The sequence below is a fragment of the Triticum dicoccoides genome, chromosome 2B, assembly GCF_002162155.2.
Source record: "Triticum dicoccoides isolate Atlit2015 ecotype Zavitan chromosome 2B, WEW_v2.0, whole genome shotgun sequence".
NCBI lineage: Eukaryota > Viridiplantae > Streptophyta > Magnoliopsida > Poales > Poaceae > Triticum > Triticum dicoccoides.
In genome coordinates, this window is record NC_041383.1 from 799304174 (window position 1) to 799376262 (window position 72089).

General features: G+C 47.6%; 1 pseudogene; it reads left to right on the forward strand.

Moving 5' to 3' along the window:
* Positions 1-22272: 22272 nt before the first annotated feature.
* LOC119368861 lies at positions 22273-24112 on the forward strand (annotated as a pseudogene).
* Positions 24113-72089: the final 47977 nt, after the last annotated feature.

Consider the following 72089-nt stretch of genomic DNA (forward strand, 5'->3'; position numbering starts at 1 on the left):
CCACCATCACCATAGCATATCCTTCTGGAATCGGCCGGCAGTGAAAAGTTGCACCGTGTTCAGTAGGATAAGCAGAGCCAACAGCCGCCTTGACCTTCAAATTCATCCATCGCATCATAAGGTGGCAATTTTGAGCCTCCGTGATAGCATCCACGGGATAGCTGGCAGGAGCCGTCAAGACATGCTCCGGCTGAAGCAGCTCGGTGGAAGCCACGCTGCTTCTCCGCTGAGATGGCGGGGTAGCTTCGGGGGAAGCTTCGGCAGGTCGTTTGTTGTGATCTGCTACTCATTCCTCTAGCCCCATTACCCTTTCGTGCAGCGCCTGCAGTTGGCTCTGCTCCAGTTTCTTCCTCCTCTCGTAGGTTTTGTAACCCCCTGCATCCGGAAAACCAATCTTCCACGGAATGGAGCCTGGCGTGCCTCGTGTCCATCCAGGGTGCTCAGGATTCCCGAGGGCCATTGTGAGCTCGTCCTTCTCCCTGTCTGGAACGAACGTCCCTTGCTGCGCTGCATCGATATACTGTCGAAGCCTTGTGACTAGTGTTTTCAGTTGCTCGTCCGTCCAATGGCACTTCCCTGATACAGGGTCCAAGGTTCCGCCAGCCCCGAAGAACCAAGTCCGGCAACGGTCTAGCCATCTCATTGTCTCCAGTTCGATCCCTTTATCAAGAAGATCATTCTCACCTTGGACCACTTAGGCCGGGCTTTGAGGTAGCCACCTGACCCGGTGCGATGGTGAAACTTCTTCTTCGCAGCATTTTGCTTCTTTGTTGCCGACATCTTCTTACTCTTTTCTGATGTCGTGTAGGCCACAAATGCAGGCCAGTGATCTCTGATCTTCTCATATTTGCCGATGAATTCGGGTGTCTCTTCTTTGTCGACAAACTTTTTCAGCTCTTTCCTCCACCTCCTGAATAGGCCTGCCATCTTCTTAAGAGCACAAGACTTGATTAATTGCTATTTAACTGGCTTCTCCGGATCCTCCTCTGGCGATAGGGTGAAATTTGCCTTCAGCTCAGTCCAAAGATCATCTTTCTGCATATCATTGACATAAGACACCTGAGGGTCTTCCTCCTTAGGCTTATACCATTGGTGGATGCTGATCGGGATCTTGTCCCTAATAAGAACCCCGCACCGAGCAGCACATGTGTTCTTTGTCCGGATGGGTTCAATCGGTTCGCCGTCGCGCGCGATTGCTGTGATCTCAAACTTTTCATCCGAGCTCAACTTTTTCTTCGGGCCTCGTTTCCTTACCGAAGTTGTGCTCGATCCGGAGGGCTAGAAGAAGGAAGAAATATGAGTTAATTAATATGTGTACATATACCAAAACAATGAGTGCATCAATTAACTAGTGAGCACGGGCTTAACTAATATATATATATACCTGGCCGGACTCGGTTCGGTCACCAGAGCAGTCAGCACGGTCTCCTTCTTGTACCTCCATTGGGTCACCGGAGCCATCATGAACATAGCCCTCTTCTTGTACCAGCATTAATGGGCCGGAGCGATCATGAACATAGCCCTCTTCTTCACCCAGTCCTTCCTGACCAACGGTGTTGTTGAAAAATGACGCAACGACATCACTTCCTTCTGCGATTATCTCCCCCAACATCGCTTCTGTTGCTTCGTCTTGGGAGTGCTCCATAGTTTCTGCAAATATTTACAACATGTCAATTATTATTCAAACCTGGTACAGATGGATATATATTAGTGGCAAACATAGAACTAGCTAGCTAATCACAATAAGGAATCATGTTAGTGGCCTCGACGCTGCTTCTCTAGGGTTTGGGGTGGCCTAGACAACGCTTCAAGGGTTTGGGGTGGCCTCGACACAACGCTTCAAGGGTTTGGGGTGGCCTCGACGACAACGCTCTTTTAACATGGTAAATTTGGGTGGCCTCAAGAGAGTTTGTCGGGTAGGAGCTCAACGGGAGGGGGTAGGAGACCAACATCGTTTTTTCTCTAGGGTTTCGGTGTCCTCGAGAGTTTTGGTCGAGCGAGAGGGCCGAGGGGCGGGTATATCGACGACGACAGAGGAGAAGATCAAAGAAAAACAAGAAGAAGAAAAAGAGGAGAAGAAGAAAGAAATAGAGGAGAAGAAAAAAATAGAATATATTCTATTTTTTCTTCTTCACCTCTTCTTTTTCTTCTTTTTTCCTCTTCTTATTTATTTCTCCTCTTCTTCCTCTCCTCTTCTTCTCCTTTCTTCCTCTTCTTATTTTCCTTTTTCCTCTCCTTCTTTTTTCTTCTTCTTCTTCCTTCTTCCTTCTTCTTCTTTTCTTCCTTTTCCTTATTTTACTTTTTCCTCTACACTAACCTAAAATGCACTAACCTGAAATCGATATCTACTAACAACCTAAATAAAAAATTAATACATATATTAAAAAAACATATATAAACAAAAAAAATGCTATGAACATTATATTCATACATAGATAGCCACATCCATTCATCATATAGCTACCACATACATATATACATTATATATATGAAAAAATGCAATGAACAAAACAAATACACTTATGAAAAAAATACTATGAACATGTACACATATATACACATACAAACACATATACACAAAAAAATACAAAAACAATGCTATGAAAAATGCAGGGCAGGGGCGGCGGGGCGGCGCGCAGCGCCAGCGCAGGGCAGCGGCGGGGCGTGCGACGGCCGCGCAGGGCAGCGGCGGCGAAGCGGCGGCCTCGCAGGACAAGGGCGGCGCGCGGCGGCCGCGCAGGGCAGGGGCGGCGGCCCGGCGGCCGCGCAGGACAAGGCGGCGCGCGGCGGCCATGCAGGGCAGGGGCGGCGGCCGCACAGGACAAGGCGGCGCGCGGCGGCCGCGCAGGGCAGGGGCGGCGGCGCGGCGGCCGCGCAGGGGCGCGGGAGCATGTGCTCACAAGGGGCGGCGGCGACGGCAAAGGCGAGCAGCCTGGCGGCGTCGGTGACGGCGGCGACAGCGAAGGCGAGCAGCCTGATGGCGTCGGTGGCAGCGGCGACGGCAAGGTGGAGCAGGGGCGTTGGGCCGCGAGGTGACGAGCAGGAGCAATGGGCGTGGGGGGAGAAGTGGGGGATTTGGTCGAAAACTGCTAAGTGCTGTATATATATCAAGAGCATTGGTCCCGGTTCGTGGCACGAACCGGGACCAATGCCCCCTTTAGTCCCAGTTGGTGCCAACAACTGGGACCAAAGGCCTCTTTTCAGCAGCCCAAAGGGCGGGAAGCGGCGGCCTTTGGTCCCGGTTGGTGGCACCAACCGGGACTAAAGGTGGGGTATTGGTCCCGGTTGGTGCCACGAACCGGTTCTAATGCCCCCCTTTAGTCCCGGTTGGTGCCGCCAACCGGAACCAAAGGTCCCTGTGCTGCCCGCATCGCGGCCAAAGTTTAGTCCCACCTTGCTAGTTGAGAGGGCTCGAGAGTGGTTTATAAGCGCTGATGCGCCCACCCTCTCGAGCTCCTCTCAACTACAGGCTTTCGGGCCTAATCTCACACTATGCTATTGTGGGCCTACTGGGCCTTCTACGGGCCTGAATACTGGACCAGGTTGGGTTTCTAGTCGTATTCAGGCCGTGGTGGCCCAATAGGTGGCAGTTTTTTTTAGTTTTTTTGTTTTGTTTTCTGCATTATTTATTTTCTTTTGTTTTTTTCTTTATTTTTTAATTCTTTTTGCTTTTAGTTTTAGAAAAATTATAAACTTTCTGTTAGTGCCATTAGTTTTCAAATTTGAATAGTTAAAATTTGAATTCTTTGAAATTTATGTGAATCACAAGTTTGTGATTAAATTTACTAAAAAAATGAACATAGATGCGCCTATAGAGAAAAAATGTCCAGACGAACCGGGACCAATGGCCCACGTGGCTGCCCTCTCGAGAGTGTTCTTGGTGAGAACATAGTCGACAAGGAGCGAACCGGGATTAATGGTATTATGAGTGCCGTACCATAAGACATTAAAGAATTTCAAATGAACTCTGAAAAAGTGAAAAGTTGGCATGGTATCATAATTTCACCCACATAGCATGTGCATGTACAAAACGGACAATGGTATCATACTCGTCTGTTACAAAGTTGGCATGGTATCATCATAATAGTTGCGGGAGAAAGTCTTCACTTTTTCTTCGCTTGTGCCATTTGCTTATTGCGCCGTAACCATGGATAATCTTCATCATTTATCAGGATGATGGGGTCAGCCTTGACTTTGAAGGGAGGAATTTCTTGAAACTTTTCATAATCTTCAGACATGTCTGTCTTGCCCTCCACTCCCATGATGTCCCTTTTTCCTGAAAGAACTATGTGGCGCTTTGGCTCATCGTATGATGTATTCACTTCCTTATCTTTTCTTTTTCCCGATTTGGTAGACATGTCCTTCACATAGATAACCTGTGCCACATCATTGGCTAGGACGAACGGTTCATCAGTGTACCCAAGATTTTTCAGATCCATTGTTGTCATTCCGTACTGTGGGTCTACCTGTACCCCACCTCCTGACAGATTGACCCATTTGCACTTAAACAAAGGAACCTTAAAATCATGTCTGTAGTCAAGTTCCCATATGTCCACTATGTAACCATAATATGTGTCATTTCCCCTCTCGGTTGTTGCATGTCACGACCCCGATCCTAAGTCACACCGATCTAGCATGTAACACATCATATCACTTTGCGGCCTCACGCACGGTATTCCCATGGGTGCCACCTTACCTGGCCCGGGACCGTTTGCGCCTTTTGGCTCATGTATATGATAGTGCCGCTATCATCCATATGACAAAGAACCCGGGCTGACATGGCTAGTTGTGAACCCAAAGTGGCACTAACTTACAAGGACAGGCATACATGACCCAGCAACGAACGTGTCGGTCATCAGTGAGTGAATCCGGGCTGTAGCAACTAGGCTAGCAGGACTCTGGTAAACCGGGCTGTAGCAGGCTAACAGGACTCCGGTAGACACCGCATGACATTTCCCCGAAGGGACAGACACAGGAACGAAGAAGGACACATGCCGACCAGCCTAAGTATTTCGGAGCAGTAGCAAGCTACCAAGGCTGAGTGGAAGCACTAGGAGACATTTCCCGGTAAGAGAGGCTACTAAGGATAAACAACTAGATAGTTAGATCCCACACATACCAAGCATTTCAATAACATACACACAATATGCTCGATATGTGCAAATACAACGTGGCATCACAACATGACTCTACAACTCAAGTATTTATATTCAATAGGCTCCGAGGAGCGAGATATTACAAACATGAGTCTCATGACCCAACACTCAAAGCATACAAGTCAAAGCATAAGCAGAAGCTTAGCATGTCTGAGTACAGACATCTACAAATGAAAAAGGCTGAGAAGCCTGACTATCTACCAGATCCTGCCGGGGCACAAGATCGTAGCTGAGGTAACAAGCTAAATGCCGAAGTCCACGCGGAACTACTAGTGAGACGGAAGTCTCTGCAAAAACGTAAAATAGGCAAACGTGAGTACAAATGTACCCAGCAAGACTTACATCAGAACTATCTACATATGCATCATTATCAACAAAGGGATGGTGGGGTTTAACTGCAGCAAGCCAGCTTTGACTTAGTGGCTATCCTGAACTACGACTTCAAATAACTCTTTTGAGGTGGCGCACATGAGTCCACAAATTCACCAACCAATACACCACTATGGATCCGCTCCCGTCTCCCTACGGGAACGCCATCCATAGCACTCACACTTATCTTGCGTATTTTAGACTTTCACTTGTCTATGAACTGTACAGGCAACCCAGAAGTCCTTTACCGCGGACACGGCTATTCGAATAGATGATGTTAACCCTGCAGGGGTGTACTTCTTCACACATGCTCTCACCACTTACCGTCGTTCACACGACATGTACTCGGCAACCTTCAAGCGGAAGCCCAACGAGGTGTCGGCCACGACCTACCTAAACACTCAAGTCTCTAGTCCAGGTTTATCGCCTATTAAGGTTCCATCCATAGGGAGTCCGGCCAAGTTTCCCACATACGGCCCCGAACGATGTGTACAGGGTTCCGTGACACCAAACGGGCGCCCGGCATACCCGGCCATGTGCCTACCGCATCACAGCCCACCCCTCGGGTCAGCGCTGCCCACGGCCTCCAGCATACTACAAACATCAGAAACTACTTGCAACTCCTAGACAGAGGACAAGGGTGATTAAGAAGCCGAGAGGGTCCGTTGGTTTCGGGCCCAATGCGTGGTAATAGCTGTTTCATGGATCACAAACACAGAACTCAGTTCCTGAGGACGGCTTCAGTGAGACAACCCACCATGTACTCCTACATGGCCTCTCACCGCTACCTTTACCAAATCGTGTTCACACACTTAGCTTACACACAGTAGGACATGTTCACACACCTCTGATTCATCCTCGATGAATCAGACCTGACTCAACTCTAAGCAGTAGCAGGCATGACAAACAAGCATGAATGATTAGGCACAACAGGGCTCAAACAACTCCTACTCATGCTAGTGGGTTTCATCTATTTACTGTGGCAATGACAGGTAATGCAAAGGATAAAGGGGTTCAGCTACCGCAGCAAGTAACAGATGAATCGTTGTTCTCCTAATGCAGTAAAAGAGAGCAGGAGCGAGAGAATAGGATTGTATCGGAATGAACAAGGGGGTTTTGCTTGCCTGGCACTTCTGAAGATAGTATAGCTCTTCATCGGTGTCATCGATCTCATCGTCGGTATCACATCTATCGAAAGGGGACAAATACCGGCAACACACAAGGAAACACAATCAATGCAATGCACAATATGATGCATGATCATGACATGGCAATATGCTGTTGATTGGCCTAATGCAACTAGCAACAAGTTAAATGGAGTGGGTTTGAACACTAGGTTCAAATTCAAACTCCATATGTGCTTTCTTAAATGCCAACTAATTGAATTGTCCTAAACACCAACTTTAAGTTGTTCCAATATGCATGAAAATGGTACAGATGGATAGATTGGATTTTTCTGATCATTTTTCATATATAATTTATTTCATTTGGAGTTACGGTTGATTTTATATGATTTTTAGAAGTCTTGGACATTTTCTGGAATTAAATAAATCAAATAGATTTATTTAAAATCCAGAAAAGACGTCAACATGACGTAATCAAGTCAACGGGACGTCCAGGTCAACCTGGCCAGTGGGTCCCGCGTGTCAACAGTTAGTTAAACTAACTAAACTTAGTTAGTTCTAAACTGAGTTAATTAGCAGAGGGGGGGGCACTTGTCATAGACTCAGGGGAGTCAACCTGGGCCCACCCGGTCAAGGTCAACGGGTCAAACCCGCCGGCGTTTAGCCGCCGGCGAGGCCAGATGTGGCGGTGAGAGTGCATTAGCACGTTCCGATGACCAAATGAGCGGCGGAGGGCATATACGCGTAGCTGGGAACAAGCCGCAGCATTTGGTGGCGGTGGTGGAGCTTGGGGTGGCCGGAAACGTCGCCGGCGACGACCTTGGTGGTTGTCGGAGTTCGGCTGAGGTCGAACACGACGCTAGGGGGCACGGCGAGGCGCGTGGAGTGGTGCTATAGGTTCCTGTGAGTGCGGTGAGTGCGTTGGACATGGTGGTGTGGCCAGTGGGTGGCCGGAGTCACGTCGGCGACGAGCTCGGCGGCGCCACGTGCGATGAAGCTTCGTGCAGTCGCTACGATGCTCGAGAGCGAGAAAGTAAAGGGGAAGGAGGTAGCTGGGCTCACGGAGGTCACGTAGGAGCAGACGGCGCGGTCGGGGACGAGCTGGTGCGGCGGCGACGGTGAAGGGGATCTCCGGCGGTGCTCGGTGAAGATGAGCTCAAAGAAGATGAAGCAGGGCTCGCGAGCGCTCGGGGCTCAGGCTGCTCGACGAAGTCGATGACGGCGGAGTTGTTGGACACGGTGGCTCGGTACGGGGACGATGGTGGACGCGGTTTCACGCTGGCGCGGGCGCAGCAGCGTCGGCCATGGCGGAGGGAGAGCGAGGGAGAGAGGCAGGAGAGCGAGTGAGATGTCCAGGGGGTTTGGGGCACGACGTGGAAGTCGTCCAGGTGAGCAGAGCAGCAAGGGGAGGAAGCAGGGCGACGGGCAGCTGCGTGGCGCGTGCTGGAGCCGGCGTCGAGCACCTGCCTGCCTGCCTAGCCAAGACAAGCAGCTCGCTGGAGCGGCTGCTGGGCTGGGCCGGCTAGGTGGGCCTGGTGGTGGGCTGCCAGGTCAGTTTCCCTCTCTCTCTCTCTCTTTTTATTTCTGTCTGCTTTTCTACTTTTCTGTAACTTTGTGGTTTTTCTAAAAATACCTAGGCAACTCAAAAAATCAACAAACTGCTCATGGCAACTAAATGGAATATATCCAGCATGGAACATTTTAGTTTGGGATTATTTGGACATCTAAAATATTTACTAGCATTTAAATGCCCAAATTTAAATACTATATGATTTAATTCAGAGCCCAAATATGTCATGGAAAAATGTGCAACACCTCTGGTTATTGTATCCAACATTATCCAGAAATGATGAACATTTTTAAAAGCCATTTGGAATCACTGAGAAAAATTTTAGTTGAACCTAGTGAATTCCTTTGATGCTAGGGTTTGGGCAATCCCCATTTCAAATTCATTGAAATTTAAACATGATGCACACATGAGGGGCTAGGCTAGGGCAAACCAGATCTAGGGATGTGACAACTCACCCCTACTAAACAAGAATCTCGTCCCGAGATTCAAGTCATGAGGGTAAGATGAAGGGGGAGCGCAATCTAACACAATCTTCATGATCCAGGTTGCACTTGAAATGAACGTTGATTCGATCACCATCATTGTCTCGGTGTCTTGCTCCAGGAACTCCTACCAACATGACAACGAGAGGAAAAAGAAACTCCAGAAGGATTGATCTTCTCGAAGATCGAGCAACTCAGGATCCACTCACAGAATGAGACATAGAAACATCTCACGAGCTGAGACGCGAAGCACGCATCTAGAGGAATGGAGTGAAGCAGATGACGAAGGTTCACTAGGTAGACAACAATTTCACGCTTAAGAAGGTGGTGAACGGTTGTCAACGTAGCGAGTAGTTGGGTTGCCATGATACCATAATGAGACATCTTGGAGGAGGGTGACTCGTAGAAATATCCCCTTAAGTGGCAAAAAGAATTACCTTTGATTCCGAGATCATTGAAATTCTTTATACCAGCTTAAGGCAAATCAAAATCGATCATTTGGAGGAGTTCGGTGGAATGACATACCCAGACCAGTATGGATGATGTGGATTACCTTGTTAAAGACAACACAAGGGTTGATTTTGCTTATCATCGGAGATGGATGGGACCCAAGGTAGGATGGCACAATGACGGTGCAAGATGGGAACAAAACACAAATGCTGGGAATGATTCTAGTAACTGGGAAGAAACTCAACAACAGAGAGTGAGTCCACTGTTTGAAAATTTATAGCATAACCGAGGAAGCTAGGAGCAATCCTAGTTATGACGATGATAACATCTAGTGCTTGTGCGTGCTCTCAAGAACTTGAGCATTTCCATAATCATCAAGGTTTTACCAATATCTGTGTCAAGGATCCTAGCAACACAACTTACTACCATGATGAATGGTGATGGATGGTGCAGATGCAAAAGAAGATAACACCCTCTTAGATTTCACCTTAATTAGCAGAGCCAAGGAAACAAAATCTGGATGATCGACCGAGAGACATTTAGCATTTCGCTTCTAATGTTCTCCTTGATGTGCTAGCGTAATCCATTCATAGATATGGTTTGATATCTAGAACATCAAGTAAAAGTTCGGACTTCGGGATCTCAAAAATCCATAAGGGTCAACTAGGGAGTAAATCCCATGAAATCCTTATGGGGAGATAGCCAACTTTCTCAATCAAGAGCCTACAATAATGGGTCTTCCGGCTAGATGTGTTGGCCACGACATCCATTTTACCGGGTTACAAAGAGACCAATATTATAGTTCTTGGGAAAACATTCCAACCATCATATCTGCCTGAGATTCAGATCTGGCTGGTGTCGGGATATTCTAGACTCATCAAGTCTAGAAAGAAAAATGAAAGTTTGCAACACAAATCGACGAGAGGGCGTTGCGAGAATCTCGGGGAATGAACTACGGTAGCAAACTCCAAAACATAAGCCGTTTCTGCTACATACATGTGAATATGTTGTCGCAGACAAGCATGACCACGTAGTAGTTTTATAATAAAACACTACCGAGTTCCGGTGGGGAACCATCATTGAGGATATCGGAATCTTGTGCATGACCTAGGATAGCACAACAACTCCTTTCTCTTGAACAAGTCAGTCAGTGGCTTAGCGTGCTACGGAATTCATATGGAATGAAGATGATCAGTCTAACAGACCACAGAATACTTCGCATGTGCATAACTGACTTGGGATGATTCCAGAGGAGGTAAAAACATGCTTTCTCGAATTCACGGCAGCAACTAGCATTAAATGTGCATGAATTAGACGAAGTCACTTCTTTCATCCGAACATATACTTCATGAACGGGTCATGAAGATAATGCTTATATAAATTCCCAATACTAACTGGATGTTCTGCACGAATCATGGAGAAGATAAAAATGTTGCTGATGGGTTCAACAACAATTCATCCAGGTTTCCATGTAAGTGGAATTCCATAATTATGTGAACAAGTGATAGCATTGGTCAGACCCAAGACATATAATGGTGTATGCTCGAGGGATCGACCACGAGTAAGACAACATTAAGAATATCGTTGGTTCTCATTTGATTTGACAATAGCCCATACTCAAATCAGAGATTGAATAAGACAATAGGTCCAACAATTTACCACGCGGATTAATCAATGAAGATATCATCTTTCTTCAACACACACACACAAAGATATCCCTTTGGAATGAACTGAGTCGGACAAGCTTTTACCTTCCAACTCTCCAAGTTGTTGTTCAGATTAACCAACTAGCTCAGGGGTACCCAACACAAATTCTTGGAGAAGGGGTGGTTTACAGGAATAAACCAACTTGATCACGAACTCAACATAGCGGTCAGGTGATGACCTGGTGATACTTCTGAGAAGATATTTAGAAAATCACGAACCACCAATATGTTACTAAGCTCGAGAACACTTGCTTTTAAGGGCAAGACGATATGAACAAATGAGCAAGGGATTGACACAATCCTAACTCATTGATCAGAGAGTGCACCGAAAATAAGGACTAGGTAGCACGATCAACCTTAGGGTGATGATTCAATAACCAACACGCTAAGAATGAGGTTATTGTCCATTTAACTACCAAGCAACAGAGTTGCTAGGAGTATAGATTTCACACATCACCATTCACTTGTCGGCGTTCTGGTTGCAACAACACGGGGGCCGAGAAATGAATAATGAGGGTGAGAAATATCACTGTATCAAGAGTTCATAGAATGATGTGCAATTCCCATGATAATCTTAATATAAAGATGGTAATACTACAAGGTAGAGCAGAACAAAAGCTAGATTAGCAATTTGATCTGCGGAGCACAACTACTTTGACCCAATCCTGGAAATGGATGAGATACTGGAGTTTGTTTCTCCTAGTCATTCTGGAATAGAATGGCTAGACAGACCACAAGAGTAATAGGCATCCATAACACGAATGCATAATCACTCCTGACTATCAATTGATAGACAAGGATTGGAATACAACTAAAGGGGAACAACTCAAAGGAACATATGATTTTCTGAGTTGTGGCTGCATAGATTAATATGTCGAACCAAGTTCAACAAGTTTCTTCGGGATAATCCATGCAGAGAGGTAGGACTGGCAGAGTCACAACATAGAATCGAGAACTCATCGAGAGCACTTTTGTTGTGATCTTTCGATTCAAAGAACTTCTGCCATATTGGTTCATGGTATTGGAAGAAGGATATACCACGAATCTCGAGGACTATCACAAAGGTTACTAATATCCTAAAGGAACTAGCAAACACTATCAACATGAAGTAAGTAGGGAAATCTCGGGTTCAGAAACCCAGGAATAGAATACCTACTACTAAGTGGCATCATGGGATGCTTTCGAGAATGATGGCCAGAATCCTCACACTGGGAACACAAAGCATGGCTAGATTACTAGGTGATACTCTAGACATCTAGGGTCATAATAATAGCTCCAACATAAATGCCGAGGCAGTAGAATACCTCAACTCAGCAATTAGTGTGGTTAATCTGGCACAAAGGAACTTCGAAACGAGAGGAGGGGATTTTGCAAATGCTTCAGACTATTTAGAAACCTGTGATGACTCGGACAGCATAACGGCTGTAAATGCTTCAAAAGATTGGAGACATGCTACAAAAATGGTGGCATAACCACTCAGAAGCACAATATCAAGGTTTCGAGATCAATAGTTAACATACAGAGGTAGAAACTGAACTGAGGCTTAAATCCAACAATCTTATGGGTCTACTGATTAGTAACACGTGATCCTAATAGAAAGAAGAGAAAGCAGAGTTCCTTAACCCCGTAGGAAAGATAAGATGACTCAGATCAGAAGGGCATGAGGTAAAGAAGTAAAAAGAGCCTTACGTTCCATCCCACAATCAATTCCCCTACATATAACTAAAGCATTTCTAGACTCAACTTCGACCAGCTGGCTTGGAGAACCTACAGGCAGTCAAGCTCTGATACCAAAACTGTCAGGACCCCGATCCTATGTCACACCGATCTAGCATGTAACACATCATATATCACTTTGTGGCCTCATGCACGGTATTCCCACGGGTGCCACCTTACCTGGCCCGGGACCGTTTGCGCCTTTTGGCTCACGTATATGATAGTGCCGCTAGCATCCATATGACAAAGAACCCGGGCTGACATGGCTAGTCGTGAACCCAAAGTGGCACTAACTTATAGGGACAGGCATACATGACCCAGCAACGAACGTGTCGGTCATCAGTGAGTGAATCCAGGCTGTAGCAACTGGGCTAGCAGGACTCCGGTAAACCGGGCTGTAGCAGGCTAACATGACTCTGGTAGACACAGCGTGACATTTCCCCGAAGGGACAGACACAGGAACGAAGAAGGACACATGCCGGCCAGCCTAAGTGTTTCGGAGCAGTAGCAAGCTACCAAGGCTCAGTGGAAGCACTAGGAGACATTTCCCGGCAAGAGAGGCTACTAAGGATAAACAACTAGATAGTCAGATCCCACACATACCAAGCATTTCAATAACATACACACAATATGCTCGATATGTGCAAATATAACATGGCATCACAACATGACTCTACAACTCAAGTATTTATATTCAATAGGCTCCGAGGAGCGAGATATTACAAACATGAGTCTCATGACCCAACACTCAGAGCATACAAGTCAAAGCACAAGCGGAAGCTTAGCATGTCTGAGTACAGACATCTACAAATGAAAAAGGCTGAGAAGCCTGACTATCTACCAGATCCTGCCGGGGCACAAGATCATAGCTGAGGTAACAAGCTAAACGCCGAAGTCCACGCGGAACTACTAGTGAGACAGAAGTCTCTGCAAAAACGTAAAATAGGCAAACGTGAGTACAAATGTACCCAGCAAGACTTACATCAGAACTATCTACATATGCATCATTATCAACAAAGGGATGGTGGGGTTTAACTGCAGCAAGCCAGCTTATACTTAGTGGCTATCCTGAACTACGACTGCAAATAACTCTTTTGAGGTGGCGCACACGAGTCCACAGATTCACCAACCAATACACCACTATGGATCCGCTCCCGTCTCCCTACGGGAACGCCATCCATAGCACTCAAACTTATCTTGCGTATTTTAGAGTATCACTTTCACTTGTCTATGAACTGTACAGGCAACCCAGAAGTCCTTTACCGCGGACACGGCTATTTGAATAGATGATGTTAACCCTGCAGGGGTGTACTTCTTCACACACGCTCTCACAACTTACCGTCGTTTACACGACATGTACTCGGCAACCTTCAAGCGGAAGCCCAACGAGGGTGTCAGCCACAACCTACCTAAACACTCTAGTCTCTAGTCCAGGTTTATCGCCTATACAGGTTCCATCCGCAGGGAGTCCGGCTGAGGTTTCCACATACGGCCCCGAACGATGTGTACAGGGTTCCGTGACACCAAATGGGCGCCCGGCATACCCGGCCACGTGCCTACCGCATCACAGCCCACCCCTCGGGTCAGGGCTGCCCACGGCCTCCTGCATACTACAAACACCAGAAACTACTTGCAACTCCTGGACAGAGGACAAGGGTGATTAAGAAGCCGAGAGGGTCCATTGGTTTCGGGCCCAATGCGTGGTAGTAGCTGTTTCATGGATCACAAACACAGAACTCAGTTCCTGAGGACGGCTTTAGTGAGACAACCCACCATGTACTCCTACATGGCCTCTCACCGCTACCTTTACCAAATCGTGTTCACACACTTAGCTCACCCATAGTAGGACATGTTCAGACACCTCTGATTCATCCCCGATGAATCTGACCTGACTCAACTCTAAGCAGTAGTAGGCATGACAAACAAGCATGAATGAGTAGACACAACAGGGCTGAAACAACTCCTACTCATGCTAGTGGGTTTCATCTATTTACTGTGGCAATGACAGGTCATGCGGAGGATAAAGGGGTTCAGCTACCGCAACAAGTAGCAGATGAATCGGTGTTGTCCTAATGCAGTAAAAGAGAGCAGGAGCGAGGGAGTAGGATTGTATCGGAATAAACAAGGGGTTTTTGCTTGCCTGGCACTTCTGAAGATAGTATATCTCTTCATCGGTGTCATCGATCTCATCGTCGGTATCACATCTATCGAAAGGGGACAAATACTGGCAACACAGAAGGAAACACAATCAATGCAATGCACAATATGATGCATGATCATGACATGGCAATATGTTGTTGATTGGCCTAATGCAACTAGCAACAAGTTAAATGGAGTGGGTTTGAACACTAGGTTCAAATTCAAACTCCATATGTGTTTTCTTAAATGCCAACTAATTGAATTGTCCTAAACAGCAACTTTAAGTTGTTTCAACATGCATGAAAATGGTACAGATGGATAGATTGGATTTTTCTGATCATTTTTCATATATAATTTATTTCACTTGGAGTTACGGTTGATGTTATATGATTTTTAGAAGTCTTGGACATTTTTTGGAATTAAATAAATCAAATAGATTTATTTAAAATCCAGAAAAGCATTACTGCGTCAGCCTGACATCAGCATGACGTAAGCGAGTCAACGGGACGTCCAGGTCAACCTGACCAGTGGGTCCCGCGTGTCAACAGTTAGTTAAACTAACTAAACTTAGTTAGTTCTAAACTGAGTTAATTAGCAGAGGGGGGGGGGCACTTGTCATAGACTCAGGAGAGTCAACCTGGGCCCACCCGGTCAAGGTCAATGGGTCAAACCCGCCGGCGTTTAGCAGCCGGCGATGCCAGACGCGGCGGTGAGAGTGCATTAGCGCGTTCCGGCGACCAAATGAGCGGCGGAGGGCATCTACGCGTAGCTGGGAACAAGCCGCAGCGTTTGGTGGCAGTGGTGGAGCTTGGGGTGGCCGGAAACGTCGCCGGCGATGAGCTTGGCGGTCGCCAGAGTTCGGCCGAGGTCGAACATGGCGCTAGGGGGCACGGCGAGGCGCGTGGAGTGGTGCTACGGGTTCCTGCGAGTGCGGTGAGTGCGTTGGACATGGTGGTGTGGCCAGTGGGTGGCCGGAGTCACGTCGGGGCAGACGGCACGGTCGGGGACGAGCTGGTGCGGCGGCGACGGTGAAGGGGATCTCCGGCGGTGCTCGGTGAAGATGAGCTTGAAGAAGGCGAAGCAGGGCTCGCGAGCGCTCGGGGCTCAGGCTGCTCGACGAAGTCGACGACGGCGGAGTTGTTGGACACGGTGGCTCGATACGGGGACGATGGTGGACGCGGTTTCACGGTGGCGCGAGCGCAGCAGCGTCGGCCATGGCGAAGGGAGAGCGAGGGAGAGAGGCAGGAGAGCGAGTGAGATGTCCAGGGGGTTCGGGGCACGACGTGGAAGTCGTCCAGGCGAGCAGAGCAGCAAGGGGAGGAAGCAGGGCGACGGGCAGCTGCGTGGCGCGTGCTGGAGCCGGTGTCGAGCACCTGCCTGCCTGCCTGGCCAAGACAAGCAGCTCGCTGGAGCGGCTGCTGGGCTGGGCCGGCTAGGTGGGCCTGGTGGTGGGCTGCCAGGTCAGTTTCCCTCTCTCTCTCTTTTTATTTCTGTCTGCTTTTCTAATTTTCTGTAACTTTGTGGTTTTTCTAAAAATACCTAGGCAACTCCAAAAATCACCAAACTGCTCATGGCCACTAAATGGAATATATCCAGCATGGAACATTTTAGTTTGGGATTATTTGGACATTTAAAATATTTACTAGCATTTAAATGCCCAAATTCAAATACTATATGATTTAATTCAGAGCCCAAATATGTCATGGAAAAATGTGCAACACCTCTGGTTATTGTTTCCAACATTATCCAGAAATGATGAACATTTTTAAAAGCCATTTGGAATCACTGAGAAAATTTTTATTTGAACCTAGTGAATTCCTTTGATGCTAGGGTTTGGGCAATCCCCATTTCAAATTCATTGAAATTTAAACATGATGCACACATGAGGGGCTAGGCTAGGGCAAACCAGATCTAGGGATGTGACATTGCATCAAAGCGGACACCGCTGTTTTGGTTGGTGCTCTTTTGATCTTGGTCAATCGTGTAAAATGTATTCCCATTTATCTCGTATTCTTTCCAAATTGTAACAGTCGAAGATGGTCCCCTGGACAACAAGTACAACTCATCACAAACAGTGTTGTCACCTATGAGACGTGTTTCCAACCAACTGCTGAAAGTCCTGATGTGTTCACATGTAATCCAGTCGTCGCACTGCTCCGGGTGTTTGGAGCGCAGACTGTTCTTGTGTTCATCGACATACGGGTCACCAAGGTAGAGTTCTGTAGAACTGTGTAGTGTGCTTGAGACCAAGAATATCCGTCCCTGCATATTATTGAGTCCCTTCCAAGCATGCCTTTTCCAGTCAGTCTCCCCTCATACCGCGATTTAGGGAGACCTATCTTCTTAAGGTCAGCAATGAAGTCAACACAAAACCCGATGACATCCTCTATTTGATGGCCCATGGAGATGCTTCCTTCTGGCCTAGCACGGTTACGGACATATTTCTTTAGGACTCCCATGAACCTCTCAAAGGGGTACATATTGTGTAGAAATACGGGGCCCGGAATGACAATCTCGTCGACTAGATGAACTAGGACGTGCGTCATGATATTGAAGAAGTATGGTGGGAACACCAGCTTGAAACTGACAAGACATTGCACCACATCACTTCCGGTAGAATCCCCCTCAATGCAACCGGAAGCAGTTGCATCATAATCACGTGGCAGTCATGAGACTTTAGGTTCTAGAACTTTTTGTCTGGCATATTTATTATTCCCTTTATATTCGATGAGAAGCCAGTCGGGACCTTCATACTAAGCAGGCATTCAAAGAAGATTTCCTTCTCTTCTTTGGTAAGAGCGTAGCTGGCAGGACCTTCATACTGCTTTGGAGGCATGCCGTCTTTTTTGTGCAAACATTGCAGGTCCTCCCGTGCCTCAGTTGTATCTTTTGTCTTTCCATACACGCCCAAGAAGCCTAGCAGGTTCACGCAAAGGTTCTTCGTCACGTGCATCATGTCAATTGAAGAGCGGACCTCTAGGTCTTTCCAGTAGGGTAGGTCCCAAAATATAGATTTCTTCTTCCACATGGGTGCGTGTCCCCCAGCGTCATTCAGAACAGCTAGTGCGCCGGGACCATTTCCAAAGATTACGTGTAAATCATTGACCATAGCAAGTACGTGATCACCGGTACGCATGGCGGGATTCTTTCGGTGATCTGCCTCGCCTTTGAAATGCTTGCCTTTCTTTCGACATTGATGGTTGGTCGGAAGAAATCGACGATGGCCCAGGTACACATTCTTCCTGCAGCTTCCCAGGTATATACTTTCGGTGTCAAGTAAACAGTGTGTGCATGCGTGGTATCTCTTGTTTGTCTGTCCTGAAAGGTTACTGAGAGCGGGCCAATAGTTGATGGTCACGAATAGCAATGCCTTTAGGTCAAATTCTTCTTGTTTGTGCTCATCCCACGTACGTACACTGTTTCCATTCCACAGCTGTAAAAGTTCTTCAACTAATGGCCTTAGGTACACATCAATGTCGTTGCCGGGTTGCTTAGGGCCTTGGATGAGAACTGGCATCATAATGAACTTTCGCTTCATGCACATCCAAGGAGGAAGGTTATACATACATAGAGTCACGGGCCAGGTGCTGTGATTGTTGCTCTGCTCCCTGAAAGGATTAATGCCATCCGCGCTTAAAGCAAACCATACGTTCCTTGGGTCACGTGCAAACTCAGCCCAGTACTTTCTCTTGATTTTTCTCCACTGCGACCCGTCAGCGGGTGCTCTCAACTTCCCGTCTTTCTTACGGTCCTCACTGTGCCATCGCATCAACTTGGCATGCTCTTCGTTTCTGAACAGACGTTTCAACCGTGGTATTATAGGAGCATACCACATCACCTTCGCAGGAACCCTCTTCCTGGGGGGGTCGCCGTCAACATCACCAAGGTCATCTCGTCTGATCTTATACCGTAATGCACCGCATACCGGCCATGCGTTCAGATCCTTGTACGCACCGCGGTAGAGGATGCAGTCATTAGGGCATGCATGTATCTTCTGCACCTCCAATCCTAGAGGGCATACGACCTTCTTTGTTGCGTATGTACTGTCAGGCAATTCGTTATCCTTTGGAAACTTCTTCTTCAATATTTTCAGTAGCTTCTCAAATCCTTTGTATGGCACAGCATTCTCTGCCTTCCACTGCAACAATTCCAGTACGGTACCGGGCTTTGTGTTTCCATCTTCGCAATTGGGGTACTACCCTTTTTTGTGATCCTCTAACATGCGATCGAACTTCAGCTTCTCCTTTTGACTTTTGCATTGCGTCCTTGCATCGACAATGACCCGGCGGAGATCATCATCATCGGGCACATCGTCTGGTTCCTCTTGATCTTCAGCAGCTTCGCCCATTGCAGCATCATCGTGCACAACGTCTGGTTCCTCTTGATGTTCAGTAGCATCACCGTATTCAGGGGGCACATAGTTGTCATCGTACTCTTCTTCGTCGTCGTCTTCTATCATAACCCCTATTTCTCCGTACCTCGTCCAAACACTATAGTGTGGCATGAAATCCTTGTAAAGCAGGTGGGTGTGAAAGATTTTCTGGTCAGAGTAAGACTTCGTATTCCCACATATAGGGCATGGACAACACATAAAACCATTCTGCTTGTTTGCCTCAGCCACTTCGAGAAAATCATGCACGCCCTTAATGTACTCGGAGGTGTGTCTGTTACCGTACATCCATTGCCAGTTCATCTGCGTGCATTATATATAATTAAGTGTGTCAAAAATCATTACAGAACATCATGAATAGATAATTAAGTGACCAAATTAATAGAAGTTCATCTTCACATTAAAACCAAAGTACATACATAGTTCTCATCTTCAAGCGAAAATCATTACAGAACAACATAAAGCTCTGCAGAGCATCTAAATTAATTAAACCATACATTGAAACTATGTAAAACATTTCAATGCGAAACACAAATGCAATCATAATCGCAACCAAGGTAACAACTGATCCAACGGCATAATGATACCAAACCTCAGTATGAATGGCATATTTTCTAATCTTTCTAATCTTCAAGCGCATTGCATCCATCTTGATCTTGTGATCATCGACGACATCCGCAACATGCAACTCCAATATCATCTTGTCCTCCTCAATTTTTCTTATTTTTTCCTTCAAGAAATTGTTTTCTTTTTCAACTAAATTTAACCTCTCGACAATAGGGTCGGTTGGAATTTCCGGTTCAACAACCTCCTAGATAAATAAAATCTATGTCACGTTGGTTGGCATAATTTTCATAAACAATAAATGAACCAATAGTTATGAAAAGATAATATATACAACATCTGAATCATAGACAGGACGAGGGCCGACGGGGGCGGATACCAAAACCATCGCACTATATAAGATGCAATAATAAAAGTAAGAAAATAATACAAGCATCTATCTAAACATACAAGTAAGAATATTTTTCCTTTCAGAAAGAAGATAAGAACAAGAGGCTCACCACGGTGGTGCCGGCGATGAGATCGGCGCGGGTGATCGACGGCGGTGAAGACGGGGACGGGGCGTGACGGACCGCTAAACCTAGACAAATAGTGAGGAAAATGGAGCTTGGAGGTCGAGCTTGGAGAGGAAAAAGCTTAAGTAGTGTGGCTCGGGCATTCCATCAAACACCTTGTGTGCATAGGAGGTGAGTTAGAGCACCACCAAGCCCTCTCCCCCTCGGCGGCCAGAAAAAACAGAGCAGTGTGCTCTGCTCTTACGCGAGGGGGTATATATAGGCACCTCATTGGTCCCGGTTGGTGGCATGAACCAGGACTAAAGGGCAGCCTTTGGTCCCGGTTCGTGGCACCAACCGGGACCAGTGGTGGTGGGCCAGGAGCGAGGCCCATTAGTCCCGGTTCGTCCCACCAACCGGGACCAAAAGGTCCAGACGAACTGGGACCAATGGCCCACGTGGCCCGGCCAGCCCCCGGGGCTCGCGAACCGGGTCCAATGCCACCATTGGTCCCGGTTCTGGACTGAACCGGGACTAATGGGCTGACCCGGCCTGGACCAATTCCCCCTTTTCTACTAGTGCAAATTAACTGAATTATCAGGTTTTTGTATCATGACATTAGTGACACTCACTTTAGTGGTCACTGGTTCCAACATATGTGGTCACTGGTTCCCGGCTTCACCCGAAAGCTTCCACCATTTGATTCGAAAGCTTCCACCGTTTGATTCAAAAGCTCCAACCACACACTGTCCAAGTGAAAAAGCTACAATCGTTCACCCGAAAGCTTCAACTACAGTTTAAAAAAGCTTCAAGTTTTTTGAGTCATCTTTGTGGTAGCCTAAGCACCGGAGACATCGATGAAACAGTCACCATGGATGTCCCTTACAGAGCTTCACCTTTTTTTATTGAATGCTGCAACCGCCGCGAGATGCTACATTTGGCGACGAGGGATGCTACAACTGATATATTTTTTGCTGGAACCAAATGAAGACCACGATTTCTGCTGCCACCGCCATCAGATTTTGCTACAATCAGCAAGGTTTTTTGCTACATTCATCCACGGCTGAGTTGCAACCCCGTGACGGCGGCGACGAGATTTTGTTGCAACCATCATGGATTTTTGCTACGTCCGACAAATTATTTTGCTACGCCCATTCACGGCGGAGCTGCGATCATTCACGGCGACGACGACGATTTTGCTGCAAGCATCATAGATTTTTGCTACGACCGGCCATATTTTTTGCTACGTCCATTCATGGCGAGCTGCGACCTCCGGCGACTCCAAAAGCATTGCTGCGGCGACGAATGGCTGCCCGGGGACGAGGACCACGATGCCGCGACTGCTGCGATGCTATGGATGAGGCTTTTTCATGCTGGAACCGGCGAGGATTCGTTCTACAAGCTCCATGGATCGATTTTTTTCGAGCACGAGTAGGTTGTGTGAGGGCGGCGAGCAGCGGTGAGCTCGGGGTGTGCAGCGGTGCTTCGGACTCAGTCGCCTTGCGGGAGATTACGGCGGGGTCGACGGCGCTGCAGCCTCCTCTCGCTTCGATGTGCGACTGTGTGGTATTTTCAGGAAGAGGATGAAGAAGACAGACGAAGCAAGGAAGGACATCCGATGGCTAGCAGTCAATGCATCGCATAGGAATCGTATAGTCATTGGTCGACCGGCTGAATCGTTGCGCCGGCGCATCGGCGCAGAGTAGTGCCCTATTCTAAATGACACAACAAGTACGTCCCAAAATTTGTGAAGATCCCTGTTTCCTGGTGTCATCGAGTCCTGTGAGCAGATTGATGATGGCGTGACTGTCTACTATAACAAGTTCTGTTCGGCTCCAATAAGGGAGAGACAATGACGGAGACACACCTCGCTAAATGGTCTATGGATCTGGATAAATTTTTATTATTTTTAATGTTCGTCGTACTGCGACGATAAACGACTTGAAGTTTTGTCGGAAAAAAAAGCACCGCAACAGAACCATTATAAAAGGTTAAAAACGCCTCCTTTTCCAACTTGCAGTTAAACAAGTAGCACGGGTTGATTATGAAATTCCTCGGTTTCTCCTCCTCTTGGTGTCCCTCCTCAGATCCATGGCCGGCGATTTTGCCACTCACAGTCCACGATGAATCTTGGAAGAGCATCCATCCATGGGGCTTCCTGGCGCCGGCACGGCGGCCAACAGCGGCGGCATGGCCGAGTTCTTCGGGAGGAAGAGCAGGTACGTGCGCATGGACGACGTGCTCCCGCCGGAGCCGGTGGTGGAGAAGGAGGAGGGCGTCGGCGGCGGGGTCCGTGTTCGCGGCGGCGCGAGGAGACACGTCTTCTTCTGCTCCGTCTTCGCCTCCCTCAACCACGTCCTCCTCGGCTACGGTACGGTGAGCAGCGGAGCAGAGCTCCAGCTCCTCAATGGTGTTTCCTGATGCAGATTTGTTATAGCTTTCGTTCTATCGCCGTGTCTCTCTCTGCAGACGTCGGTGTGATGAGCGGCTGCATCATCTTCATCCAGAAGAACCTCCACATCGACGAGCTACAGCAGGAGGTGCTCGTCGGCTGCCTCAGCTTCATCTAGCTCCTCGGCAGCCTGGCTGCCGGCAGGACGTCCGACGCCATCGGCCGGAAGCGGACCATCGGGCTCGCGGCCGCCATCTTCCAGGCCGGCGCGACCGTGATGGCGCTCGCGCCGTCCTTCGCCGCGCTCATGGCCGGGAGGCTGCTGGCTGGCATCGGCATCGGGTTCGGCCTCATGGTCGCGCCGGTGTACATATCGGAGATCTCGCCAGCGGCGCTTCGGGGCTCGCTCGCCTCCCTCCCTGAGATCTTCATAAGCTTCGGCATCCTCCTCGGCTACGTCTCCAATCTCGCCTTCGCGGGCCTCCCTGACCACGTCAACTGGCGCGTCATGCTCGCCGCCGGCATCCTCCCGTCCATCTCCGTCGCCTACGTGCTCACGGTGATCCCGGAGTCGCCGCGGTGGCTCGTCTTGCAGGGGCGCACCGGCGATGCGCGGGCCGTGCTTGTTAAGGTAACCGAGACCGACGAAGAAACGCAGGAGAGGCTCGCCGAGATCGAGGAGTCGGCGCGCGTGACAACCAACGACAAGGCGGTGTGGAGGGAGATCGCGAGGCCGTCGCCAGTCGTCCGCCGGATGCTGCTCGCCGGGCTGGGTGTCCAGTTCTTCCAGCAGGCCACCGGCATCGACGCGCTCGTCTACTACAGCCCGACCATATTCCGTGACGCCGGCATCGCCAGTGAGGGCCACCTCCTGGCCGCCACCGTCGCGGTGGGGCTCTCCAAGACGATCTTCATCGTGATCGCCATACTCCTGGTCGACCGCGTCGGCCGGAAGCCCCTGCTCCTCATCAGCACGGTCGGCATCACCGCCTGCCTGGCCGTGCTCGCCGCATCTCTCTCCCTTCTCGCACGCGGCGCGCTGCCCGGCGGCGTGGCGATCGCGCTGGCCATCGTGACGGTGTGCGGCTTCGTGGCCTTCTTCTCGGTGGGCATCGGGCCCATCAACATGGTGCTGAGCTGGAGATCTACCCGCTGAGGCTGCGCGCGCAGGCGGTGGGCCTCGGCCTCGCGGTGAACCGGCTGACCAGCGGCGCTGTGGCCATGTCGTTCCTGTCCATCTGCCGCGCCGCGTCCGTGGCCGGCGCGTTCACGGCGTTCGCGGCCGTCTCGGCGCTGTCCGTGGCGTTCGTGCTCTGGTTCGTGCCCGAGACCAGCGGCAAGACGCTCGAGGAGATCGAGTTGCTGTTCGGGGAAGCCCGTGGCAGCGGCGGCGAGGTGGAGCTCGGCGACGGGGAACATCTGGTGCACGGGCGATGAGAACCGGACGGCCGGCGGTGACATTTTTTGTGACAGGCACAACAACATGCCGTGTCAGGGAAAAAGTTGTGTTGGCACGAGACAGAGCTACGTCAGGAATGAAATTTGTTGCTGTGAGGCATCCATTTGCAGGTAGGGTCCGACGGCGGCTTACAAATGTTGAGAGAAAGTTGGAGACATGCTGACTTTGCAGGTAAACTCCGTTTGATCTGCCCTTATATAGGTTCAGAGAAGAAACTAGTCATACATTGGCGAATGTTCTTTTTACTTCGAAAATCAGGGATCTTGCCCTAGTTCATTCATACTAACATAGTACTCCCTCTATAAACTAATATAAGAGCGTTTAGTGATCTAAACGCTCTTATATTAGTTTACGGAAGGAGTAGTTCACACGTTCAAGTTCGGCCATCAGGACAAACATCAAAATAGAAAATAACACTTCTCGAGCAGCAGTAACCACCGAACTTCCTCAAATACAGGAACGCATTGGCCAAGCATCGATGGCCAAACTCACACGTCAATGGCCGCCCGATCACTTAGGCACTTCAAACTGTGCTGGCCGTCAGCATGTTTATTGCTGGGCTCAGAAAAACGGAGGAGGAGGGGGGGCCTCCAGCCCAATAACAGGCTGTTCTTATATATATGGATTTGACTCAACCTTCAAGCCCAATTAAAAAACATGGAAGTAACATTCAATCGCGCAGGGCCGAAAAAGAATACCACGATGACGGAAACAAAATATTTGGATTGGAGATGCGAGGAATCGAACCCCGTGCCTCTATTCCGCATTGATTAGCACTCTACCAATTGAGCTACATCCCCTTTAATATGAACATATAGGTTTAATTGGGTAAGTTAGTTCTAATTACCGGGGTTAAAACTGATTATGTCTGAGCCCGTTACGGATGGCCCAAGAGTCCATAGCATCACGTCTGCGGCAGCCCAGTCCGTCGGCCCATCAAGGACGTTATTCTTTTATCTCAAAACAAAAAGGACGTTGTTCTTTCTTTCTACAACCAACCCGGAAGAAACGAGCCGCCTTGTTCGTCTTGGAGAGCGCGTCCGACGCACTGTATTCTAGCCGTCATATCAGGGTCCCCTAAAAAACGACAGATCAGGGCATGCTTCGTCCTCAAAAATCGCGCTCCTCTCTGGCTTTTGCATCTAAATCACGCGAGCGCCCTGGGGACGCGTACGAGATTTTTTTTAGAAAAGGAGGATGACTCCTGGCCTCTGCATCTGTGAGATGCATACGGCCACTTTATTAATTATTCTCGATGACCTCACAAAGTATTACAAACAATATACCTGAATCCACCATCTTGGCAACATATGTCGCTACTCTTATCCATATGATGAAGGGATGCTAACTGGGCCAGTACCCAAACCACTCATCTAAACCTAATATCAATAGCCGGAAGCCCCAGCCGAACCACATACCGGGTCTGGGGCACAATCCGGTCAGAAGCACTCTTGTGTCGTCGCCGCCATCTTCCACAAGTCCGTTTTCAAATTATATTGAGTCTTCTACTTTTGTGAAGGCCACATCTGCCATCGACGTCACCATGACGCCAGACAGCTACCTCCTCCTGCGCGAGTCCATCTCCGCGCATCGGACGCCGAGCCTCCACAGCGCCATGCCGCCGATCTCCGCCGCCATCAATGAGTGAGATGAAGTACCGCTCCACCACGGCAAATACAAGGTGAGGAAGGACGAGGTCGCCATCGGAGACACGACCAGAAGATAAGCACCGCAGTCACGAGACATGCCCGGAGCTGCGACGCAGTAGATCAGACGGGCCGCCACCAGGAACCAGACAAGCTCGCCATGCACACCCAACATCCCCATGCCCAAGTCGGCGCCTTCAAGAAGGTGACGACGCTGTGGCGCCGCCGCTGCTTAGCCACCGGGGCTAGGGTTTTCACCCGGGCGTAGGGGAAGGGGGGTGGCAGGGGAGGTTTAGCCTCGGCGCCGCCACCAAGGAGGGAATGGCATCCGGGACGCCATCGACACCGTGACCGCCACCGGCGGCCAAGGGTTTCCCCCGGCCAAGTACCCTGCCGCCACCTCCGAACCAGACACAACATCAGCAGGCGCGTGCACGCCGGAGATCCAGGCCGACCGGAGGTCGTGCAACACGAGCGGACCAGATCGCCTCCGATCTGACGAGGGGAGCCCGGGGCCTCCCCGCGCCATGACCAGCACCCACCGGGACCTCGCTGTCCGCGCATCCGAGGGGATCCAGCCTACCACACCGACGAGCACTCCCCGCCGCCGGAGGAGCGTCGTCCGCCCCAGCGAGGTCGCTGCCTCAGATCAGCCGCCGCGGATCTGACCACCAGCGCGCACCACCGGACGCGCCGGCCGCCAAGCTCCGCCGCCGCCGTGCCCGAAGAAGCAGCCCCCCGCGGCCCCTGTTCCAGGCGAGGTCAAACGAGATCCCGCCGCCGCCGGCACCGCGCGGTCTTTGCCTGGTGGCACCTGCCGGCGGCGGCGGGAGGAGAGGAAGGAGGTGGGGGCTGGGTTTGGCGGCGGCTAGGGTTGGGCGCCCGGGTCGCCCGGGACGCGTACGAGATGACCGGCCTTCGAAGCTCACCGGAACACGACCGCTCGCCGAACCCCTGTCGCTTGCCGGGTCGCCACTACTCGCCAGCTTGCCGCCCGCGCTATCGGGTTGCATCAAACCTCCTCTCCGCCCCCTTCCTCAGGACCATCGTTCCAGCAACCCCGGCGACCTTGCAGCACGTCTCGCCGCTGTGGCCATCGCAGTTGCAGTGGTGACCCGTCATGGCTCAGCTTCAGATGTCGCAGCTCTAGAATTGCTGGTTCCAGCAAAACTAGATGTTGTTTGAAGCAAAATTTCTCGCCGGTTGCATCAAAAAATGCTTTGCATCTCTGGAAAACACAGATTCCAGCAAAAGAATATGCAGGTTGAAGCAAAACTGCTCATCGATTGTATCAAAAATTGCTTGCCGATCCCAACAAAAAAGTGTTTCCGTACTCGCATCCATGGAAATCGCATGTTCCAGCAAAATGCCTGATGGTTCCAGCAAAAACAATGGCTGGTTGAAGCAAAAAGAAAAATGACTCATGGTTCCAGCAAAATCACGGTGTGGATGTAGCACCGCGGCGTCACGGATGTAGCATCGCGCGGCGCCGGTTGTAGCTTCCGCGACCATGGTTGTAGCATCTGCCATCGCCGGTTCCAGCATCCCGTCGTAGACGCCGGTTGTAACATCGACAAATGCCGGTTCCAACATTGTCATGGCCGATTCTAGCATCAACCATGGTCGCCTGTAGCAAACCGCCACCACCGCCCATCCAGCACCCTCCATGGCCGGGTCCAACAAATGGGGGACGTCGTTCCCGCATCTGCTGGTGCCTGATGTAGCATCGCGGTGTCCGCGCATCTTCATCAGCACCGGTGGTGCAACCACCGTGTCGCCGGTCGAGGTCGTTGCAGCTCCGGTGACCAGCGGTTATTGCATCCGCCACCGCAGGTTTGAACATCATGTCGTCGTCTGCGCCAGCACACAGGGATCCCAAGCAGGGGGAAACTGCGGCAGCAAATGACGGGCATGCTGCTGTCGGTCGCAAGGGAGGAGGAGGAGATGGGCAACCATGGCGTTGGTGAGCGGAGGAGGAGAGTGGTAGCCATGGCGTTTGTGAGTGGAGGAGGATGGGCAGCAGGGCCGGGCGGCAAAATCCGGAGCCCTGTGCAAAACTAAAAAATGGGGCCCTATTTCACAAAAAAAATGAACTAACGAGCAATTATAAGATTTATTAATTAAATTTTCTTCTTGTGCTTTTCTCTTGCGGTTATAGGCACCAGACTGATGGTTTGATGATTCAAATATGTATTATTGAAAAACAAGATAAAGAAGATGAATAAAATAAAATTGAATTTATATGTAACATATATCAATTGAAGATCATGCGTCAATGTTTGGCAATTAGACGAACCATCTAACTCATATAATATTCAGTCCTGTGATTTTTAACCGAGGAGGTAAGAACCAATCTCTAATGTAGTAACGATCAACTGTCAATAATTAATTAGAAAATTAGGAATTAAAAGTAGGAACCAAAGTTAATCGACAAGAAGGACTCGCTATGCACCTGAAGGCTAGAGTCTGTCATCTATCATTTCGACGAGATGATGTTATCGAGTTCGAAGAAGGCAACGACAGCACCACGGCAGCGGCCTGTCGCTCAGTTGGCCTGAATCTGAACTCCAATCGATCAAAGGACTGGGGACCGATCCAGAGCCACCGAGGGATGAGGCGTCGACGTCAAGGGCTCGAGGCGTCGAGGGCTCTAGGCGACAAGCGGACGAGACGTTGTTTTTTTTTTCAGGTGGACTAGACGTTGTTTTCCTGTAGAGTCAGGATCCCATTCCCTGTACCGATCTAGTTTTTCTTAAGATAATATAGCAGTGGCATCATTGCGTTTTTTTTTTTTTTTTTGAGGATAGTGGCCTCATTGCGTGAACCCTTAGCGATGGAGGAGGAGTCATCCAGTAGCGCTCGATGGCCTGGTTGCTCTCGCTGACTCGCTCAGCCCAGTAGCGTAACTATTACAATACCTGTATAAAAAATATGGGGCCCCTCAGAATTTTGAGCCCTGTGTGGGCCGCCCGTTTTGCACCACTGTGGGCCCGGCCCTGCATGGCAGCCATGGCGTTGGTGAGCGGCGGAGGAGAGGGATGGTGTGCGAAGAGGAATTGGGAGAAAAGGAGATCACCCCTGGCTGGATAAGATCGACACGTCGGTGCAAGGGCCCCACGTACGGGGATGTGGCTCCACACATGTGGGCGCGACGTGACGAGCGACCGTTCGACCTGCGCAAAGAGTTGGCCGGTCCGCCGGCAGTAAACGTTTCCCTCAGAAAAACGGTGGGTTGCTTTGCTCGTGTGTGTGCGCGCGCGCGTGAAGAAAAGAAAAAAAACAACACATGCATCAGCGAGTGCTCCGGCAGAAAACACTCGATCGATCGATCAATGGTACTAATGTAAAAAAATACTTTTATATTATGGAACGGAGGGAGTACTAGATTTTTCCGACTATTTGGCTTGAGACATTGATCGATCTTCACCGAATCGAGCCAGCACGCATCAGCGAGTGCTCCAGCAGAAACCAGCATGCATGCATAGGCTAACAGAAATTAAGCAATTCGTTCGATGGTACAAGCAAAGTCAAGTCGCTGATAGTCTGCAGACCGATCTATGTTTTGTTCTTCTTACTACGTGGAGTAATGAGTGATCGATGAAACTACTGACCATAAGTGACGGTACGACTAGTATAAAACTGCTTGCGATGATGACACCTACACACGTGTACCTGCGATCTTCCGCGTTCGGTTAGTTACTTTTCACAGCTGGTCAGACACATGGCAGGAAAACAAGCTATATCTGGAAGAAGAAGAAGAAGAAATGTCACTAATTACTCTTGGCGGCGGCCCAATGAGTGGAGTCGTATAAATATAATATTCTTGCACGTACCTCCAGTCCAAATCAAAAGTGTTTGAATGTCATTTTTGGAGCAGCTCAGCTGGGTGCAGTATGTTGGCTTGATCACTGATCACTGGGTTAACTCTGCAAGCGAGAAAGAGCTCTCGCACCACATGAAGGAGTAGGATGGAACATTATAAAATGTGCATCTCTTGTAAAGTTAGTACCCTGTAAACATCTAGTCTGGTTTCTTTATATGAAAAAACAGGGGTGAAATCCCTTCCTTGAAAACAAAAACTGTTAATACCTCGTCAATACATCGAGCGGGGCCGGCAAAAACTGTACTTATGAATTATGATCACACATGAATACTCCATGACGCATGCAGTAAAAAAAGATAGCACGTTCGATAAAATAGAAAATTTTTGGAGATGCGAGGAATCAAACCCCGTGCCTCTATTCCGCATTGATTAGCGCTCTACCAATTGAGCTACATCCCCTTTTTCATGTGCTCAATTAACTCTACGTAATTAATATAATAACTTAATCTTTCTGTTTGGGCAAATCGCACAAGCTAGCAATGGATCATGTCGCTGGCGATGGCCCAAGAGCCCGTGTCGGTGTGTGTCCCCGAACTGTTCGCATGGATGGGCTTCTATGCTCATGGCCCATCTAAGACTTTCACGTCTCGTCTCGTCGTTGAAAGTTCTTCCAGTGGCACGGCATACGCACCACGTACGTTGTCAATTTTTCACTCACGTTTGACCAGGGTCGCCACCTGTAGCTCATCTCACCCCATTATCTCTACTCCTAATGTCTCAGTTGGTAGGTCGCGTTCCGGATTTATTTTCGTCCCACCACTTTCGTCCGGTTTTTTTTCGTCGGTTTATTTTCGACGGTTTTTTCGTCCCCTCCACTTCCCCATCCACCCACGCACGTAGCCGGAAAAAACACTCCGCAAAAAAGCACTCCTATCGATCTAGGTCACAGCCCCATCGGTTCAACTCCTACGAGACCGCCGCCGCCGCCGGCGGCTCGATCCAACTCCTTCCTCGGTCCAACTCCCACGAGACCGCCGCCGCCGCTTCCATCGCGGAACCCCAGGGTTCCTAGCCTCGCCACCCACGTCTTGCTCCTCTGCCAATCTACGAGACCGCCGCCGCCGCCGCCATCGCGGAACGCCAAGGTAGGGCGTGGTCACATTGCAGGCAACGAGGAGCAGCGCAAGGCTGTGTCTGTCGTGCCCTGCATCGCGCCACCCACCACCTCCACCCTCCATAGTCATCCCTTCCCCAACCTCTGTCCCGTCCCGCATGACGGTCGGCCGCTGTGCTCCCTTAGCAGGCCAAGCCATGTTCATCTTCCCCCGCAGCACTGTGATCCCGCCACTGCTTCGGTCGATCATCCGCGCCCCGCCCCGCTGCAGCGCAGCGCGCCGTGCCCTGTAGGCGGCTGAGAGATGGAGAAGGGGTTGTAGGAGTCGTCCCCGCGTCTCTCCAATACGTTTTCCTGTCCATCATCTTCCCCCATCTCCAGCAGCTAGATCGTTCCCACATCGGATCATGCATGTGCATCTACGTAAGTACCATCCACGTGCCTTCATTTGATTTTATTCATTGTTCATCTGGTCCTTAATTAATTATCTTGAGCCTTGATTAATTAATATGGAACTCGCACATTTGTGATGGTTTTTTTTATCTTGCATAAAAAGGAGAGGTGGTTCTTCTTCAGAAGAAAAAGCATTCTTGTTTTCCCCGGATGTGATTATCAGTACGATCTAATCTGATCTGATTTTTCTAGATTATGGATGCTTTCTTGTTTATCCAGTCTTGACTTGGGCAGCTGGTTCATGAATATCTTATCCTGTGGAGAGTTAGTAGCAAAGTTATTTATTATGTCATCTGTACTTCCATAAATGTGAAGCTCAGACAAGCTATTCTGTTCAGGTTGTTTGCTAACAGTCCATATTTTCAGATTTCCCACGTGTGCACAACTAAAGCTCCCTGGTGAAGCTGCTGCTTTCTGGTCAGCTGCAAGCTCCTATTTCTTCCCATAGTTTTTGTACTGTGATAGCCTCAATGAAAAAAATAGTTGTTCTATATAGGTGCTTCTCATTTCACAGATATATTGTTCTTGATAGATAGCTGACATGAATTATAGTTTGTCCTGGAGACCTTAATATCAATAGTTCTAAGTAGAGTTCTGAATGAACTGCAAAAAATACTCTTGTTAGATTGCCAGTTATCTTAGTTAAACCTTCTAGATGTTTGTTCTATGCTGCATCATCTATTAAATCACCGCTAAGTATCCTGCACTGAGATCCGTAGCAATGTTTGTGTGTAGCCACCGCGCCTCAGCTCTACCGGCGGAATGGCCATGTATATATTTTTCTTCTGCCCGCATAATGGAAAAAATCCTCAAAAGTAGTTGCAGGTGGGCCGTCGGTGACAAGATTTACCCACAGAAGTTGAATAGGTATTAACCCCTAAGAATACCCAAAAGCAGAGGTAAGGAAGATTGAGGTAACTACACTGATGTTTGAGGAAATATTGTTAATATACCTTGTTAGCGAATTGAGTCCTATCACTGGCTAGACAAGAGTGAATGCCTTTTCCTTGTCCTTCGGACGCTTGCTGCTCTGTAGCCATAACAGTGTGATAACTGATAACTACTTAGTTGATTTTTGGGTTGCTTTGCTGTCTGAATCAGGTTTTTGCAGATCATTACTATCCGTTTTTTAGGGGCAATACTACCCTTACTTACCTCATACTTGTGCATAAATCTTCACAAGCAGTGATTTTAGGGTCCGTTCTATCTGAAACCGTGCTAAGCGGCAAGCCAAATTAATTATTTCACGGTTCTTAAGCGGTACATAACATAATGCTAACTGTTCGTTCTGCATGTCCATATAACTGATTATTGTTGATTTGTAAATATTCTATCTGTATTGTTGATAGAAGATAGACTGTACTATCCTATTTATTTGTCCCTCTCTTGGTTTGCCTTTGGCTCTATTGGTCTTTTTTTGCACAAATTTATTTGCTTGCCTCTATTTTGAAATAGAATATTTGGCTTGGCTTTTGACCGTTGTTGTACGCGTGATGGCAGATGGATTTTTTCAGCTGGCACACCAAGAGATGCTTGTGATGTAGCAGTTGTAAGTATCGAACCAAATGAATTATTATTTTTAATGTTATTTTTGTGCAGTTTCGCCTCATACATACTCTGGTGATTTTTTAGATGCCTGCAACTTTGTGATTGTACAAGAACATGTCGCGATGGTTGGCTATTGCCCTGTGTAGGCCTTTTAACAAACATGTCGTGATTGATCTATTCCACACTGGTACATTAGAAGATCTAGGTCTATACATGTATGTTGTATTGAAAGATCTTGCATATTTCGAAGCTAAATCATGGCAAAGTAGATATCAGTTTTTAGGTTAATTCTAATGTAATGCAATTAACTTCCCATGAACTCTTGAAAAAAACTACTTTTCTTCATCTGCAGTATGTTCACCCAGTAGAATGGATGCTCTTGAGTACAAAAAGTCTGAAAGCCTGTTCAACTATGATGTATAGTGTGTAGTAGCACTTCGGTTAGGTATAGTTCTTGCTAAGTGTCGTTCATAGTGTTCCGTTTTATGGTAAGGCATAGTAGATTGTAGTTGTCATATGCATCCAGCAGTTCGAAAACTGTTGTAATGCTGATAAATATGTACATCAGTGCACAAGCAGTCGAACAATCCTTATATATCTTGATGGAAGGAATAAGAGGCACTTACAATGCTCAGTTTTTTGTGTCTGCCGTATTGTTGTGCTATTTCAGGAAGAATATGCAAAAGAGATCAATGACACCAGGGCCCTCAAGCTCATGTAAGCTGAAGAGGCAAAAATTCTTGATAACGTAGAGCATACTAGCATTATCCTCATTTTCTAATCTATTAGTCCTTCATATTTCTTTGCGTGATGTAAGATTGGTTGCATTATTAACAAAACTGAAGAAAATAACAATATATAAGATAATACTCGCTGTGTAGCTTGCAAAATTGTTTTATATTATGGGACGAAGGGAGTAACTTTTATTGATAGATATTCAGATTACACTAATGTGAACAATCCAGGTATATTAGCACGTCTATTGATTGTGGAAGTTTCAAATGTTTAACCACATGGATATCACAACGATACATGTACATATTGGTGTAGTATCTTCAATTTTAGTTCTCAAATGTTAAAGTATAGATAGAATAAGATCAGAACAGAAAAATTGTGTTTACATGATTGTGATGCATGTGTTTGTCCATGTATTGTAGTATACACTAGAATGTGTATACTATATCTTGTTTGTGTTTTCTTTTCAGATGAATTTTTTTTGGCATGTTGGGTTTCTTTATGTCACTTCAGGAGTTGAAGAATGAGAAACTAAAGGTTGTTCTACTTCTTATATTAACTCATGATGTGACTATACTTGTGCACAGTGAGGTAGTCAATGATGGCGGGAGTGACATGGACACTCTATGCCCTTGCTGCTCGCCAAACACAGTGTTTCCCCGGATGTGATCTACTGCGACGATGAGGTCATGCAGGTATGACCTCTGATCATATGCCTTAGGTAATGCTTCAGAAGCTATTCATTGTATTTTAGTTTTGGTTAGGTAGGTATAATGTCCATTATAAGCTCATATATATTTGGGTTATTCAAGTATTTATGCAAGAATTACTAAAAATACCCCTAATTTATTATCTAAAGTAGTTAGCAGTAATATTGTACTCATGATTATCAGCAAAAAAAAGCCCATCTACTTTAGCCACATTTCTCCCCCACATATGTACTGGATTTTGTGGAATCCAGACTATCCAGATGGTTGGAATTTTGAGGAGCCCGTTGGTTGCCCATTTGATGTCAAAACACGACCGGACGTAAGAGGTAGAAATGAGCTTTAACATAAATATGGAGAATGATTTGAGGGATTGTAAATGGTTGAGATAGAGAATCATGTGAGCGGTTGTAAACGGTTGATATAGCAAAATATGCACATCTGGTATTAATTAAGTTTTCTATGAAAGATTTTGCATTACATGCACCGGCGGAGCATCGGCGGGACCAAGGAGGGTCCCAGCCCCCTTTCATGTGAAACATTGCAAGGATAAGCTTGTCCTAATACTAAACACCCTGTTAATCTTCCGGCCATGGTTTAGGTTTAGCTTCAGGTTCAAACTGCTCAGAACTGAAGGAAATATGCCCTAGAGGCAATAATAAAGTTATTATTTATTTCCTTATAATCATGATAAATGTTTATTATTCATGCTAGAATTGTATTTACCGGAAACATAATACATGTGTGAATACATAGACAAACAGAGTGTCACTAGTATGCCTCTACTTGACTAGCTCGTTAATCAAAGATGGTTATGTTTCCTAACCATGAACAATGAGTTGTTATTTGATTAACGAGGTCACATCATTAGTAGAATGATCTGATTGACATGACCCATTCCATTAGCTTAGCACCCGATCGTTTAGTATGTTGCTATTGCTTTCTTCATGACTTATACATGTTCCTATGACTATGAGATTATGCAACTCCCGTTTACCGGAGGAACACTTTGGGTACTACCAAACGTCACAACGTAACTGGGTGATTATAAAGGAGTACTACAGGTGTCTCCAATGGTCGATGTTGGGTTGGCGTATTTCGAGATTAGGATTTGTCACTCAGATTGTCGGAGAGGTATCTCTGGGCCCTCTCGGTAATACACATCACATAAGCCTTGCAAGCATTACAACTAATATGTTAGTTGTGAGATGATGTACTACGGAACGAGTAAAGAGACTTGCCGGTAACGAGATTGAACTAGGTATTGGATACCGACGATCGAATCTCGGGCAAGTAAACATACCGATGACAAAGGGAACAACGTATGTTGTTATGCGGTCTGACCGATAAAGATCTTCGTAGAATATGTAGGAGCCAATATGGGCATCCAGGTCCCGCTATTGGTTATTGACCGGAGACGTGTCTCGGTCATGTCTACATTGTTCTCGAACCCGTAGGGTCCGCACGCTTAAGGTTACGATGACAGTTATATTATGAGTTTATGCATTTTGATGTACCGAAGGTTGTTCGGAGTCCCGGATGTGATCACGGACATGACGAGGAGTCTCGAAATGGTCGAGACGTAAAGATTGATATATTGGAAGCCTATATTTGGATATCGGAAGTGTTCCGGGTGAAATCGGGATTTTACCGGAATACCGAGAGGGTTACCGGAACCCCCCGGGAGCTATTTGGGCCATAGTGGGCCTTAGTGGAAAAGAGAAGGGGCTGCCCTAGATGGGCTGCGCGCCACCCTCTTCCCCTAGTCCTATTAGGACTAGGAGAGGTGGCCGGCCCCCTCCTCCTCTTTTCCCCTCCGAGGAATCCTAGTTGGACTAGGATTGGAGGGGGAATCCTACTCCCAGAGGGAGTAGGACTCTCCTGCGCCTCCCCCCCTTGGCCGGCCAGCCTCCCCTCCTCTCCTCCTTTATATACGGAGGCAGGGGCACCTCTAAACACACAAGTTGACACAAGTTGATCCACGTGATCGATTCCTTAGCCGTGTGCGGTGCCCCCTGCCACCATATTCCTCGATAATACTGTAGCGGAGTTTAGGCGAAGCCCTGCTGCTGTAGTTCATCAAGATCGTCACCACGCCGTCGTGCTGACGAAACTCTTCCCCGACACTTTGCTGGATCGGAGTCCGGGGATCGTCATCGAGCTGAACGTGTGCTCGAACTCGGAGGTGCCGTAGTTTCGGTACTTGATCGGTTGGATCGTGAAGATGTACGACTACTTCCTCTACGTCGTGTCATCGCTTCCGCAGTCGGTCTGCGTTGGGTACGTAGACAACACTCTCCTCTCGTTGCTATGCATCACATGATCCTGTGTGCGCGTAGGAAATTTTTTTGAAATTACTACGAATCCCAACAGTGGCATCCGAGCCAGGTTATTGATGTTGATGTTATATGCACGAGTAGAACACAAGTGAATTGTGGACGATACAAGTCATACTGCCTACCAGCATGTCATATTTTGGTTCGGCGGTATTGTTGGACGAGACGACCCAGACCAACCTTACGCGTACGCTTACGCGAGACCGGTTCCCTCGACGTGCTTTGCACAGAGATGGCTTGCGGGCGACTGTCTCTCCAACTTTAGTTGAACCAAGTATGGCTACGCCCGGTCCTTGCGAAGGTTAAAACGGAGTCTATTTGACAAACTATCGTTGTGGTTTTGATGCGTAGGTGAGATTGGTTCTTACTTAAGCCCGTAGCAGCCACGTAAAAAATGCAACAACAAAGTAGAGGACGTCTAACTTGTTTTTGCAGGGCATGTTGTGATGTGATATGGTCAAGGCATGATGCTGAATTTTATTGTATGAGATGATCATGTTTTGTAACCAAGTTATCGGCAACTGGCAAGAGCCATATGGTTGTCGCTTTATTGTATGCAATGCAATCGCGATGTAATGCTTAACTTTATTACTAAACGGTAGTGATAGTCGTGAAAGCATAAGATTGGCGAGACAACAACGATGCTACGATGGAGATCAAGGTGTCGCGCCGGTGACGATGGTGATCATGACGGTGCTTCGGAGATGGAGATCACAAGCACGAGATGATGATGGCCATATCATATCACTTATATTGATTGCATGTGATGTTTATCTTTTTATGCATCTTATCTTGCTTTGATTGACGGTAGCATTATAAGATGATCTCTCATTAAATTATCAAGAAGTGTTCTCCCTGAGTATGCACCGTTGCCAAAGTTCGTCGTGCCCAGACACCACGTGATGATCGGGTGTGATAAGCTCTACGTCCATCTACAACGGGTGCAAGCCAGTTTTTGCACACGCAGAATACTCAGGTTAAACTTGACGAGCCTAGCATATGCAGATATGGCCTCGGAACACGGAGACCGAAAGGTCGAGCGTGAATCATATAGTAGATATGATCAACATAACGATGTTCACCATTGAAAACTACTCCATCTCACGTGATGATCGGTTATGGTTTAGTTGATTTGGATCACGTAATCACTTAGAGGATTACAGGGATGTCTATCTAAGTGGGAGTTCTTAAGTAATATGATTAATTGAACTTAAATTTATCATGAACTTAGTACCTGATAGTATCTTGCTTGTTTATGTTGATTGTAGATAGATGGCTCGTGCTGTTGTTCCGTTGAATTTTAATGCGTTCCTTGAGAAAGCAAAGTTGAAAGACGATGGTAGCAATTACACGGACTGGGTCCGTAACTTGAGGATTATCCTCATTGCTGCATAGAAGAATTACGTCCTGGAAGCACCGCTGGGTGCCAGGCCTGCTGCTGGAGCAACGCCAGATGTTATGAACGTCTGGCAGAGCAAAGCTGATGACTACTCGATAGTTCAGTGTGCCATGCTTTACGGCTTAGAATCGGGACTTCAACGACGTTTTGAACGTCATGGAGCATATGAGATGTTCCAGGAGTTGAAGTTAATATTTCAAGCAAATGCCCGGATTGAGAGATATGAAGTCTCCAATAAGTTCTATAGCTGCAAGATGGAGGAGAACAGTTCTGTCAGTGAGCATATACTCAAAATGTCTGGGTATAATAATCACTTGATTCAATTGGGAGTTAATCTTCCGGATGATTGCGTCATCGACAGAATTCTCCAATCACTGCCACCAAGCTACAAGAGCTTCGTAATGAACTATAATATGCAAGGGATGAACAAGACTATTCCCGAGCTCTTCGCAATGCTGAAAGCTGCGGAGGTAGGTTAACAAGACCACTAGTTTCAAGAAAAAGGGCAAAGGGAAGAAAAAGGGGAACTTCAAGAAGAACGACAAGCAAGTTGCTGCTCAAGAGAAGAAACCTAAGTCTGGACCTAAGCCTGAAACTGAGTGCTTCTACAGCAAGCAGACTGGTCACTGGAAGCGGAACTGCCCCAAGTATTTGGCGGATAAGAAGGATGGCAAGGTGAACAAAGGTATATGTGATATACATGTTATTGATGTGTACCTTACTAGAGCTCGCAGTAGCACCTGGGTATTTGATACTGGTTCTGTTGCTAATATTTGCAACTCGAAACAGGGACTACAGAATAAGCGGGCACTGGCAAAGGACGAGGTGACGATGCGCGTGGGAAACGGTTCCAAAGTCGATGTGATCGCAGTCGGCACGCTACCTCTACATCTACCTTCGGGATTAATATTAGACCTAAGTAATTGTTATTTGGTGCCAGCGTTGAGCATGAACATTATATCTGGATCTTGTTTAATGCGAGACGGTTATTCATTTAAATCAGAGAATAATGGTTGTTCTATTTATATGAGTAATATCTTTTATGGTCATGCACCCTTGAAGAGTGGTCTATTTTTATTGAATCTCGATAGTTGTAATACACATATTCATAATGTTGAAGCCAAAAGATGCAGAGTTGATAATGAAAGTGCAACTTATTTGTGGCACTGTCGTTTAGGTCATATCGGTATAAAGCGCATGAAGAAACTCCATACCGATGGACTTTTGGAACCACTTGATTATGAATCACTTGGTACTTGCGAACCGTGCCTCATGGGCAAGATGACTAAAACACCGTTCTCCGGTACTATGGAGAGAGCAACAGAATTTGTTGGAAATCATACATACCGATGTATGTGGCCCGATGAATATTGAGGCTCGTGGCGGATATCGTTATTTTCTCACCTTCACAGATGATTTAAGCAGATATGGGTATATTTACTTAATGAAACATAAGTCTGAAACATTTGAAAAGTTCAAAGAATTTCAGAGTGAAGTTGAAAATCATCGTAACAAGAAAATAAAGTTTCTACGATCTGATCGTGGAGGAGAATATTTGAGTTACGAGTTTGGTGTACATTTGAAAAACTGTGGAATAGTTTCGCAACTCACGCCACCCGGAACACCACAGCGTAATGGTGTGTCCGAACGTCGTAATCGTACTTTACTAGATATGGTGCGATCTATGATGTCTCTTACTGATTTACCGCTATCATTTTGGGGATATGCTTTAGAGACGGCCGCATTCACGTTAAATAGGGCACCATCAAAATCCGTTGAGACGACGCCTTATGAACTGTGGTTTGGCAAGAAACCAAAGTTGTCATTTCTTAAAGTTTGGGGCTGCGATGCTTATGTGAAAAAGCTTCAACCTGATAAGCTCGAACCCAAATCGGAGAAATGTGTCTTCATAGGATACCCAAAGGAAACTGTTGGGTACACCTTCTATCACAGATCCGAAGGCAAAACATTCGTTACTAAGAATGGATCATTTCTAGAGAAGGAGTTTCTCTCGAAAGAAGTGAGTGGGAGGAAAGTAGAACTTGACGAGGTAACTGTACCTGCTCCCTTACTGGAAAGTAGTTCATCACAGAAAACTGTTTCAGTGACACCTACACCAGTTAGTGAGGAAGCCAATGATAATGATCATGAAACTTCAGATCAAGATACTACTGAACCGCGTAGATCAACCAGAGTAAGATCCGCACCAGAGTGGTACGGTAATCCTGTTCTGGAGGTCATGCTACTAGATCATGATGAACCTACGAACTATGAACAAGCGATGGTGAGCCCAGATTCCGTAAAGTGGCTTGAAGCCATGAAATCTGAGATGGGATCCATGTATGAGAACAAAGTATGGACTTTGGTTGACTTGCCCGATGATCGGCAAGCAATTGAGAATAAATGGATTTTTAAGAAGAAGACTGACGCTGATGGTAATGTTACTGACTACAAAGCTCGACTTGTCGCAAAAGGTTTTCGGCAAGTTCAAGGAATTGACTACGATGAGACCTTCTCACCCGTAGCGATGCTTAAGTCCGTCCGAATCATGTTAGCAATTGCCGCATTTTATGATTATGAAATTTGGCAAATGGATGTCAAAACTGCATTCCTGAATGGATTTCTGGAAGAAGAGTTGTATATGATGCAACCAGAAGGTTTTGTCGATCCAAAGGGAGCTAACAAAGTGTGCAAGCTCCAGCGATCCATTTATGGACTGGTGCAAGCCTCTCGGAGTTGGAATAAACGTTTTGATAGTGTGATCAAAGCATTTGGTTTTATACAGACTTTCGGAGAAGCCTGTATTTACAAGAAAGTGAGTGGGAGCTCTGTAACATTTCTGATATTATACGTGGATGACATATTACTGATTGGAAATGATATAGAATTTCTGGATAGCATAAAGGGATACTTGAATAAAAGTTTTTCAATGAAAGACCTCGGTGAAGCTGCTTACATATTAGGCATTAAGATCTATAGAGATAGATCAAGACGCTTAATTAGACTTTCACAAAGCACATACCTTGACAAAATTTTGAAGAAGTTCAAAATGGATCAAGCGAAGAAAGGGTTCTTGCCTGTGCTACAAGGTGTGAAATTGAGTAAGACTCAATGCCCGACCACTGCAGAAGATAGAGAGAATATGAAAGATGTTCCCTATGCATCAGCCATAGGCTCTATCATGTATGCAATGCTGTGTACCAGACCTGATGTGTGCCTTGCTATAAGTTCAGCAGGGAGGTACCAAAGTAATCCAGGAATGGATCACTGGACAGCGGTCAAGAACATCCTGAAATACCTGAAAAGGACTAAGGATATGTTTCTCGTATATGGAAGTGACAAAGAGCTCATCGTAAAAGGTTACGTTGATGCAAGCTTTGACACTGATCCGGACGATTCTAAATCGCAAACCGGATACGTGTTTACATTAAACGGTGGAGCTGTCAGTTGGTGCAGTTCTAAACAAAGCGTCGTAGCGGGATCTACATGTGAAGCGGAATACATAGCTGCTTCGGAAGCAGCAAATGAAGGAGTCTGGATGAAGGAGTTCATATCCGATCTAGGTGTCATACCTAGTGCATCGGGTCCAATGAAAATCTTTTGTGACAATACTGGTGCAATTGCCTTGGCAAAGGAATCCAGATTTCACAAAAGGACCAAACACATCAAGAGACGCTTCAACTCCATCCGGGATCTAGTCCAGGTGGGAGACATAGAGATTTGCAAGATACATACGGATCTGAATGTTGCAGACCCGTTGACTAAGCCTCTTCCACGAACAAAACATGATCAGCACCAAAGCTCCATGGGTGTTAGATTCATTACAGTGTAATCTAGATTATTGACTCTAGTGCAAGTGGGAGACTGAAGGAAATATGCCCTAGAGGCAATAATAAAGTTATTATTTATTTCCTTATAATCATGATAAATGTTTATTATTCATGCTAGAATTGTATTTACCGGAAACATAATACATGTGTGAATACATAGACAAACAGAGTGTCACTAGTATGCCTCTACTTGACTAGCTCGTTAATCAAAGATGGTTATGTTTCCTAACCATGAACAATGAGTTGTTATTTGATTAACGAGGTCACATCATTAGTAGAATGATCTGATTGACATGACCCATTCCATTAGCTTAGCACCCGATCGTTTAGTATGTTGCTATTGCTTTATTCATGACTTATACATGTTCCTATGACTATGAGATTATGCAACTCCCGTTTACCGGAGGAACACTTTGGGTACTACCAAACGTCACAACGTAACTGGGTGATTATAAAGGAGTACTACAGGTGTCTCCAATGGTCGATGTTGGGTTGGCGTATTTCGAGATTAGGATTTGTCACTCCGATTGTCGGAGAGGTATCTCTGGGCCCTCTCGGTAATACACATCACATAAGCCTTGCAAGCATTACAACTAATATGTTAGTTGTGAGATGATGTATTACGGAACGAGTAAAGAGACTTGCCGGTAACGAGATTGAAATAGGTATTGGATACCGACGATCGAATCTCGGGCAAGTAACATACCGATGACAAAGGGAACAACGTATGTTGTTATGCGGTCTGACCGATAAAGATCTTCGTAGAATATGTAGGAGCCAATATGGGCATCCAGGTCCCGCTATTGGTTATTGACCGGAGACGTGTCTCGGTCATGTCTACATTGTTCTCGAACCCGTAGGGTCCGCACGCTTAAGGTTACGATGACAGTTATATTATGAGTTTATGCATTTTGATGTACCGAAGGTTGTTCGGAGTCCCGGATGTGATCACGGACATGACGAGGAGTCTCGAAATGGTCGAGACGTAAAGATTGATATATTGGAAGCCTATATTTGGATATCGGAAGTGTTCCGGGTGAAATTGGGATTTTACCGGAATACCGAGAGGGTTACCGGAACCCCCCGGGAGCTATTTGGGCCATAGTGGGCCTTAGTGGAAAAGAGAAGGGGCTGCCCTAGATGGGCTGCGCGCCACCCCCTTCCCCTAGTCCTATTAGGACTAGGAGAGGTGGCCGGCCCCCTCCTCCTCTTTTCCCCTCCGAGGAATCCTAGTTGGACTAGGATTGGAGGGGGAATCCTACTCCCAGAGGGAGTAGGACTCTCCTGCGCCTCCCCCCTTGGCCGGCCAGCCTCCCCTCCTCTCCTCCTTTATATACGGAGGCAGGGGCACCTCTAAACACACAAGTTGACACAAGTTGATCCACGTGATCGATTCCTTAGCCGTGTGCGGTGCCCCCTGCCACCATATTCCTCGATAATACTGTAGCGGAGTTTAGGCGAAGCCCTGCTGCTGTAGTTCATCAAGATCGTCACCACGCCGTCGTGCTGACGAAACTCTTCCCCGACACTTTGCTGGATCGGAGTCCGGGGATCGTCATCGAGCTGAACGTGTGCTCGAACTCGGAGGTGCCGTAGTTTCGGTACTTGATCGGTTGGATCGTGAAGATGTACGACTACTTCCTCTACGTCGTGTCATCGCTTCCGCAGTCGGTCTGCGTTGGGTACGTAGACAACACTCTCCTCTCGTTGCTATGCATCACATGATCCTGTGTGCGCGTAGGAATTTTTTTTGAAATTACTACGAATCCCAACAAGAACATCATACTATTGCAGTCTATCTTTCCAACTTTTCTTGGTCCAGAGTAACTAGAGAGAAGTGAACAACTCAACTAGGTAGATTAGATGCCCCTTGTGTTGGTGAGAATATTTATTTTTCTTAACCAAGCTCTCAAGATACGAAGGAAATAATGATTGTTAACCTACATGCATCATGTTCAACCCATCTTCTTCGCAACCAGTACATTTTATTTTTGCATGTCCATTGCTCATTTAACTTCTGCCATTTATTCCTAGGAGCTCATATATATTTCTTTTCTTTTCTCCTTTCGCATATGGTCTCATTGTTACTTCAATAATAGTACTATGCAATCCAATTCTTTCTCCAGGAGCCAATGGTCAAGTTTGTACATTTTTTTGTTTTTTAAAGATGTCCTACCAGCTCTATTGTCTATAAATGGTTCAGTCTATGATTTTTGTCGGGGATTCGTCGCCGGCCTCCGTCCGACTTCTGCAGCAAATAGTGCTTCTTTTGGAGGTATGACGTCTACATCTGTCAGCTGTTCTGCCACGAATTCTGATGCACTTTTAATGTATCTATTGTGATGTTGCAAACATATAAAAAATAGAATTACACAACTGTTATGTCTAGATCCCGCTTTGTTTTTAGGACCTCATTTTCTATTGACATGTACATTATACATGCTTATTTTGTGACATGGAAGGGTCGCTCCTTGTCGCGGCACGTAGTCGCGGCACCTGCGCCTTTTTGCTTCAGAAATTTGAAATCCTGGTTTCTTCAATTTTAAATTTTACCAGTTAATATTTGTGAAGATATTCACAAGACTTTGGAAATCTGTTATGAACCTGCTCCACCTCCGTCCTCCCACTGTCCCTGTGTTGTGTCTGCTCAAGAGAAGGACTCGAATCATAGTCCATGTGATGTTTTCGTCCAGGAGTATCTTTTGAGTTAACCCTGCTACATGATTACATATGCCTTTGGGTGATTTTCCCTTTCCTTGCATATATGTAGTAGTTCTGGATTTCCAAGCTGTTGTTATTGTACTAGACTGAGTGGTTATGTATGTATTACTTTGTTTAGGACAATTGCAGCAAGGAAGTAGGATGAAGAAGAAATGCAGGCCACCTCATGAAAGGCAGCAGCAAAGATCCACAGCTTAGCAATCTTGTTTCCTCTGCTTCTGCACTGCATATATATATGGAACTGTGTACTCACATGCCTCCTTATCTAGAATCCCCATTTGCGCCATCTAGAAAATTTTTTGAGGAAGAGACTAAAAGGCACATACATGAGTAGCCTGATTCTTGTCTTAGAAAGTTGGTTCTTATATATATATGTCTTGGATTAAAAAGAGCATGACAACTTGCCAAGCCATCTGGAAATGCCATCAGAGCCGAAACATTTTTTAGGTTGCTGACAGCATTGAGCTGGACTTTCTTTTGTTGCTACTACTGCTGAAGAAAAACTCCAGAAAAGGGAGTGAAAGTAGAAAGAAGAGAGGTTGCACAAGATGAGTAATGATGGGTAGCGGTAGAGGCTGAAACTGTGATGATGATGCAGATCTGACCATTAGTATGTTTCCCATCAAGGAAACCTACAATTTCTATTATGATACAGATTTTCTATTATGAGGTGTGTTTCTCATAAAGAATGTGATTTCTGCATGATAGTTTTCTACTGAAGGTTTTATGCAAAGACTGACATTTAAGAAGGATGTCGTAAAAAACCTTGGTAGGTACTCCTGAAGTTGAAGCTGCTCAGGCAATAGTAATTTCTTTTTCCAAGCACTGAATTACTGTTTTGGGTTTTTCTTAATATTGTTATTCCTCGTAGGATGTTCAAGATGTACACCCTTTAAATTTTGTACTTACCATAGCTTCAGGTCCACTTGTGAGCTCTTATGCAATTTTGCTTAAGTTAGATTACATTGGGGTTGCTTTGACCTTATGGTCATGTATATAACAACGAGGACCTATTACATATCCTTTTTTCCCTCAGAAATATTTAGGTACAACTGCATGGTTACGTGCTTCGAATTAAAAGCATGTATGGCAGGTGGTGGAAGGAAAGATTGCAAGTCAGATGCACCATTGGTATACAGTAGACACAATTTGTGTTAAACCATTGAAATGTTTATGACCCGTTCCAATGCACGGGCAGTCAATTAATTCAATACGCCATCTAGCCGTCTCATTTTTTCAATCAGATGTACAATACGCCATAATCTCTTAGAGTATGTGGTATGTTTAGAAAAGATGCAAGAAATGGTGCAGTGAGATGACACACCTTCTAAGTGACAGACAATGCTACATGCTGCTTTGTCTTTTTATTTAATATATTTTTATATGTTCACCTTTGTAGGTCAGAGATAATAAAAGTTGATGGCTTCAGATGATGCTTTGAAAATGTCGATTGAGAAAGTCACGGATGTAACTATGAGCGACTAGACTCAAAAGTCATCCAGTTTTACACGATGAGATTCATACAAATAATTATTCTTCCTTGTATATATATTGCACATGATAATACTTTTTTTGCGGGGTATGAGAGAGATGGAGATAGATTACGTTGATGTTAAAAAAGAATCCTTCAACAAGGGCCGGGTTAATTTCATTGGAATGAGCCAAAACTACACCGAGTTTTATACAACAACGTAGTCTATCTCCATTGCTAAAAACCTAAAAAGCCATGGCAACGCACGGGCATTCTATTAGAGGTCAACACGAGATCAGAAATTTTGCGAGAAGAAAACTATCCAGACGTTGGCAACATTATTTGATAGCTGGCCTGGGATGGACAATGACATCTCATCGTGCAACATGGTAAGTAAAGTATTTTGTCTATTGTTATCATGGTTTATTGTTGTTTCTATAGCTCCACTTGTAGATTTATCTTCCCTATTCATCCATCGGCCGATACATCTCGTACTCTATCGACAAAGAGGCACGTCGTCTATATATTATGGACCCTATTCAAACATCACAATCGTCAGAGGATAAAAATTTGACGCATGCACTGAAATTAAAAAGTTTTGCAAGGGATTTCAAAGAAGCACTTGAAATAAAGCTGCCTGGTTGGAATTCTGATATATCTAAATGACAATGTTAATTTCTGTTTGGTATTCCAACGAGTATAGACGGGTAATGAACTCATAATAAAAATATTTATTTTTGTTAATTTAAAAGTTTGCAGGAATGTGTCTGGCTATTTTGTTTTTCATTTTATGCTTTGGTGGAACGGTAAAGAATTGCTGAAGCCGGTTTGCGCGGTGAGTATTGTCCGTTACATGTTTTAAGACCATCGGCGTGAAATTTTCATACTAACTACATATATTGTTTGTGCAAGATGGGTATGAACTGAGAAATCAGTTTTTATTATACTTGCTAAAACATCGTGAAAATGAAGCTAAAGGCAACTTTCCTGATATTATAGAAGAATTTCTTAAGCGCATCATCTAGATATTTATAGTTTTGTAATAGATGTTTAGTTGGAACATCGCTCAGTTTTTACATGGACATGTTGTTAATCTTTCTTTTTGTTATCAATTTACATTGCAAAAATGGACTTCAATTATTCAATAATTGTGTTTGTGTTATATTGTTTGTACGTTTAAAATTTAACATGTAACTCTTGCAAACTACTTCAAGAGCCCGTTGCAACGCACGGGCACTCTACTAGTCCTATTTGTATTCCTCTAAATATCCCAGTGTAGCGAATAAATTTGTGGTTGGGATGGTTAGATGGACAATGGTATCTCCAGCCCATCAGGGTTAGTCCTGATGCTCCCATTTGTTCTGGATTTATTTTAGGATTTCCCTCCTCGTCTCGTTGTTGGAAGAGTTTGAGAATAGGGTTTAGGGTTTTCCGTGGGGCAAAGCCTCTCCACGTCTCTTTATATATATAACAATCAGCATACAATTACATACATATAAGGTACGTGTACATGACATACTAGACCTATTTTAACACTCTCCCTCAATCTAAACTTCTACTCTGTACAAGGTTTAGATTGATACTAAAACGGTCTAGCATCTGTCTGGTGGCTGGTTTAGTAAACACATCAGCCAGCTGATCGTTAGAAGAAATGAATCTGACCTCAAGAGCTCCAGAAGCAACACGCTCACGTACAAAGTGAAAATCAATCTTGATGCGCTTGGTACGTGCATGGAAAACTGGGTTGGCAGTCAGATATGTGGCCCCTAAGTTATCACACCGGAGAACCGGAACACGCTGCTGAGACACTCCAAGCTCTTTGAGTAGTGACTCTACCCAGATGGCTTCAGCAGCTCCATTCGCCAAGGCTTTGTACTCGGCCTCTGTGCTCGATCTCGACACTGTTGGTTGTTTCTTCGAACTCCAGGAAATGAGGTTCGGTCCAACGAATATGGCGAAACCTCCAGTTGATCGACGATCATCCGGACAACCTGCCCAATCTGCATCAGTGAAGATACTAATGCTAGTAGAGACAGCCTTGCGAAATTTCAGCCATGTGTGCAATGTCCCTTTCACATAGCGTAAAATCCGCTTAACTGCTTCCCAATGAGAATCAGTGGGCTGCCAGAGGAACTGACACACCTTGTTCACGGCAAATGAAATATCCGGACGGGTGAGTGTTAAGTATTGCAGTCCCCCAACAACACTACGATACCAGAAAGAATCATCGGTACTGAGAGGCCGTCCAGACACTCGTGCAAGCTGCTTGGAAGTAGACAACGGTGTGGAAGTAGGCTTACAACCTCCATGCTCACACGGTGTAAAAGATCCAAGGCATACTTCCGTTGAGTCAATGTCATCCCCCCTGAATTGTAGGACGCTTCCAAACCAAGGAAATACTCCAACGGCCCAAGGTCCTTGATAGGAAAACTGGCAGCGAGGGCTTGAACAAGGCCATCAACCGTGCGTGGAGAAGATCCGGCAATGACAATGTCATCCACATAGACAAGCATATAGATCTGAACATCACGATAGCGGAAGTAAAACAGAGATGTATCTGCTTTGGAGGAGGCAAACCCCAAAGCGAGAAGACGGGCACTGAGCCGAGCGTACCATGCACGAGGGGACTGCTTGAGTCCATAGAGGGCGCGTTGAAGCTTGCACACATGCGAGGGAAAACGAGCATCCTCGAAACCAGGTGGCTGCTGCATATAGACGTCCTCGGAGAGATACCCATGAAGAAAAGCATTGCTAACATCAATCTGCCGAAGACTCCAGCCGCGAGAAACAGCCAAGGCAAGAACCAAACGAACAGTGGCCGGCTTGACAACCAGACTGAAGGTATCACCATAGTCAATGCCAAGCTGCTGTGTGAAACCACGGGCGACCAAACGAGCTTTGTACTTATCAACAGAACCATCCGGACGGTGCTTAGTCTTGAAGATCCATTTACTACCGACAACATTGACACCACGGGGCCGAGGCACAAGAACCCAAGTCTTGTTGTGATGCAAAGCGGTGAGTTCATCAATCATCGCGGTACGCCAGGCAGTCTCACGGAGAGCGTCACGATGAGCTACAGGCACCGCAAGAAATGCACGGCGACGGGGATCATGGCGGATAGTCCCGTCAGTAGGAACAAGGGCACGACGAGTATGATCACGGGTGCGGGTAACCATGGTGTGTGCAGGAGCAGCTGGGGGCGTCGCGGTCGAGGGAGCTGAACTCCCCTCGACAGAGGGCGACGCGAGCTGCGGTGGCGATGACGGAGCCGCGATCGGGACGAGCGCGGAGGGAGTGGTGAGCGTGAGCGCAGAGGAGGGGGTCATCGTGGATGCCGGCGCGTTGGACATCGCGGCGGCCGCGAAGAAGCTGCGGCGGCGGCGGTGGCGGCGGCGGTGGGAGGAGGGGCGGCGGCGGCTAGGTAGGCTCTAATACCAAGTTTGAGAATAGGGTTTAGGGTTTTCCGTGGGGCAAAGCCTCTCCACGTCTCTCTATATATATGACAATCAGCATACAATTACATACATACAAGGTACGTGTACATGACATACTAGACCTATTTTAACAGGAAGTTCTTCCAGTGTGGCACGGCATATGTCAAATTTTCACTCACATTTGACCAGGGTCTTCAGTTGAGGCTCATCTCTCACCCCATTACCATGTTTGTTTTCCTCTAAATATCCAAGCAATGGAGCAATAAAGATTTGGCATACCCCTAAAAAAACCTATATATTATACGACTCTAGCGGTCTAGCCAATAGTCTGCCCTGCTGCGTACGTACGTGCCATGTGCCAACATCTATCGACCAGTTGAAATGTGCCAGGATCTCTATTGATTAGTATCTCTATCGACTAGTTGAAAACTACTTTCCAGTTTTTTTTCAAGCTTAGTTAAAAGACCAGAACCTGTCGCGGTGGTAACTAACACAGTGATTCAATGGATTTTTTTCCTTCCATGAACAGTTGAACACCACCTTTACATGCATAAGGTATATCAAGCAGTCAACCCATACACGACATGCTCTCTCTCTCTCTCACACACACCCACACACCTATCAGGAAATAAGATTCTCGAAAAAAAGATCTATCAGGAAATTTGGAGAATGAGGCAGGGGACGCACCAGCATCAATTTAAGGCACAATCTCCATCGGTGCATCAGCCAACTGGTCGTTTACCCAAAAAGGTGTGTGGCATGTCAACGACCCAAGTCGCAGGGAAGCTGCTCACATTCACGTCAACCTCTTGCTGGCCGGCTCTTTATGTGACACCGACGTACGGATCGTCGGTGGATACTCCGTCCGGCCGTGGCCGTGGAGCTCCAGTTAAGCTAGCTCTAGCTGCCATCTGCACCTGCTGTGCCCAGTACGTCGAGAGGAACAAGGACTAGAGTGCATGCGATTTTTCGGTGCCGTGTGTCGGGGGTTGGGTACGACATATGCCAAAGGATGGCTTATCATAGTGGGAGCGAGTAGAACGTCGCCGGTGCCCGGAAGCAGGCTAAGGCGAAGACATGCACGCCGGCGGATCTTACCCAGCTTCAGGGCTCTCCGAGGAGATAACACCCCTACTGCTGCTCTGCAGGGTCTCCGCATGGTCACTATGGCAAAGTGAATACAATGGTGCTCCTAGAGCTGTTTCTGGAGGTAGGAGAGTGCAAAGCTAGCTCTCTCCTTCCTATGTGATCGGTCTAATGCTAAAGAGGCTATCCCCGTTGCATGGGTGCCCCGGGGGCCTTATATAGGCCTGCCCCCAAGGGATACAATGGTAATCCGGCTGGGCGCGGGTCCCAGCCGTCTGTCTCTCAGGCCGCCGTCTTCTCCGCCGACTTCTGGGGCCCGCCGACTGGCGGGCCCCGCGGACAAGCCTGGTACTGTAGCGGTGCTTCTGATGACGCTGGCTTGGTCACGGGGTCATGGCAATAGTGCCGCCGTCTGGCGGGCGATCACTGTCGCCATTCCCCGTCTTGTCTGATTAATGGCGTGCGGGGCCCGTGGGAGGGGCCGGCCGACTCCAAGGGGCCGACTCCCACGGGGCCATCTTCGTGGCGCTCTCGCCGCCTTCGGTACTCCCGCTGACGGGCGGGTCCCGCCGTCTCTGAGCCGTACAGGCAGGCCGTCGTGGGCACAGTGTGCCGCCCATGGGGGCTGAGGTCAGGGCAGGCATGGCAACAGTGCTTCACCACGATGGAGATCTCCAGTGATACGGCGCACTGTAGCCATGCCAGCCCCTCGTAAGCGGGGTAGAGACGGCCATGCTGCGACCGTACTCTGCCCCGTCTATCGTGGCGAAGGAAGGAGGCGGTTGGAGTTACGGGCCGACTCCCATAGTCATCTTCCCTTGAAGTCGTCAGCTAAGAGTCGGCCCATCTGGAAGCCGGCACCCAAGAGTCGGCTTAATTCGAAGTCGTCCCTGGAACTCGGCCGTGAGGGACAGTTGCTGCCGACTCCCAGGAGGCGGCTCTTCATCGTGGAGTCTTGAGGGGCGCAGTCCGCCCCGATGTTTTGAAAGGTTCTGGGGCTCGGGTGAGCCTACCCGTGGCCCATTACTCCGACAGTAGTCCCCGAAGCTGGTGAGGCGCCGCGGGAGACGCACTGGGGAGCCTCAACAGTTTCATCTCTCCGGGGGTGGAATCTTGGCCTCGCTCGCCGTCCTCCTCCAGGCCGACTGGCTGGAGTCGGACTCGTAGAAGGCTGTCTTGCCTTCTAGAGGGTTTGAACGTCGCGGTGTGATCCAGGCGGCGTGCCATATAAGCTTTCGGGCAGCCGCCCGTTGCGGGTCCGTCGCGTGGCGCCACGTGGCAGGGTCAGTCTGCCCACCCACGCGCGCGATGGGACAGGACCTCAGGCGGGGCCCGCCACTACCGTGCCTCGGCACGCAAGCGGATTTGCTGCGGCCGTGCGGACGGTTGGGTTTCCCACGCCGTAACTGCACGCGGTTACTGTGTGTGGTAAATCGTGGGGGGCGTGGGGCCGGGGCGCAGTTAATCCCACGCCCGCCCCATCAGCTTCTCAGCCCCATGAGCCTATAAGTAGGTGGGAGGAGAGGAGCGGCGAAGCACACGTGCCCATCTCCCCCACTCCCCTCTTGCTTCTTCTTCCCCTCGCCGCCGCCGTACCGAGCTACGCCACGCTTGCGACGATGAGCTCTTCCTCCGCCGCCGCATCTGCTGTCGTGCGCTCCGGCGTGTGGGACGGCTCCGAGGTGGACGACGACATCATCGAGTTCCTCCGTAAGACGCGTCGCCTCCCCAGCACGGACCTGGTGCGAGCCCGTGCTGTGCCGGAGAGGGAGATAGTGCCGGCGCCAGAGGAGGGCGAGCGGGTCGTGTTCCGCTCGCACCTTATGCGCGGCTTGGGGCTGCCAGCGAGCGGCTTCTTCCGCTCCTTCTTGGAGTTCCACGGGGTCCAGCCGCACCACCTCACCCCGAACACGGTGGTGCTGCTGGCTGCCTTCGCCACCTTGTGCGAAGGCTTCCTCGGCGTTCTCCCCACAATCGAACTGTGGGGAGAGTTCTTTCAGTCCAAGCTCGGCACGCACGTTGCCGGCGTGCCGGCCCAGTGCGGCGCCTTCATCGCAATGCGGAGATCGACGACCGACAATCCGTTTCCTGCCATCCCGCTGATCAAGTTGGTGAAGATGTGGCAGCGTTCTTACTTCTATGTGAAGAACGTCGCCGCAGACGGTGACTGGGTCAACCTGCTGCCTTTCGAAGCCGGCGCACCGGCTGGGAGGTGTAAGTGCATCTAGTGCCCCTTAGTGATTTTGGTGTATTGAAGACTTATAGGTTAAGGGACTAATGCGTTTGTGAGTATACACAGGTCTATAAGTCTATGAGGAGTTTGATATTTACAGAGAAAGTCGACCCCTAAAAATGAAGTTCTTCAACTGAAGACTTTGATATTCTGAAGACTTTCTGAAGACTTTGAAAGTGAAGAAATTGGTGTGACCTTGAAGACTTGGTATTCATTTGTGGAACATGAAGCGTGAAGACTTTTGTTTTCGTAGTTTCATTTTCTCTTTCTTGAGTCATAGGAAACACCGTACTGTTAAAGGGGGTCGAGGAAATACTAAGGAAAAATTTCCATGTGATGCTCAACTCAAAATCCTACACCTACCAATCCCTTCGAGTGAAGCCTTTGGAAATCTCATACAGTTCAGTCACTTTCTTCAGTGACAGAGACGAAGTTCTTCTGGTCCCTGATGAATTTGTTCTGACTGAGGAGTTAGGAATTCGTCAGTGCGAATTACCTACACAGTGAGGAACATGATAGCCCTGAGGAATTTGAGAGTCAAATTTCCGACCTTTGCTGTGCTGCGCGCCAGCTGTCCCAAAATATCTTATCCACCTAACGGTCATATCATTGAGGGGCATTTATGTCTTATCATGTCGGGCTGCTCCCTAGGCTATAAATAGCCGCCCCCTACAACCACTAGCTGGTTGGCTGCTCCGAGAGAACTTGACACTTGTCATTTGAGAGCAACCCATCCTCCGAGGACTTTGAGCGAAAATCATCGAGTGAGGAAAACCCAAAACCAAACCCCTACAAACCCAAAGTGATTGAGCATCACTGAAGAAATTGATCCTGCGTGGATCCGACGCTTGTTACCTTTGAAGACTGTGCTTCTTCCAGACGGTTAGGCGTCAAGGTCTAGAGCATCCAAGAGGAATTGGGGATCGCCGAGTGACCAAGTCTGTGAAGGTTTGGAAGTCCCCTGAAGACTTACCACGAGTGATTGGACGAGGTCTGTGTGACCTTAGTTCAAGGAGAATACGGTGAGGACTGGGTGTCCTGAGCTGCGTGCTCAGCGACTGGGTGTCCGGGACTGTGTGTCCTCGAGTTTAAACACTCAGACGCTCCAACCAGACGTACAACTGAGACAGCAGTTGGAACTGGTCTATCAAATCATTGTCTTCACCAACCTAACCGGTTCTATTTCCTCAACCCTTTCATTTCCTCATTACTGTGTTGAGTGTTTGTTCATATCTGTGTTTGAAGACTTTGACTGAAGACTTTCTCAATTTCCTCAGTTCAATTTCTTCAATGTGTTTGTCTTCATCTTGTGTTATCCTGTGATTACGCTTTCTGTACTCTGTGCTAGTCTTCATTTCATCATGATGACCATGCTTGTATTCTGTTATGCTTACTTCTGAGTACTTATTCCGCTGCTAATAGTTCTTCGCTAAGGAATTTCCTCACCGGCAAATTCCTCAGTGAAGAATTCATAAAAATCGCCTATTCACCCCCCTCTAGTCGACATAACGTACTTTCAATTGGTATCAGAGCAAGGTACTCCCTTGTTCTGTGTGATTTTGGTTTAAACGCCTGGAGTTTTAGTTATGTCGACCGCAGGTATGATCAAGGTCTCGGCTGGGTGTCCTACCTTTGATGGGACGGACTACCCCTACTAGAAAAACAAGATGCGAATGCATCTCGAGGCAATTGACAACGATCTCTGGTATGTTGTGGAAAATGGTGTTCCCTCTGTCTCACCCTCACTGAACGCTACCGATGTGAGGAGATTCAAGCAACTTGATTCTCAAGCAAAGAATATCATATGTGGCCATCTGAGTAAAGGACAGTATGGAAGAGTGAGTGCTTTGGAAACTGCTAAGCTTATCTGGGATAGGATGTCCAAAGTGAATGAAGGAGTCTCAACTCAGCGTGACTCTCGAGTTGATGTTCTTCGGAATCTTTTCAACCGCTTCAAAAGACTCGACAATGAAAATGTCCAACAAACCTTTGATCGCCTCACTGACATCTCAAATGAGCTTCAAGCCCTCGGTGCCACTGACATCACTGACCATGAGGTGGTGAAGAAACTGTTGAGATCACTTGATTCCTCATTTGATACTCTGGGTCTGATGATACAAGAACGGGCTGACTACAAGTCTCTTGATCCTGCCGATATCCTCGAAAGGCTAAATACTCACGAGTTCCAGCTTGCTGAAAAGAGAGATCTTTATGGTTCGAGCTATGGCAAACCACGTGCCATGAAGGCCAAGGTTGTGTCTGAGTCTGAATGTGAGGATTCTGGTAGTAGCCTTGGTGATCCTGAAGAATTGAGCCAGGAGCTAGCACTGCTCATGAAGAAATTCCAGAAGTTCTCAAGACGTGGTCGCTTTGGAAAATCCTCAAGAAGCAGTGATTCCTCATCAAGTGACTATAAGAGAAGGCTGTGCCACAAATGCAAGAAACCTAGTCATTATATTCAAGATTGTCCTCAGTGGGAAAAGGAATTGAAGAAGAATAAATACAAGGATTACAGTTCTGATGATACGAAGAAGAAGAAGAAATCGTCAAAATCTTCGTCATCAAAATCCTCGAAGTCTTCATCTCACAAGAAGAGCAGCTCCAAGAAGGCTCGGGCATTCATTGGCAAGGAAATGGACTCTGAAGCTGAATCTGAGGAACATGAGGAAGAGGAGGCGTCTGAAGAATCCGAATCTGGTGTGGCGAGTCTGGCCTTCGCTACTGCTTTCGTTAGCAAGTCCATCTTCAACACTAAAGAAACTGACCCCACCGACAAGCCTGATGAAGACAATGATGACTACGCTTCCACCTATTGCTTCATGGCAAAAGGTGCAAAGGTACTCAAATACACCTCCTCTGAATCTAGTGAAAATGAATCTGATGAGGATCTCAAGCCCAGCTACTCTAAACTTGCTAAGATTGCTGTAAAACAACAAAGGGCTTTTGAAAAGGTTCAAAACATGCTAGACAAAAGTGATGATATGTTGGGTGAAGAAATGGATCGCACTAAAGCCCTGACTGAAAATCTTCAGAGACTTCAGTCTAGGTTTGATAACCTTCAAAGTCATCATAACACTCTCTTATCTGATCATGAGAAACTTTCTTATGAATTTCTTCAAAGAAAGCAAGATCTTGAGAAGCTAAGAGTGAGTTATGAAGATCTTCAGAAGGAGCGCGATTCATTACTAGCTCAACAAATCAGCGCTTCTCAGGAAGAATTTGTTCCTCCATGCTTAAAGTGCATTGAACGTGAATCTGCTAATTCTTCACCTGAATGTTGAAATGCTTCAACTGTTACAAATTCTTCACCTGCCTCTGCTATCATTAATTCCTCATCTAAGGACATTGCTAGTATCACTAACGATGCAGGGCTGAAGGAATTGTACATGACAGGCATGTACAAAAGCCTCAAAGTGCATCAGACTCTTTGTGATGTGCTTAAAAAGCAGATCCTCAACAGAAACCCTAGGAAAGAGGGTATCGCCTTTGAGAGGAAACTTAATGCTGATGGAACATATTGGAAGCCTGAGCAGTACCCCAAAACCTCATGGGTTGCTGCAAAGGGACCTCCAGTTGATCCATCTAACTTATCTGGCTTTACATGTGAATCTCCTCATCCTTCTGATGAGTCATTTGACTCCAACTATAAACTGTTCAAAAATCAGAATGGTGAAGTGTTTGCTAGATATGTTGGCACTAACTGCAGGAACGGTTCTCCTATGAAGAAAATCTGGGTTCCCAAGAAGTGCCTTGAAAGTCTTCAGGTGAATGTCCTCATAACACCACCAGTGAAGAACAGGAACCCCAGATCAAATTCTTCATATGGATCAAATTCCTCAAATGGATCAAAGTCCTCATATGATTATCATCGTGCTAACAACTCTGTTTCGCAGGGTAGAGCTAAGGGCTATGAATATGTGCATTATTCTTCAAACCATTATGTTCATAAGTCCTCGAAGAATTTCTCTGCTTATTCATATGCTTACCCTAACCCTTCTTATATGAAACGAAATGGTTTGGCTTCTATGCCACCATTTTTGTATGGTGCTCGCAGAGTGATGAACTCTTTGCCACCCCTTCAGATGTGGGTGGTGAAGAAAAAGAACTAATCTCTTCTGCAGGGTCAGGTCTCCAGACGTGCCTTAACGTCTGACGAATTTGCTGGGGACCTGACAAAATTGCCTGAAAGGACGCAGGTGAATCATGATGAAATAAACTTTCACACGTCCTCCTACTGCTATATCTGTTTACTGCTTGATGAAATTCATCTGATGAACTTGATATCATATTCTTCATTGATGAAGCATATGAGATTGTAAGTTACACTAATTCATCTGCAGGATGATCAACCCAAAACCACTGAATGGGTCCTCGATAGTGGATGTACAAATCACATGACTGGTGACAAGAATCTTTTGATGGATGCTCCCTTATCACTGTCACATCTGAAGCACATCATCTTTGCTGACAAAGGCAAAAGTCAGGTATTGGGTCTTGGTAAGGTTGCGATCTCTAAGGATAAACACATGGACAAAGTCATGCTTGTTGAGTCCTTAGGATACAACCTCATGTCAGTCTCAATGCTTTGTGATCTTGATATGGTTGTTGTCTTTGGCAAGTATCGCTATGTTGTGATTATGGAAGCTGACAATTCCAAAGTCTTCGAAGGCTTTAGGAGAGGAGATTTGTATATTGTTGATTTCTCTACAGGACCACAACCAGCCGTGTGTCTACTTGCAAAAGCTTCAGAAGGCTAGCTATGGCATCGACGACTTGGTCACGTAGGCATGAGGAATTTGCACACGCTTGCGAAGAAGAAGCATGTCATTGGCATTGAGAATGTCAAATTCCTCAAGGATCACTTATGCGGAGCCTGTGAAGCTGGAAAAATGACCAAGGCCAAGCATCCAGCGAAGACTATCATGACCACTACTCGTCCATTCGAATTGCTTCACATGGACCTCTTCGGACCTAATCATTACTCAGCAGTCACTAATGATGCATCTCTATATGGTTTTGTCATTGTTGATGATTACTCTCGATATACATGGGTACACATTGTTACTTACAAACATGAAGTGCAGGAAGTCTTCAAACGTTTTCCTCGAGGGCTTCAACCAACTTTGGTGTGAAGATCAAGCACATCGGAAGTGACAATGGAACTGAGTTCAAGAATTCCAGTCTTGATGACTATCTTGATGAACTTGGTATTACTCATGAGTTATCTGCTCCCTATACTCCTCAGCAAAATGGCGTCGTGGAGCGCAAGAACAGAACTCTTGTTGAGATGGCTCGCACTATGCTTGATGAATACAAAACGCCTCATCATTTTTGGATTGATGCAATTGATACTGCGTGCCACATCATCAACAGAGTATATCTTCACAAATTCTCCAAGAAGACGGCCTATGAACTCCTCACTGACAAGAAACCCAATAGAGCACCTACCTTCTGTGTTAGATGAACCAGCACCTGAGGATTCTATCAAGTTCAAGGCAACTGAGGATGTCATTCCTACTGAAGAATTTGCTGAAGAATTCTTTCCAGTTCCTGAAGAACATCGAGCTGATACACCTGAAGAAAATGCTGAGGAAAATGGTGCTGAAGAAAATGCTAACCAAACTCCTCAGCGACAACCAGCTCATCCTCGCGTTGCAAAAGAAGTGCAAGTGGAGAAGATCATCGATGACATTAGAGCACCAGGTCCTCTCACACGCTCTCACGTTTATCTAACTTTTGTGGGCACTATGCTTTTGTCTCTATCATAGAGCCCACTAAGGTAGATGAAGCATTTTTGGAGCCGGAGTGTATTCAGGCTATGCAAGAAGAATTACATCAGTTCGAGCTCAACAATGTCTGGGAACTGGTCAAACGTCCAGATCCTTGCAAGCATAATATTATTGGCACAAAGTGGATCTACCGCAACAAGCAAGATGAAAATGGCCTTGTAGTGAGGAATAAGGCACGACTGGTAGCTCAAGGCTACACACAGGTTGAAGGAATTGATTTCGATGAAACTTTTGCACCTGTTGCTAGACTTGAGGCTATTCGCATATTACTTGCTTATGCTAACCATCATGATATCATCTTATATCAAATGGATGTGAAAAGTGCATTCCTCAATGGTAAGCTTGAGGAAGAAGTATACGTTGCTCAACCCCCAGGTTTTGAAGATCCAAAGAATCCTGACAAAGTCTTCAGACTTAATAAGGCCCTCTATGGCCTCAAGCAAGCCCCTCGGGCGTGGTATGATACATTGAAGGAATTCTTCGTGAAGAATGGCTTCACACCCGGTTCACTTGACCCTACTCTCTTTACTAAATCTTATGATGGTGAACTGTTTGTGTGCCAAATATATGTTGATGATATTATGTTTGGCTGTACTGACCAACGTTATAGTGATAAATTTGCCTATATGATGAGTGAAGAATATCAAATGTCTATGATGGGAGAGTTGAAATTCTTCTTAGGTCTTCAAATTTGTCAACAACGCAATGGCATATTCATATCTCAGGAGAAATACCTCAAAGATGTACTGAGGAAATTCGGCATGCAAGATTGCAAAGGCGTCAAAATTCCTATGCCCACAAATGGCCATCTATGCACTGATGAAAATGGTATTGACTTCGATCACAAGGTATACCGCTCCATGATTGGTTCTTTATTGTACTTATGTGCATCTAGGCCAGATATAATGCTTAGTGTTTGCATGTGTGCCCGATTTCAAGCTGCACCGAAGGAATCACACCATAAGGCTATGAAGCATATTCTTCGATATCTAGCTCACACACCAACACTAGGATTATGGTACCCCAAGGGCTCTGCTTTTGATCTCATTGGATATTCTGACTCTGACTATGCTGGTGATAGTGTGGACCGCAAGTCAACTTCTGGCACTTGTCATTTCCTTGGACGATCTTTGGTCTGTTGGTCCTCGAAGAAACAGAACTGCGTATCACTGTCCACTGCGGAAGCTGAATACATTGCTGCTGGCTCTTGCTATGCTCAACTGCTTTGGATGAAGCAAACACTCAAGGACTATAGCGTCAACGTGAAGAATGTGCCTCTCCTCTGCGACAATGAGAGTGCCATCAAGATTGCTCACAACCCAGTTCAGCACTCGAAGACAAAGCACATTCAAATTCGTCATCATTTTCTTCGTGATCATGTGTTGAAGGGCGACATCTCCATCGAGCACGTGAAGACTGAAGAACAGCTAGCTGATATCTTCACTAAGCCCTTGGATGAGAAGAGATTTAGCAAGTTGCGGTGTGAGCTAAATATCTTAGAATCTTCGAATGGTCTTTGAAAAGGACACACATCCTAACACTTATGCAAAATTGATGACTTAGATGTGCAACACATGAAGAAACGTTTTTCTTCAATAAATGAAGAATAACACTCTAAGTGTGAAGAAATTAATGAAGAATTTGATTCTCAGAACCCTACGACAATTGTACGCGGTGTCTGAAATCATCATTCTTATACGGTGGGTCACGCCACCACAAAAAGTTGAAAATCTTCAATTTGAGTTTTTCCTCAGCTTTGAAATTCTTCAGTTTTTCAAATTCTTCAACTTTTCAAAATCTTCACTGTTTCCTTCGTTTTTCTTCATTGGCTATATATATATATATATGCGTTTATGTCCTCTACAGCATTCACTTATAGCTATTTCTTTAAGTTGTTTTTTTTGCTAAGTGAATGTGATCGGACCCTTCCCCCTCTATGCTATACTCAACCCAATCTATTCACAAATTCTTCATATGCGCTCTATTTGAAACTCGTTCAAAATCTTCACTGTGTCCTTGTCAGCTGAAGGTATTGCGAACGAAACTTTAAAACAAATCTTATCCAAATTTTTGGTTTTGCCGCTCAAACCGTTCCGCATCCCACAATGCATTATTCTTTTCACCCACGATCGTACATGATCTCAACTACATAGTACGTGGGTGACACATGTTGCGTGAAGGAGAAAGGGCAGGGGCACGTTCATCCCAAATCTTCAGGCGAACAGTTTTTCACCGTGTCTATAAATACCCCTCTCCCCTTCCTCACTTCATTTACTCCGCTCGATCGCTACTCTCTCACTCGAGCTCCTCAAACCCTAGCGCCCCCGCTACTCCATCGTCGCCGGTGAGGAAGAGCTTCGCTGCCTCGACCTCGTCGCCGTCGTACTCACGCCGAACGCGGAAATCTTCACTCCGCCGCCGCCGTAGCTGTCTTCCTCTGCCAAGTTAGGGCGTGGGAGATCTAACCTGACGAACTTCACATCTGTTCTTCTCAGTTCGTCGTGTTCTTCACTTCGAGTAATTAAAAGTTACTTTTATTACTCACTTTGATTCTCAAACTTTCCTGAAAATCTTCAAAGGTGTTTATTCTTCAAATCTTCACACATATGAACACCACACATCATATGATCTTGAACTGTTTCTCTAAGCAATCATTTTCTTCAAGATACCCTAATTGTGTGGATCTTCGATCTGTACAACTCTGGAACCTAAGACAAGAACGCTTAGTGAAATTCCTCAAGGTTCATCTGGTCAAATTCCTCAAAACTTGTTCTTTTCGAAAAACCTCCTCAGAACGCATATGACCTCTCCGAATTCCTCGCACCTGTACTCTGTTCACAGGTACTCATGTCTGCTACTGAATCACTAGGTTCTCATCAACTTAACTCATTTGCAGCGTTCCTTGAAGAAAAACTGCATACTTCTTCAGAGAACTCGATTGTTCAAATTCCTCAACTGAAGAATATGGCAGACGGTAAGAAGCCGCAGAAAGGAGGAAAGAAACCTAAGGTTATGACTGCGTTTGAAATCCCTGAGGAAATTTATGCTGACTAGTGCACACCTGATGAAGCAAAATTTAGCAAAGAAAACAAAAATCAGCGCAAGGTGCGCATTCAGAGGATTGAACGGAGATGGGCAAGGGAATGGAGGGAATACAGATATGTGACTCCAAAGTACATGAGGAAATTCGCCCTCAATCCTCCATGCCCAAGAGCTCCATTGGCACCTGGCCAATTAGCTGACCCCACAAGCATCAAACGTGGTGAGGACTTTCCTGAAGAATGGGCTAAGCGCCAAGCTAAATTGGCAAGACAAGCCAAGGAGGCAGTGAAGAAATTCAATGAGGATTCTGCCACTGCTACTGCTACTGAGCCCTCGGTCAAACCGAGGAAATCCATGCCAAAGAAGCCTGCTCGTCAGCCAAGTGCTTCACCAACAGTGCCCTCACGGCAAATTCCTCACACTACTACATCTCCACCAAAGTCCTCAACAGCTCCTTCAAAGTCCTCAGCTCCTGTGCATCTGGCTACATGTCAAAGGACTGCTGGTTTCTTGATTGCCTCTGGTGTTTCAGCAAGTTCCTCAGCTGCACCAATTTCCTCATCAGGCCCCACACTGTTGAAGACCAAAGCAACAGCTGGACGAGGTCCTCGGCCAAGTCCAAAGAAGAAACAGGTCACATTCCATGTGCCTTCTGATGATGAAGCTTCTGATGATGAACTTGTAGAAATCATCAGCGACAGACAGGTAAAGGCCGCTAGAGCCAAAGGCACATTTGTGCCACTACTGTTGGATCCGAGAAAAATCCTCGATTATATTGATCTCTGGCACAAGGATCCAAACACCCCAATGCCTGATTTTCATCTGACCCCTGGACAAAGTCATATGTTGACCCATTTCATCACTGAAGAGAAATGGAAGTTTGAAAAGGCAAGAGAGATCAAGAAAGCTCAATACAGAAAGGAGAAGCTCCTGAAGAAAAACGTTGTCAGAATGACACGTGAGGAACTTCTCCAGGCTCAGTCTGAAATTCAAGCCCTCAGCAATGACTTTGATGCCTACTATGCTGATTGGCAAGGAGCTAAAGTAAGATTCGTCAATCTACCAAAGAAATTCACAAATGTTGCAGCCCCATCGCAACAAGAAAATCTTCAGGCTGCAGACTCTGCTCAGCCTACTGAAGAACATGCTAGCACCGCTGATGACTTTCAGCCTGCTGAAGAACATGCTCGTTCCAGGGCTGGTGAAGAAATTCCAGCCGCTAAAGAAATTGCCAGGGCATCCACTAGTGGTGCGCCTGAACAAATTGAAGAGATCGGAGCAACTGCATCAGTTACGCCTGAAAAAAATGAACCAGATTCCTCAGCTCCTCCCGCGCCCACACCAACTCCAATTCTTCCATCTGCTTCTGATGTGAAGAAGACCAAGGCTGCAGAGCGAGCTGCAGTGAAGAAAATGAGGGCATCAGCTGCGTCAAACTCTTCGGCTGCGAAGAAAATGAAGCCAATGACCAGCTCACTCGAAAATCCAATTGATGTTGTTCCGATTTCCTCCATGCCATCAAAGGACCTTGTTCCTTTTGGAGAAGACTATGAGATCCCAAGCGGATCTGATGAAGAAAATCTTTCTGCTGCTTCGTCAGAGCAGATTGATGAAGAAATTGAAGTGGAAGCAATCCCTTCAACCCCAATCATTTTCTCGCCTATGCCTCGGTTCACAGCTGAAGAGGCCGGTGTTGAGGAACTTGAAGAAGATGTCGATATTGGAAGCACAACGCCAGTGATGAACAATGACTTTTGGGAAAGTCAGCATCCAAATTCTCCACTCTTCACCCCAATCCAACAGATACCTCAGTCCCGTACTCCAACTGTTCAAATGGGCTCTGAAGAAACTCATCCCACTTCATCTATCCATAAAGAAATTCCTGCCACTAGTGCTGATGAACCTGCTGCTGCTGATCCTCAGACTGCACCTATTGAGGAACAAGAAATTCCTCATCCTGAAGAACCTGAGCTCGCGATTCCTGAGGTGGTGATGTAACTCACTGACACCCCTCTGCCAAAGCCAAAGAATCCGTTCTCAAGCAAACAGAAGTTCAAGGCTGAAGATTTCTTTGCCGAGCACGTATTCTTCACTGATTATAATCCATATGATTCTGCTCGCATAAGGAAGAGGCGTTTCTGGACTGCCAGCCAAGCCAATTTCTATTCCTCGGTGCTCTTTAACAAAGACAAAGTCTTCGATCATGCACATATTCCTCATGTGGACATGGAGTCTCTGCCCGGCTTTGAGCCAGTCCTCAGTGTTCTTCACGACGCAGGACTTCTGAATTTCTACACTGATATCTGTGACTGGAATGAAGAACTCATTCTTCAATTCTATGCAACTCTGCACATCACCGGAGACGCTGAAGACGTGAACTCATGGGTATTAAACTGGATTTCTGAAAATACTCACTACAAGGCACCAACAACTGAATTGCTTCGTGCTCTACCACTCAGTCCTCCACTTGATGGTGCTCGGTGTATCTACAATGAACCAGAACTTTCAAATCACTATATGCAAGTGCTGATGAAGCCTTTGAAGCCAAGGCAGGCCCCACAAACCAAATTCCTCGTCAAGGAATTACTCTATGTGCCTCGGACTGTCTATCGAATTCTGACAGTGACAATGAGTCCCATCAAAGGCCATGACTCAAATGATGAAGAAGTCATTGGCATCATGAAGAATATGCTTTTCAACATCATTCGTGGCGTTCCCATCAACTTCCATGATTTCTTCATGAGGACTCTGGCCAATATTGCTATGTCACCATTCGAGCTGAAGCCCTATGCTCCTTGGATTATGAGATTCATCAGGGCAAGATCTTCACTGAATTACAAAGCTGACACTCTGAACCACGGTAGCTACTTGCCTCCCATTGAAGTCCTCAAACGGACAGTTTCATCAGCTGATGATAAAGGCAAGGCCGCTGCTGTGATCGATGAAGGCATTCGTCCATTGGATGGTCAATTTCGCAAGGCTGCATCTTACTCTACTAATGATGATTCTGCCACACATGACTCTGCCGCAAATACCTCAGCCAAGCAAAATCCTCAAGCCACAGCACCCAGGGTGATGACTGACCATGAGTTACTCCTCAGTCTTCATCAGAAGGTTGATCGCAATCACAAATGGGTAAAAGCGTCAGTTTGGTGCACTTCTTCACAATATGACCTCAACACACAATGCAGTGAAGAAGAACCAATACTACCTTCATGAAACCTTTAACCGCACCTGGGTTGTCCTCACTCATGTCTATAGCGCTGAAGAACTGAAGACTATGGGTCTCAAGGAAGAATTTGACTAGTCTGCACCTCCTCCGAAGAAATTCAAGAGGGTCAAAATTCCACCACTGGTGGCCAGCTCTTATTCTTCATCGCGTGACACTGATGAGTATGAAGATTTGGACGACACTGCGGCAGGCCCTGCTACAACAAACAACCCCGACAACGCTGGCGCTCCTCCATCGACTAGAAATTCTTCAGGGGCGTTAGTCCTCAGTTTCAATCCTTTTGGTCATTTGATGACAAAGGGGGAGAAATCTGAGTTAGTCTTCAAGCGGTTCTATATTAAGGGCATTTTTTTAAGTTACAACTCTCGTTCTTCTGAAACTTTTATTTGGATCGTGTTGTAATCTTAAACCTGATGGTGCGCTGATACTTTTGTTGCATTATGCTTTGCATGTTATTCCTCGTTAATGACATTGCACGCATGCTGAATCTCATCAGGCACCATATTTCATCATGCATTTCAAATTCTTCATATTATATATCAAATGCGTGTATGAATTACAAGATATAGGGGGAGATCTCCATGATTCAACTCTTCAAATGTGCATTGCCTCAAAAGCAAATTCCTCACTATGCACATCTTCAGGGGGAGTTCTACTATATCTTGTAATCAAATTCCTCAATATCAGTGTATACACTTCATATGTTTATCCCCGTTGAAAACTTAACCTATGTTGTCATCAATCACCAAAAAGGGGGAGATTGTAAGTGCATCTAGTGCCCCTTAGTGATTTTGGTGTATTGAAGACTTATAGGTTAAGGGACTAATGCATTTGTGAGTATACACAGGTCTATAAGTCTATGAGGAGTTTGATATTTACAGAGAAAGTCGACCCCTAAAAATGAAGTTCTTCAACTGAAGACTTTGATATTCTGAAGACTTTGAAAGTGAAGAAATTGGTGTGACCTTGAAGACTTGGTATTCATTTGTGGAACATGAAGCGTGAAGACTTTTGTTTTCGTAGTTTAATTTTCTCTTTCTTGAGTCATAGGAAACACCGTACTGTTAAAGGGGGTCGAGGAAATACTAAGGAAAAATTTCCATGTGATGCTCAACTCAAAATCCTACACCTACCAATCCCTTCGAGTGAAGCCTTTGGAAATCTCATACAGTTCAGTCACTTTCTTCAGTGACAGAGACGAAGTTCTTCTGGTCGCTGATGAATTTGTTCTGACTGAGGAGTTAGGAATTCGTCAGTGCGAATTACCTACACAGTGAGGAACATGATAGCTCTGAGGAATTTGAGAGTCAAATTTCCGACCGTTGCTGTGCTGCGCGCCAGCTGTCCCAAAATATCTTATCCACCTAACGGTCATATCATTGAGGGGCATTTATGTCTTATCATGTCGGGCTGCTCCCTAGGCTATAAATAGCCGCCCCCTACAACCACTAGCTGGTTGGCTGCTCCGAGAGAACTTGACACTTGTCATTTGAGAGCAACCCATCCTCCGAGGACTTTGAGCGAAAATCATCGAGTGAGGAAAACCCAAAACCAAACCCCTACAAACCCAAAGTGATTGAGCATCACTGAAGAAATTGATCCTGCGTGGATCCGACGCTTGTTACCTTTGAAGACTGTGCTTCTTCCAGACGGTTAGGCGTCAAGGTCTAGAGCATCCAAGAGGAATTGTGGATCGCCGAGTGACCAAGTCTGTGAAGGTTTGGAAGTCGCCTGAAGACTTACCACGAGTGATTGGACGAGGTCTGTGTGACCTTAGTTCAAGGAGAATACGGTGAGGACTCGGTGTCCTGAGCTGCGTGCTCAGCGACTGGGTGTCCGGGACTGTGTGTCCTCGAGTTTAAATACTCAGCCGCTCCAACCAGACGTACAACTGAGACAGCAGTTGGAACTGGTCTATCAAATCATTGTCTTCACCAACCTAACTGGTTCTATTTCCTCAACCCTTTCATTTCCTCATTACTGTGTTGAGTGTTTGTTCATATCTGTGTTTGAAGACTTTGACTGAAGACTTTCTCAATTTCCTCAGTTCAATTTCTTCAATGTGTTTGTCTTCATCTTGTATTATCCTGTGATTACGCTTTCTGTACTCTGTGCTAGTCTTCATTTCATCATGATGACCATGCTTGTATTCTGTTATGCTTACTTCTGAGTACTTATTCCGCTGCTAATAGTTCTTCGCTAAGGAATTTCCTCACCGGCAAATTCCTCAGTGAAGAATTCATAAAAATCGCCTATTCACCCCCCCTCTAGTCAACATAACGCACTTTCAGGAGGCTCCCCAGCTGGTCCCACCGGGTCAAGACGCTGACTCCCGCTGGTGCCGCCGCCGTCGCGCGACTCCGAGATCTGACGCAGTCGGAGGGCCTGACTGGGTTCGACTTGCTGGCTGCCTTTGTGGCGCGCCGAGTCCTCCCGCTCCAAGGCCGACCTCATCTGATTTGTCAGATGAGCGGCCACCGGGATCCGAGTCGGCTCTGCTCCAAGGACATGCCCCACACGGAGGTGGCGGACATGGTGAACCATATCTCAAACTGTAACCTCGTGGCGACTTGGCAGTTCGGCAAGGAGCCGTACTCACGCGCCGACCCCCCCTCCCCCTATCGTAAGTCGTCTTTCTTCTTCTTTTGTCCTCTTTGCAACCGAATCCGCCTTCTAATCTTTTTGGTTTTTCTTGAGTCAAAACCCCCTCATTCAGCCTTCAGCCGGCACCACGGACTCGGCCCGCCAGTTCGTCTCCGACCGGGCGGAGAGCGACGTCGACGACCCTGACTTGGGGGCAGCGGCGATGGAGGCCGACGCCGAAGGAGGCGGAGGAGGAGGCTTCAGGCCGTCGGCCACCTTTGCCAACTGGCCTGATGACGATGCCGAGGGGGAAGTCATCCCGCGCCGTCAACCGAGGGTCGGCCATCCGGGCGCGGGCTCCTCCGCCGGCTTGGACGGACAAGGCGCCGCGAAGAGGCGCCAGGCCGGGCCGAGCTTGCTTGGCGGCCGGTCGAAGAAGTTCAAGGGGGCGGACGCCGCGACCAAGCGGGAAGAGGCGCTCGCGAAGGCCAACCGCTTCCGCAAGGAAGTGAAGAAGCCGCCGCTGGTCTCCGCGTAAGTGCCTTCGCCCTTGACTTGTTTTGCTCTTGGTGGATTTTTGTCCAAATCGTTTACATGCTTTCTTTGCCTCAGGGTTCCCCTCACCTTCGAGAGGGTCGCCGCCGCCTCCGTCATGGGGTCGGCGGAGACTTCCGCCAATACTCGGCGGATTGATTCCGCCGCCGAACTTCGGGAGGCGACGGAGCGGAACGCGCAGGAGAAGCGCGACGAGGACGAAGCCGCCTGTCTGGAGAAGGCGGAGCCGAGAAGGCGGCTGCCTCCGCCCAGAGGAAGCTGGACGAGGCCGAAGCCGCCGTGGCGGCAAGGCAGCGAGCTGAGGACGCGGCGCGTCGACAATCGGCGCAGCTTGTCATCCCGCTGAACTCCGCGCCGCCACCCCTAGAGTTCACGGGGCAGACTGGGGGAGCCGGCGGTGAGCACCCTATCACGGAGAGGGAGAGCGGCGAGGCCTCCATGTCAGACACGGCCGCTCCACCTCCGCCGCCCCGGCCGCCGTCTCTGAGCGCACGAGGTAAACAGCCGGCGGGCCCGCCGGCGCCCCCAACTACGGATGAGTCCGAGGCGAGGCTGCACCTTCAAGTCGCCTCGCCAGTGCGCCGCCGCCTTGAGAAGGCGACTTCGGCGCCACGCCCGTTGGAGACCGGTGCCGCCAGCTCGGCCATCCCAGACGCCGAGGCGATGAGTGTCGCGCCTGTTGGATGGGTGTGAGGAGGCGGCACTGGTCCGCTGAGCCAGGCGCTTCTGGACGTTCAGGCGAAGCTGCGAGCCGAGGGCGACACCATCCAGGCCTGCAAAAAGGCGCATCTGGCATCGCGAGTAGCCGTCCAGGTATGCTTCATTTTTGACTTTGCTGTTCTTTGTCCTTCTCTGTAGGGGCGCGCCAGCGCACCCACTAGGTGTAGTCCCCGAGTTTCGGGCCAGCTGCTGAGCAGGCGGCTCGGAACTCCTTCTGGCGAGTTCCGATACTTATCTTCGTCTGAAAATTCTTGTTGCAGGAGTACCACAACCTCCGCGTCACTGCCTTCAACCGCAATGTTGAGGAGCTGTGCAAGCAGATCGCCGACTTGTCAGAGAGTCAGAGTGAGTCTTCCTTCTTCTTCGCGGGGGCGCGCTGGCGCACCTGCGGGCTGTAGTCCCCGAGATTCGGGCCGACTGCTGAGCAGTCGGGCCGGATCTTCTCAGCGACTTTCTTTGTTGACGACTTAACGTCTTTATTTTTTATTCTTGAGAGGCCAATGCCACTCTTCAGCAGCAGCTGGGTGAGGCCAACACCGCCTTGCGCGCCAAGGGGGAAGAGTGCGGCAAGCTTGCTGTGGAGCGTGATCTGCTGGCCGTGCAGCTGACGGAGCAAAAGGAGCTGCTCAAGAAGGCGCAGGAGGAGGCAGAGAAGAAAGAGGTTGCGCTCCTGGCCGAGTTCGAGAGCGAGCGCTCTTCCTGGACCGACAAGGAGGCGCAGCTGACTTCCGGCTTCCATGAGATTGAGGACATTGTTGACGGTGAGTTTCTTTACTTTCTTTGAGCCGCCGGCTGCGGGTCGGGCGACTCCTGATTCTGACCTGCTTCTTTTTTGTCTTGGTAGATTTCTTTCCTGGCCACTCGCAGGCGGCCACTCAGGCCATCGAGGCAGACCGCGAGGCGCGGAGGGCAGATGGTGCGGAGATTGCCGCCAACGCCCCCCGGACCCTTGACGAGCAGCTTCGGATGCTGCGCCGGCTTCAGCGTGCCGGCGCCCAGGCCATTGCCGCCCTGTGGCCAGATATGCCGGTTCTGCGCACTGCCAGTCAGACAGCCGACTGGCTGGAGGTCGCAGCCGGTCATCTTGAGGCTTGGAAGGGTTCCTCGGCCCGGGCTGGAGCGCGCCGGGCCTTGGAATTTGTCAAGGCGTGGTATCTAGGGCTGGACCTGGACCATCTAGCTGCGTTCCGGTCAGAGGCCCAGGCGGAGCTGGTAGCTGTGGAAGACGCCCTCGTCGCTCGTGCTGCGGCGATCGTCGACTATGCCGACACCAGCATCTTCGTCCCTGATCGGGCTGAAGACGGCAGGGAGGCGCCGCCGGAGTGGTTCGGGATGAACCCCGATTACGACGAGGACTCGGCGGAGGTGATTGCTTCCAGCGCCGAGGAGGAAGGCGAGGCGGAGGACGAAGGTGAGAGGGAGGCGCCAGAAGATGGGACGGGCGACCAGCCTCAGCTCGACCGTGCCTCCAGCAACAAGCCGCCAGAGACGATCAAGCCGAGACTGCCCAGCCGGCCGCCCCGGCGCCTGACGCCGCCGTCTCCTCCGACCCTCCGAACCCGGATGCCGCCTCCTAGGCCGCCGTCTTTGCTTTCACTTTATCTGCCTGAGTAGTCTTTAAAAAACTTTGTTAATTCGAACAATTCGACCCGCGAGGTGTATTTTGAACTTCTACTTGAAGATTCGGCCAAGGGCCTATGTCATGTAAATATTTATCCGAGTTCTATCTTTCCTTGCTCATTGCTCTTTTCGCTTTTTCCTTTGCTGCCTTCCCTTAGTTGCCGCCTTGCCACTCAGACAACCGCTCTACGGACTACTAATGGATCAAAACACTTGGCTACTTTGGGAGGGCAAGTACTTGGCCATTTTGGAGTCTTTTTAACAAGTCGGATAGAAAGTGGTAAGCCGACTTCTTACGAGTCGGCTTTTCTTAAGAGAGGCTAGAAGAAAGCGACAAGCCGACTACTCATGAGTCGGCTTTTGCTTGAAAGAGGCTGGAAGCCGTCTTAAGCTATGTTTGTGCTTTGGGTCCTTAGCCATTTTTCGTGTGGGCGCCCGTTCTTCCTTACTCCTACCTACCAAACAGTCACTCTGCGAGCTGCGGCTTCTGACAGGAGACGGTTTAGGCGCCACACACTACTTGTCTGACTGCGGGAAGCACTTCATAGCGGGAGGCGGCGATCCCCGGGCCGACTAGTCGAGCCCGGTGCCAAGCGGCATTAACGAAGAGTAATATACTTGAAGGCATAATTCTTATCATACAGATAACAAAAAAGGGCAGTCCCCGAGCTCGTCTCGGGGGGCCCGAAGTCTTGGTACTTTAATACAAAGGGTAGCGTAATATATACTGCATCAACTGTAAAATCTTCGGAGAAGATTTGCATTCCATGGGCGCTCCGTCTCTTTGCCGGAGTCGTCCCTCTTGCGCGCTCGGGGCTTCTGAGCGTCGATCAGGTAGTAGGAGTCGTTTCCCAGCACCTTGCTGATAATGAAGGGGCCTTCCCAAGGCGCCGACAGCTTGTGCTGGCCGGCTGTTCGCTGGATCAGCCGGAGCACAAGGTCGCCCTCTTGGAAAGATCTCGGCCTGACCTTCCTGTTGTAGTATCGGCGTAGGCTCTACTGGTAGATGCTGGACCGGCTGTGTGCCAACAGCCGTCCCTCTTCCAGCAGATCGACACCGTCTTGACGTGCTTCTTCTGCTTCTTCCTCGGTATACATGGTGACTCGCGGGGAGTCGAACTCTATGTACATTGGGATGACGGCTTCAGCACCGTAGACGAGGAAGAAGGGTGTGAAGCCGGTTGACTTGTTTGGAGTCGTGCGCAGACTCCAGAGGACGGCTGGCAACTCGTCAAGCCAACAACCAGCCGAACACTCCAGTGGTTCGACCAGTCGAGGCTTGATGCCAGATAGGATGAGGCCATTTGCTCACTCTACCTGGCCGTTTGACTGCGGATGGGCAACGGACGCTAAGTCCAGTCGGATGCCCTGAGTCGCGCAGAAACGGGCCAAGGCACCTTTAGCAAAATTTGTGCCATTGTCGGTGATGATGCTGTGCGGTATGCCGTACCGAGTCGTGATGTCGGCGATGAAAGTCACTGCAGTCGGACCATTCAACTTCTTGATGGGCTTCACTCCTATCCACTTGGTGAACTTGTCCACCGCGACAAGTAAGTGAGTTAGGCCGCCTCGTGCTGTTTTGAATGGTCCCACCATGTCCAGGCCCGAAACCGCAAAGGGCCAGGCAATGGGGATAGTCTTGAGTGTGGAAGCCGGCTGATGTGGCTTGGAGTGGAACATCTGGCACCCCTTGCACTTTTGGACTAATTCTTTGGCCTCTTCCAGGGCAGTTGGCCAGAAGAAACCGTGTCGGAAGGCTTTGGCGACGAGTGCTCTCGAAGCCGCATGGTGGCCGCACTCGCCTTCATGGATGTCTCTGAGAATTGCTTGGCCTTGCTCTGGCTCGACACAGCGCTGGTAGACGCCAGTGACACTGCGCCTGACCAGCTCTCTGTTGACTATGGTGTAGGCTGCTGCTCGGTGTTGTACTTGTCGAGCCAAGGTTTCATCAATCGGCAGTTCTCTGTTCACCAGGAACTTGAGGATGGGTTGTGCCCA